Here is a 72,089-nt window from a genome sequence, read left to right as displayed (position 1 = left end):
AGTTGCTTCACTCTTAATGACAAACTCTAGGTCCATCCACCTCATTACAAATAGCTCAATTTTGTTTCTTTTTATGGCTGAGTAATATTCCATTGTATATATGTGCCACATTTTCTTTATCCATTCATCCAATGATGGACACTTAGGTTGTTTCCATCTCCAGGCTATTGTAAATAGAGCTGCAATGAACAGTTTGATACATGACTCTTTTTGAATTATGGTTTTCACAGGGTATATGCCCAGTAGTGGTATTGCTGGGTCAAATGGTAGTTCTATTTTTAGTTTTTTAAGGAACCTCCAAACTGTTCTCCATAGTGGCTGTACCAATTCTCATTCGCGCCATCAATGCAAGAGTGTTCCTTTTTCTCCACACCCTCTCCAGCATTTATTGTTTCTAGATTTTTTGATGATGGCCATTCTGACTGGTGTGAGATGATATCTCATTGTACTTTTGATTTGCATTTCTCTAATGATTAATGATGTTGAGCATTCTTTCATGTGTTTGTTGGCAGTCTGTGTATTTTCTTTGGAGAAATGTCTATTTAGGTCTCCTGCCCATTTTTGGATTGGGTTGTTTGGTTTTTTTGTTATTGAGCTGCATGAGCTGCTTGTAAATGTTGGACATTAATCCTTTGTCAGTTGCTGCATTTGCAAATATTTTCTCCCATTCTGAGGGTTGTCTTTTGGTCTTGTTTATGGTTTGCTTTGCTGTGCAAAAGCTTTGAAGTTTCATTAGGTCCCATTTGTTTATTTTTGTTTTTATTTCCATTTCTCTAGGAGGTGGGTCAAAAAGGATCTTGCTGTGATTTATGTCATAGAGTGTTCTGCCTATGTTTTCCTCTAAGAGTTTGATAGTTTCTGGCCTTACATTTAGGTCTTTAATCCATTTTGAGCTTATTTTTCTGTATGGTGTTAGGGAGTGATCTAATCTCATACTTTTGCATGTACCTATCCAGTTTTCCCAGCACCACTTATTGAAGAGGCTGTCCTTTCTCCACTGTACATTCCTGCCTCCTTTATCAAAGATAAGGTGACCACATGTGTGTGGGTTTATCTCTGGGCTTTCTATCCTGTTCCATTGATCTATATTTCTGTTTTTGTGCCAGCACCATACTGTCTTCTTTACTGTAGCTTTGTAGTATAGTCCGAAGTCAGGTAGCCTGATTCCTCCAGCTCCGTTTTTCATTCTCAAGATTGCTTTGGTTATTCGGGGTCTTTTGTGTTTCCATACAAATTGTGAAATTATTTGTTCTAGTCCTGTGAAAAATGCCAGTGGTAGTTTGATAGGGATTGCATTGAATCTGTAGATTGGTTTGGGTAGTAGAGTCATTTTCACAATGTTGATTCTTCCAATCCAAGAACATGGTATATCTCTCCATCTATTTGTATCATCTTTAATTTCTTTCATCAGTGTCTTATAATTTTCTGCATACAGGTCTTTTGTCTCCTTAGGTAGGTTTATTCCTAGATATTTTATTCTTTTTGTTGCAGTGGTAAATGGGAGTGTTTTCTTTATTTCACTTTCAGATTTTTCATCATTAGTGTATAGGAATGCCAGAGATTTCTCTGCATTAATTTTGTATCCTGCTACTTTACCAAATTCATTGATTAGCTCTAGTAGTTTTTCGGTAGCATCTTTAGGATTCTCTATGTATAGTATCATGTCATCTGCAAACAGTGACAGCTTTACTTCTTCTTTTCCAATTTGGATTCCTTTTATTTCCTTTTCTTCTATGATTGCTGTGGCTAAAACTTCCAAAACTATGTTGAATAAGAGTGGTGAGAGTGGGCAACCTTGTCTTTTTCTGATCTTAGTGGAAATGCTTTCAGTTTTTCACCATTGAGGACGATGTTGGCTGTTGGTTTGTTATATATGTCCTTTATTATGTTGAGGAAAGTTCCCTCTATGCCTACTTTCTGCAGGGTTTTTATCATAAATGGGTGTTGAATTTTGTCGATAGCTTTCTCTGCATCTATTGAGATGACCATATGTTTTTTCTCCTTCAATTTGTTAATATGGTGTATCACATTGATTGATTTGCGTATATTGAAGGATCCTTGCATTCCTGGGATAAACCTCACTTGATCATGGTGTATGATCCTTTTAATGTGCTGTTGTATTCTGTTTGCAAGTATTTTGTTGAGGATTTTTGCATCTATGTTCATCAGTGATATTGGCCTGTAGTTTTCTTTCTCTGTGACATCCTTGTCTGGTTTTGGTATCAGGGTGCTGGTGGCCTCGTAGAATGAGTTTGGGAGTGTTCCTCCCTCTGCTATATTTTGGAAGAGTTTGAGAAGGATAGGTGTTAGCTCTTCTCTAAATGTTTGATAGAACTCGCCTGTGAAGCCATCTGGTTCTGAGCTTTTGTTTGTTGGAAGATTTTTATTCACAGTTTCAATTTCAGTGCTTGTGATTGGTCTGTTCCTATTTTCTATTTCTTCCTGCTTCAGTCTTGGCAGCTTGTGCATTTCTAAGAATTTGTCCATTTCTTCCAGGTTGCCCATTTTATTCGCATAGAGTTTCTTGTAGTAATCTCTCATGATCTTTTGTATTTCTGCAGTGTCAGTTGTTACTTCTCCTTGTTCATTTCTAATTCTATTGATTTGAGTCTTCTCCCTTTTTTTCTTGATGAGTCTGGCTAATTGTTTATCAATTTTGTTTATCTTCTCAAGGAACCAGCTTTTAGTTTTATTGATCTTTGCTATAATTTCCTTCATTTCTTTTTCATTTATTTCTGATCTGATCTTTATGATTTATTTCCTTCTGCTAACTTTGGGGATTTTTTGTTCTTCTTTCTCTAATTGCTTTAGGTGCAAGGTTAGGTTGTTTATTCGAGATGTTTCCTGTTTCTTAAGGTAGGATTGTATTGCTATAAACTCCCCTCTTAGAACTGCTTTTGCTGCATTCCATAGGTTTTGGGTCGTCATGTCTCCATTGTCATTTGTTTCTAGGTATTGCATCTGATAGTTAAATCATACTTCATCTCTGAAGGTTAAACTCACATGTTAAAGTACTGCCTGGAAAGTTTATAGTCTATGCAGTTGAGATTTGGGGGGAATTACCTCAAGCTAGAAATAAGGAATATTTTTCTCTACTTTTGTCTTAAAGTCTGCTACAAGCTGAGCATTTTATGAGTCAAAAAGAATCAACAAACTTTTTTATTATGTTTGCATGCCAAAGAGTTCAAAGAAACCAGCTAAAAAGTATTCCCATTGGATAAATGATGAAAAGCTTAGCATCTAAATAAATACATAAATTAAACCAGATAGCCAGTTGAAACTCGTTGAGTCTTTAAATAGAACTAAGACTTTATGATGAGTTTTAAAAGAGATAAGATATTTTACAAGACACCAGACAAGTCCACTATGTTTATTACATTATGTTAATCAAATCTGGTGAGCATGAACTACAATCACACTGTATTCCACAATAAGTGCAATGTATTCCATAGAGTGAGAAGAACATCCCACAAAAATTCAAGATATAGTCACACTGGTAGACTTCGGGGATTCAGTAGGCTATGGAATACCAGAGCATCCCCTCTAAGGGAAAGAACGAGCTGAATTTCCTACATTTCACCACTAACAAAGAGACTCGGTGCTTAGTGGACCTATTTGGATTTTGGAGGCAGCATGTATCACATTTGGGAATACTGCTGTAACTATTCTTTGGATGACCATTTTTAATGAGATCCCGGGAAAGAGAGAACTCTGCTGTATGTATGCGATGTAGCTGCAAGCTATCCTGCCACTTGGGCCATATGACCCAGCAGACCCAATAGTGCTGGATGTGTATGGGTATATGTTTCCTGTATGGAGTCTCTTGATAGCCTAGATCAGAGAGATGTAGTACATTTCTAGAATAAGGCAGAGAACTAATTTCTTCCTTGGAAGAGAACTAATCTCCATATGAAAAATTGCCCATAGGAAATATAGAGCACCTGATTTAGAATACCAAATATCTAAGCAATCTCACCTATCCATTCAAAGGTGGGTGTTATCTGCTTCACAAAGCAGATGTCAAACTATGGCCCCATGGGCCAAATCTAGCCTTCCATTTGTTTAAGCTAGTAAGGTTTTATTAGAACTCAACCATACACATTCATTTACATATTGTCAATGGCTGCTTTCACTCTTCAACATCAATTGAGTAGTTGCAACAGAGACGTTAAGGCCCACAAAATCTAAGATATTTATTCTCTGGAACTGTTCAGAAAAAAATATACTGATCCTAGTACTAAGGCATAAGGTCAGCTCTGCAATCATGATCCATTGTAAGGTAGAAATTTTACATTGTGGACTTGGATGGAGAAAGATAGGAAGACCCATGAACAAGTAATCCAGACTCTCATGGCCCCCACCTTTGCTCCATCAATGCTTCTCCTTCAACCCACAGCTACTGTCTCCAAGGGGGGTTGGGTGAGTTATTTAACCATCTGCTGGAGAATAAAGTACTTTAGCCTGGTTAACAGAATGTGAATGTATCTGTGGGGGTGGGTACATGGCAAGTTGATTTTTGTATCTCACATAAATTCCAACCAGAGGTCATCCACCACAGAAAAGTTACTCAGAAAATAGGTGAACAGTGTGATTCATCCTACTCTCTTTGATCCTTGGTTTGCACAATGGATACTTGGCCATGAAACACAGATGGAGGCTTTGCATTAGCGCCGAAGCATGAACTTCCTCTCAGCATGGCTGGTATAGCTTTTACTGCTGCTGATCTCCTCAAGGAGATCAGCTGGATACTTGGTAGTAGGTAGATTATGTCAGATCTCTTTCTCCTTGGATGGGTCACTGGTTAATCTTTATCTAAATGCAAACATAATCCAGAAATGAATTTGCCTTTCCTGCCTGATTATTGGTGCCAGCATCACATTGTGAAGTTTTATATAATTCCTTATCTATTAACATAGTATACTACTCAACACTGTCTTGGACAAAAGGAGACAGAGGAGGTGCAAGAAAGGGCTCTGATAAGCTTGTGAGATTTACTGGTCTTATCATATACTTATCACCCAGAAATAGCTCGTCTGATAGCATATTGCATAGAATAATGGCTAACTCGTGGTTCAGTTAAAATCACCAGCCCAGTGACAACAATTTTCGTTTTGGAGTACTATCCTCCAGATTGTGGCGTATGCATTGAACTAATGGCTGATACACGGTGATGTGGTCTCAATAGTTAGAATAAATATGTTTAGGAACCAAGGGGTGAAAGTGAGAGTGTTCGTCAGTACCACATCCGATAACTACCTGAAGAATTTGTGCTTCTCATATTCATATAGTCAAGCTATACAGATTGCTGAGGGGGAAGCAGGGAATATTTCATGCAGGGGATTCAGTGAGGGTTATTTTGTACTGGAATCTATGACTAACACCTGACTGTTTGGGACTTTCATGCCAATAAACTAGCAGACACAAGAAAGGATTTACTGTACTGGTTGAGGTAATTGACCTCGATAACCATTAGGACTAAGGTTTGTTAATGCACAAAGGTGGCAAAGAGTGTTATTTCTGAAATCTTGGGATTCGCTGAAGCATCTCAGCATTCCCTCTTGCTGGAGTGGGATAAGGTGTCCTTCTACCATGTCAAAGCTCCTCCACCTCTGTGGCTTCCATCACTCTATGGACCTCTCAGGGCCTTGAGATATCCTTTCTCTTGGATCTTCTAGCCAATGTCTCATTTCTTTTTTTCCTTCACGGCCACATTTCTTAAGTAATTTGTGAGTATTCCCTCTGTACATTTTATTTCCACTCATTTACACTCAACCTGCTGCTTGCATCATGCTCATCATGACTTATGGATGCATATGATAGACATATTTCAGGCTTTCTCTTACTTGAAATCTTGAAGTTTCAGCAGTGTTTGAACCATTTACCAATCCCTCCTTCCTAAAACATTCCTGGGTTCTCCTAACATCAAAGTCATCTGAATTTTTTTTCTTTGTTCTTAGTTATGCCCAGTACTCAGCACATAACAGGTATGCCATAAAAATTAAATAAATGAATATATAGATTATGCTTTAGGGGAACAAAATTTGCTACCCCAAAATGTCTCTTTGGCATGCGGATTATTTTGTGGTGAAAACAATCAAGGCCCAAGAGACTCAGGAAGAAATTTTGACCTTCCCCCTAACTGCCTAAAGAAGGTAGATAGAGGACCTGTTCCAGGAAGGGAACTATCAACATAGATAACTATAGTGTAGATTAGGTGTGTTGACAGGGAGGAACCTAGCAAAGTCTATTTGTTGAAATCTGTCTCTGTATCCCATTGTTTCTGTATGGCCCAGGAAACTTTTATTTACCAAACATTTGCTTTTTCATCTTGATGAATTGCCTTCCTTTCCTTTGAAGTCCCAAATCACTACCCCCAAAATCAATCTTCAGCTGAAAATTGTATTTAAGGTGAGGGTTTCAGCCATTGTGGTGAGTCTCTCAGTTCTCCTGGGTCTCTCCCATATATTCATGTTATTAAACTTTTGTTTGATTTTTTTTCTTGTCAGTCTGTCTCACATCTGTTTAATTCTTAGACCAGCCAGAAGAACCTAGAAGGGTAGAGGAAAATTTCTTCCTCCCTGACAATGCCATTTGGTTAAGTTATCAATGATGTAATCACTTATACGTTCTCTCCTCAATTTTTTGCTCTATATAAAGCAAGATTCATCTATATCTAGTAACCAAAATCCTTGTCGGAATCCTTCTTATGGATAGGGTGCAAAAGAATTCAAATGATTCCGCAGTAATATGTAAAAGATGAAAACATTTCGTCACAAGAATTTATTCATATTGAATTGTTAACTAAGTCAAGAAAGTACTCTTAAATATATTTCTACATGATTTAATACTTCTGATATATGTTTAAGTAGGACATTCATTCTGCATTTTTTGACTTTCTAAGCTGTAGACTCATCTCAGTAACTGCAATGAATCATAAAGCAATTAATATTTGAATGGGATAACAAACTGAATGCATCATTTTTAAAAGTCTGTATAAATAAGTGTGAAAACATATAATATGCATTTAAGTACCATTTTTAATCCCACAGATAAACCTCTTTTCTTTCTTTCAAACACAGAACTTTATCCTCTGTAGAGTCTATAAACCCCACAGAGACTGTAAGTTGAGTAAAATGCATTGAATTTTCTGAGAAACTGTTAAGATTCTTTCGTGTTAATAGCAAAGCAGCAACTGAAAATGGCTCTTCACCAGCGTAGATTGTGGTGTTCCACTTCTTCTCTGTTCTACAAACAATGCATTAACAACCATTTGCTATAAAAGACCTAAACATATTTTTAAAACAATGGCCTGGAAACTTTGGGAGGAACACCATGGGAAGCCACTAAGGCTACCATTAGCAGTGAGATAACGGCCTACCAGCATCCCACAGCAACAAAAAACAACCCAGCATGTAACTTATGGTCTAATTTGATCATGAGATGGAAGAGCATGCATTTCTGAACCAGATCCCAGAAAATGAAGCATTTTATGGTAATACCGTATTAATTCTGGGAGAAATTTGTGTTTCTCCAACATGTTTCTTTTCAGGTTAATGATACTCAATACTTACCAAGTAGCTAACTATACACATTAAACTAATGGGTCATTTACTTCAGAGCATGAATTTGTTAATAAATTCAGATGGCTTGAGATTAGTCCCTAAGAAGCCACAGGGATGCACTTCATCCAGGAATTGACCTAGAAGAATAAAATTAAATACCATAAACACCAATTTTAGATAAGAATGTCATTCAAGATATTAGCAGAGGCAAAGAACCAAGAGGCCTTCAAAGTGAAATGAATCTAAGTCCAGGGAATTTGACCTCTAAGATGTAACTTTAGAAGAGATTTATTTCAAAACTTTTGGTGTGATCTAATGTAGTCAGGAAACTAAGTCAAGAGCTGCTCAAGAGCTCTTCTCACACATTTTCTGTCCTTCTGAACCTATATTCTATAATTTAGAAGCAAAAATATTTTCAAGCCACTACTTAGTTTAAATTTTCTCATCTCTATAAAGTAAATCTAGATCTTTTTCTACTACACAAAAACTCCCATTCATTTTAGTAAAAGATAAATAAAGGATTAATAAAGGATTTACAAGAAAATTTAACAATTTTTGTATTTTTCGTAAGGATGATGAAATTAATAATAATTATAAATAATGTTTACTGAGCACTCACTTTATGCCAAGCATTATGCTGAATTACATGTATTGCTTTATTTAATTCTTAGAACAGGCATATGAAATAGGTACTATTATTAGTTTTACAGATAAGGAAAGAAAGATTCATTAATATTAAGTAACTTGCATAGGATCATATAAACAGTGAGTGGTCAAGTGCAGTTTGAATCCTGACCATTTGAATCTACAAACTACACTGTTAACAGTTCTATTTGTCAAATATTCTTTACGCACTTCTGTTATGCATGGAATATTTCACAATAAAAATTTCAAAAAAGGGCTTCCCTGGTGGCGCAGTGGTTGAGAGTCCACATGCCGATGCAGGGGACATGGGTTTGTTCCCCGGTCTGGGAGGATCCCACATGCCGTGGAGCGGCTGGGCCCGTGAGCCATGGCCGCTGAGCCTGTGCGTCCGGAGCCTGTGCTCCGCAACGGGAGAGGCCATAACAGTGAGAGGCCTGCGTACCACAAAAAAATAAAAAATAAAAAAATTGCAAAAAGCTGCACTAGACTGTCTGTTCATTATGTCTGCTGTCTTTGAACTGAATTATAAAGCTATGCACATGAAAGTCTCCACAGATTTTTTTTTAATTAACCAGTTAGATTCATATGGCAGAATAAATGGGTACCAAAGCCTGCTGTTATTTAGAAAAAGAACAATAAATGAAGAAGGTGTTTCCTTTAAAGAAATAAAACACATTATAAAGCTAAAATAATTGTAATATTATGTTAGGGCAAAAGGAATTAATAGCAATGTAAACAAAACAGTGAAAAAACAAAAAGCCTTATATGGGTGAGATTTTATATGCATATTTATTTGAATACTTATATGCTTACTTACAACATAGACTATGAGAAAACTCCTTTTACAAAGAGACTGTGTTCGTGTGTCTCAAACTTTTTGGAAATGTTCTCAGGGGAGAGTTTGCTTGGTTTTTCTTTTATTCTGCACTAATATCTTATTGGATCTTTTGTGTTAAAAGGGAACAACCTTTCTCCTTCTCAACCTGCAATGGCATATTGTGAGGAAAAAAAAAAAGAACAAAGCAAAGAAAGGATTAATGTGGTCTATTTTAGAAAATAGCAGAAATATCAGAGTTGTCCCTTGAATGACTGAGGAGAAAGGCGCCCGTAAATTGAGAGTAATTGTATCAAGATGGTTACTTTACAGTCAGAGAAGACCTTAGACCACAGTAGGAAGTTAGGTACTTTGGAAGGATCACAGCAAAGGAGGAACTTCCGTGGCAGGTAAAAGTTGCTAATTGTCTACGAAACCTGAAGACTAGCATTGTATGTTAAATTTCTGTTACCATGTTACGTAATCACTCTGTGATACCCCAAACATTCATTATAACTCTTATAACTTTGGTCATGTTTGGTCAATGGCATTTTGTAGGAAAGAACAGGGGTGTTATCTAGCACAGATGAAAATGGGACAGTGATGGATAGTTGAATAGTTGATGCTTCCAGTTAGTGAAAATAGAGTGTTGAGAGCATTGACTCTTTCGGTGGACTACTTGGAATCAAATCCCAACTTTTTGCTTCTTAACTGTATGACTTCAAGCAAATTACTCAACCTCAATGTGTTAGGTATCCTCCTCTGTAAAATGGGGGTATTAGTAGGGCTATTGTGACTACTGTGTAGATTAATTCATACCAAGAATTTAGAAAGTGGCTGTCACATAGAAAGCAACTATTAAGTGATAGCTATTACGATTATTGCTAGAACCAAGAGCAATGAAGGCAAACAGAAGACAGCAGAGCAAGAGTGAAGCACGAAATGACTCAAGAGTAGATGTGATGAAACAAACTTGTTTTCCCAAAGTACACTGGAGAGAGGTGGTCCTGAAATGTCAGGGATAAGGGAGCAACACTTGGTGTAGTACAACCTATGCTGTGTGTTCATAAAACCATTTTCTTCCCCCCGCTGGACTCAGAGGAAACTATATTTCTCTGTCTTCTGCTGTTTGATTCTCTGGAAGCAGACCTTGAGACAGATAATGTTTGGAGTCAATGACATTTATGAATAATCTATGTTTGTGGAAGGGAGAGGGCAGAGGCAGAATTGGACAGTGAGAGAAGCCTGCATGGTGATTCTTCCACTGAAGTTTGTCATAATCCCCACACAGCATTGCTTTTCCCCAACCATACCTCAAATACCATATGGTGTACCATGTTGTACAAGAGGCAGGGGTGCTTACATCACAACCTGGACCTATTGCAGTGTTTTCTAAGAGCTTCAGTCGTATCTATAGGGATGGAATATGCCGTCTCAGGGCCTAAAGATGTTCTTCAGTGTGGCACTTCATTCTGTGTGACAGGAAGTGTAAAATTTAATAATTGTACTTTGACTTTGGAGGGGATATCCAAGCATGCCCCTAAAAGTTTGAGGGATGTAAAATTAACTGCTGAAACTTCATTAAGTTTCTCTCTTGCTCTCTTGAATGCATGCATATCACCAAGGCTTTCTGCATGCTAGCCACTTTTTGCTCATCTAGACTTCTTAGTAAAATATTATAGTGGAACTATGTGATGTTCCATAGGATGTCCAGATAGTTCAGCTCTCTTTGTGCTATATCATGACGGATGGCAAATGAGTTAACAGAACACTGGAGCAAAACTATGACTATTTTTGTTTATTCCATATGAACACAAACTACTAGAAAAGAATGCATTGGCCATACCACTGGCCACAAACCATGTACCTAAGGTTGTGATGATCTCCTCTTGCCCAGTGGCTATAATTGAGGCTACCACTTGGTTGAGTTTACAGTAGTCCACTATCATTATCCATGCAGGATCTGCAAAGGCCAGACTGGTAAATTAACTGGAGATATGATGGAGACAACCACTCTAAACTCTTTATATCTTGAAAGGTGATATTAATTTTTACCACACACCACCCAGGTTGCAAGATTGTTTTTAATTTACTAAGTTGGGTGATGTGAAATAGTTTCAGAGGCTTCCCCTTAGCTTTCCTCACTATATTAGCCTTTAGCGTCACAGTTCAAGCACCCAGTGTGGGGTTATGCCAATTCCCAAGGATCTCAATCCCATTTATACATTCAGATACAACAGAAGTGACCACCAAGAGGGTTCACAGACCCAGTGCACCCATTGTAAGCCAAAGCTCAGGCAGAACGCTGTTTATTACCTATTCCCCGTATGCCTCCACTCTAACGGGAGAGGGATGCATGACACTTGGGAGTCCTGGTATCATCGTCAACTTAGACAGTTCAACAGGCCTTAAAATGTTTGGGAATTCCTCTTTCACCAGTGTAACTGAGTGCATGGCTGTAAGTTGTTTTGGGGAAAAAATAACACAACCATTACTGTATATGCCTTCCCAAGGTATTGAACATTTTTTTTGTGTGTGTGTGTTTCTCCTGCATGCAGGTTATGACTCCTTTTCAGTCAGTGTATCCCAAGTCTGAGAACTAGCTCATGTCTGAGAGCTAGGCAATGGATCTTGACATTTTATTTCTTTTGATGGTACAAACGGAGTAATACTCTAGTTAGCTGCCCATATATTTTTGCTCCCGTGTACTCATGCCCTATTAGCTATCTCCAAAGTTCAGTCAGATCTCCTTGGTTGCTACTCCCACCCTTCTATTAAGAAAATCACATCCATTTTTATGTTTTTATTTGATTTATTGCTCCCATTCCTATGATGTCCATTGTTATAGGGAAAAAGTGAGGGGAAAACACAGCTAAATACAGGACAATAATGAAAAAAGATTATTAGAAAAGTGGTATCCAGGAGGTACCTAAGGACTTTCAAGAGGATGTAGGGGTATAGATAGTTTTAAGTCAAGCAATTTCTACATCCTCAACTACTGTGCATATTCCATCCTAAAATTGATTTGTATGAGAGACTGAGTATTAGGATCAAGCCATCATCTTGGTTCCCCACTTTCTTTTCACTTTCACCTTTCTCTTACTTTAAAAAAGAAAGGCTTCCCTTTCACTCATCATATTAGGGTTGTCCAGTGGTGTAAATACCTATAGGTTTAAAAATGGAACAATTTACAGTAGTGTTGTCAATGTTAAGAAAATTAATATCATTAATGACTAGGTATCAAATTGCTTTGATAATCACAATTCAAGTGATTTCCAATTCTTTGCTTTCAACAAAACTGAAGATGGCCTAATCTAGTTACCAGATAACTCAGAGAGAGTACAAAGATTTGAGAAATATTGTTATAACATAACTCAATTATCAACTATTTATGTTTATGAAGTTTACTCAGCAGTTACTTCTATAAAATAAGAAAGAAATAGAATTGATATTGTTTTTACTCATGCTAGCAATAAGTAATATCCATCTACAGATATATAACCCAATTGAAGAAGCAAAAAACATAATCCATTCATCTCATTTAGGAATACACTTCCAATATTTTTTTAAACTTTAATTGATAGATTTTTTTCCTCAAAATTCGTAAAATATGCATGTTGCTTTGCTTATTTACAACTAGCATTCATAATTGGTAACAAAACAAGAAAATTCAGCTTTTAGAGCTTTATGGTGACAAATCATTTATAAAGATAATGTCAATTTAGATATTTTGTTGCAGAAACATGTAACTGTGATCAATAAAAGACTTTCAAATATAAAATATCTCATACTACGATAGGATTATGCGGAGGAAGTGCAATGTTAATGTGATTTCAAGAAGAAAACGAATAATAGAAAATTCCTGTGAAATAAGAGCTTTGTATATGCATTGTTTTTCACAGTGGTGTGGTTGTATCAGATCATTATGGTATTTGGATAATAAGAGATATTTTAAAAGACAGAGGTAATTGCTTTATTTTATTTTATTTTATTTTATTTATTTATTTTTTTGCAGTACACGGGCCTCTCACTGTTGTGGCCTCTCCCGTTGCGGAGCACAGGCTCCGGATGCGCAGGCTCAGCGGCCATGGCTCACGGGCCCAGCCGCTCTGCGGCATGTGGGATCTTCCCGGACCGGGGCACGAACCCGTGTCCCCTGCATCGGCAGGCAGACTCTCAACCACTGCGCCACCAGGGAAGCCCGATTGCTTTATTTTAAAATGTCAATGTATGTAATATACCAGAAATTATATCTTTTGCAACTGCTTAAACTTAGATTTTAAAAAATGGGTATCCCATTATAAATTTGCAATGACTAAAAAGTTTTTCAAAATCCCGTTAGAGGAGACATGAACAAAATGTGTGAAGACCATTGAAACAGTGACTAGGCAATCAAAGAAAAAAACAGTGAGTCTTTATCTATGTTTCCATTATTGGAAGTGTTTGAAGAGCCATTAAATTACATCAAACTATTCTGCTTGCATATCTTCTATTTTGCATAACAAAATTCATTGTTCACTATTCAATTTCAGTATATGTTCAGGCCAGTGGAGAAACATAGACATTTCCTTATTGTTAGCTTTTATACATGGTTCAATATTGCAGATAAAACTAAACAGGATACAAATTATAAGAAATTGAAATACAATGAACATACTGAAACTTAGTAGAATTTTAAAAGTAGATATCTTACTTTTAGAGAAAGAGAACAAAGAAATGGGACTATGCAAGTTTACTTTTAAAAATTTCCATGCATAGATAATTTGCATGCGACATTCCTTATGTGCATCTCAGTGAATCTATGTGTGCATGTGTGTGTGTGTGTGTACTCTTGCCTGCCTATAATGTTTTTTTTTTATCTCTCCACTATAAAAGAACAAAAACTGGAGATCTGTTTGACTATTTATAAATTTTCTTGAGTTTTTCATATGCTTTTTAAGATTTATACTTGAAATTGTATTCAGTACTCCAAACCTTTATTTTAAACTTGACAATAGAATTTACTATATTTCAAGGTTTTTTATTCATTTATTTATTCTTTTTCTGTGGTACGAGGGCCTCTCACTGTGTGACCTCTCCCGTTGCGGAGCACAGGCTCCGGAGGCGCAGGCTCAGCGGCCATGGCTCACGGGCCCAGCCGCTCCGCGGTATGTGGGATCTTCCCGGACCGAGGCACAAACCTGTGTCCCCTGCATCGGCAGGCGGACTTTCAACCACTGCACCACCAGGGAAGCCCTCAAGTTAGTTTTTAATATACTATATGCTCATGTGAAAGAGACTGATAGATATCTCTCAACTACAAGGTTCCCTCCTCTTGAATATGTATCTTTGTAACTGACTTTTATTTCAATATGTCTATGAAGAAGTAACAGCATTTAGGCAAGCTCACTATTAACATTATAACACTTCTTCAGAAACTACATCCAACTCATTCATATCTTTTTTTTTTGTTTTCAAACCAATTCAAAACTTTTAAAATTCAATCAATCCTAAACATTCTAGTTTTTAAAAGTTTATCTACTAACATGACTTTCAGTTATTTTTCTGATAATTTTATTAAGTAAAACTATAACTTATTTAGCAAATTATTTGTTTATATTGCAAGTTTGTGTACTGCTTCTGATTTATTTGTGTATCCTCCACTTATCTAAATGGAGATAGTCTGGTTCCCATAAATACACGACCTGTTTCTTCAGCTAGGAATACCTCACCACCACAACTTTTGTCCAAAAGTTACCTAGTCTGTATGCTAGCTCCTTCCTTCAAGCTTCGCTTGATGCATTGCCCCATAACCAAGCCCCCCAGTTGAAAATAATACTTCTTCTGAACTCTGGAGTTGAAATACTTTTACTCTTAACCCTCAAAGCCCTAAGTTTTGCTTTGTATTGTGAGACAGTACTTTCTACACAGAATTATAATATTTAGACACACATTCCATATATCAGTCTATAAGTTTCTGAAGGCAGAATCAATGTGGAGCTCATGTATACTCCCAACAGCTCCATAGTATACTCTCACGTGCTATGTATAATGCCAAAGAATTATTCAGTGGATCAGTAAAACTCAACAGATAGATAAATGATGCCAGTCCTGTTAAATCTCAATGTTCCCTAAACTCTACTCAGTGCTCTGTGGTGACCTAAATGGGAAGGAAATCCAAAAAAGAGGGGATATATGTATACGTATAGCTGATTCACTTTGCTGTACAGCAGAAACGAACACAATATTGTAAAGCAACTATACTCCAATAAAAATTAATTAAAAAAAACCTCAATGTTCCCTAATAGTTTTCCAATTCTAAATGTTAATTATAAGAATATATGTCTCTTTTATCTTTTTTTTTTAATCTCAAAGAATGAACACATTTTTGTTTTGATTGAAATATGTAAATTTCCTCTCAGGTATTTATAAGCAGTTGTTTAAGTGCCAATCAGGACCCAGACAAATTTATAAAGAAAGTAAAGTGCTCAAATTGCTTAGAATTTCCATAAAATGTTCTTTAGTTGTTACCCTCCCTTAGGAATCTAGCCTGGTTCTCCTTCCAGCTGGCTTCATTAAAAAAAGAACAAAAACAAAATCAAAAAGAAACTTCTGTTTCACACAAAATGAAATATTTATGACTAAATAAAATATCATAACTTTTCCAGTAAGTTTACTAAATAATTAATCACCAATTATGGAAGTTCAGGCAACAGGAAATAGTAATACTAATAGCATTACTATATTATTATTACTAATAATAAAATTAGTAAGAGTTTACTGTTTATAAGGTATTATATTAAATCCTCTACATAAATTATCTCATTTAATACTCATGGCAATACTTTTACCATCTCCATTTTCCATAGAAGGAAACAGGTCCACAATGCCAAACTTTCTCTCTTTTTCCTCTGATTTTTTGAGGAGAATTTTTCTCTGTATATCCTCTGGCTTAGGTTTTTTTTTTTTTTTTTTTTTTTTTTTTTTTTGCTTCTCCACAGTGGGGAAATGAGTTACCAGGTCATGAAAGATAGACCTTAGTTCGAATTTATAAATTGGGCAGTGATAATCTATCATCCCTAAAGTCTGGGCATTCCTACTCTTTCTGTGCTCTTTCTCAGCTTCCTCCCCTTAGTGACAGGTGGTAACCCTAAGTAACTCCTCCCTTAAGACCCATCCTTTCCCTTGTGTGGGCTAAACTGGTGTAGTTAAGAGGATCATGGAGAGGGCAGACAACAGAAGCAAGAAGAACTATAATCCTGCAGCCTGTGGAACAAAAAGCACATTCACAGAAAGACAGACAAGATGAAAAGGCAGAGGGCTATGTACCAGATGAAGGAACAAGATAAAACCCCAGAAAAACAACTAAATGAAGTGGAGATAGGCAACCTTCCAGAAAAAAAATTCAGAATAATGATAGTGAAGATGGTCCAGGACCTCCAAAAAAGAATGGAGGCAAAGATGGAGAAGATGCAAGAAATGTTTAACAAAGACCTAGAAGAATTAAAGGACAAACAAACAGAGATGAACAATACAATAACTGAAATGAAAACTACAGTAGAAGGAATCAATAGCAGAATAACTGAGGCAGAAAAATGGATAAGTGACCTGGAAGACAGAATGGTGGAATTCACAGCCACAGAACAGAATAAAGAAAAAGAACGAAAAGGAATGAAGACAGCCTAAGAGGATTCTGGGCTGGGACAACATTAAATGCAACAACATTTGCATTATAGGGGTCCCAGAAGGAGAAGAGAGAGAGAAAGGACCAGAGAAAATACTTGAAGAGATTATAGTCAAAAACTTCCCTAACATGGGAAAGGAAATAGCCACCCAAGTCAAGGAAGTGCAGAGAGTCCCAGGCAGGATAAACCCAAGGAGAAACACACTGAGACATACAGTAATCAAATTGGCAAAAATTAAAGACAAAGAAAAATTATTAAAAGCAGCAAGGGAAAAACAACAAATAACATACAAGGGAACTCCCATTAGGTTAACAGCTGATTTCTCAGCAGAAACTCTACAAGCCAGAAGGGAGTGGCATGATATACTTAAAGTGATGAAAGGGAAGAAGCTACAACCAAGATTACTCTACCCGGCAAGGATCTCATTCAGATTTGATGGAGAAATCAAAAGCTTTACAGACAAGCAAAAGTTAAGAGAATTCAGCACCACCAAACCAGTTCTACAACAAATGCTAAAGGAACTTCTCTAAGTGGGAAACACAAGAGAAGAAAAGGACCTACGAAAACAACCCAAAACAATTAAGAAAATGGTCATAGGAACATACATATCGATAATTACCTTAAACGTGAATGGATTAAATGCTCCAACCAAAAGACACAGGCTCGCTGAATGGATACAAAAACAAGACCCATATATATGCTCTCTACAAGAGACACGCTTCAGACCTAGGGACACATCCACACTGAAAGTGAGGGGATGGAAAAAGATATTCCATGCAAATGGACATCAAAAGAAAGCTGGAGTAGCAATACTCATGTCAGATAAAATACACTTTAAAATACAGAATGTTACAAGAGACAAGGAAGGGCATAATGATCAGGCAATCAATCCAAGAAGAAGATATAACAATTATAAATATATATGCACCCAACACTGGAGCACCTCAATACATAAGGCAACTGCTAACAGCTATAAAAGAGGAAATCGACAGTAACACAATAATAGTGGGGGACTTTAACACCTCACTTACACCAATGGACAGATCATCCAAAAAGAAGATAAATAAGGAAACAAGCTTTAAATGACACAGTAGACCAGATAGATTTAATTGACATTTATACAACATTCCATACAAAAACAGCAGATTACACTTTCTTCTCAAGTGCACACAGAATATTCTCCAGGATAGATCACACCTTGGGTGATAAATCAAGCCACAGTAAATTTAAGAAAATTGAAATAATATCAAGCATCTTTTCTGACCACAATGCTATGAGATTAGAAATGAATTACAGGGAAAAAAATGTAAAAAACACAAACACATGGAGGCTAAACAATACATTACTAAATAATCAAGAGATCACTGAAGAAATCAAAGAGGAAATCAAAATACCTTGAGACAAATGACAATGAAAACATGATGATCCAAAACCTATGAGATGCAGCAAAAGCAGTTATAAGAGGGAAATGTATAGCTATACAAGCCTACCTCAAGAAACAAGAAAAATCTCAATCTAACCTTACACATAAAGGAACTAGAGAAAGAAGAACAAACAAAACCCAAAGTTAGCAGAAGGAAAGAAATCATAAAGATCAGAGCAGAATTAAATGAAATAGAAGCAAAGAAAACAATAACAAATATCAATAAAACTAAGAGCTGGTTCTTTGAGAAGATAAACAAAATTGATAAACCATTAGCCAGACTCATCAAGAAAAAGAGGGAGAGGACTCAAATCAATAAAATTAGAAATGAAAAGGGAGAAGTTACAACAGACACCACAGAAATACAAAGCATCCTAATAGACTACTACAAGCAACTGTATGCCAATAAAATGGACCACCTGGAAAAATTGGACAAATTTTTAGAAAGGTATAACCTTCCAAGATTGAACCAGGAAGAAATAGAAAATATGAACAGACCAATCACAAGCAATGAAATTGAAACTCTGATTAAAAATCTTCCACCAAACAAAAGTCCAGGACCAGATGGCTTCACAGGTGAATTCTATCAAACATTTAGAGAAGAGCTAACACCCATCCTTCTCAAACTCTTCCAAAAAATTGCAGAGTAAGGGACACTCCCAAACTTATTCTATGAGGCCACCATCACCCTGATACCAAAACCAGACAAAGTTACTACAAAAAAAGAAAATTACAGACCAATATCACTGATGAATATAGATGCAAAAATCCTCAACAAAATACTAGCAAACAGAATCCAACAACACATTAAAAGGATCATACACCATGACCGAGTGGGATTTATCCCAGGGATGCAAGGATTCTTCAGTATATGCAAATCAATCAATGTGATACACCATATTAACAAATTGAAGTATAAAAACTGTATGATCATCTCAATAGATGCAGAAAAAACATTTGGCAAAATTCAACACCCATTTATGATAAAAACTCTCCAGAAAGAGGGTATACAGGGAACCTTCCTCAACATAATAAAGGCCATATATGACAAACCCACAGCAAACATCATTCTCAATGGTACAAAACTGAAAGTATTTCCTCAAAGATCAGGAACAAGACAAGGATGTCCACTCTCACCACTATTATTCAATATAGTTTTGGAAGTCCTAGCCATGACAAACAGAGAAGAAAAAGAAATAAAAGGAATACAAACTGGAAAAGAAGAAGTAAAACTGTCACTGTTTGCAGATGACATGATACTATACATAGAGAATCCTAAAGATGTCACCAGAAAACTACTAGAGCTAATCAATGAATTTGGTCAAGTTGAAGGATACAAAATTAATGCACAGAAATCTCTTGCATTCCTATACACTAATGATGAAATATCTGAAAGAAATTAAGGAAACAATCCCATTTACCATTGCAACAAAAAGAATAAAATACCTAGGAATAAACCTACCTAGGGAGACAAAAGACCTGTATGCAGAAAACTGTAAGACACTGATGAATGAAATTAAAGATGATACAAACAGATGGAGAGATATACCATGTTCTTGGATTGGAAGAATCAATTTTATTAAAATGACTATACTACCCAAAGCAATCTACATATTCAATGCAATCCCTCTCAAATTACCAATGGCATTTTTTACAGAAGTAGAACAAAAAATCTTAAAATTTGTATGGAGACACAAATATCCTCAAATAGCCAAAGCAGTTTGATGGAGAAAAACGGAGCTGGAGGAATCAGACTAAACGACTTCACACTGTACTACAAAGCTACAGTAATCAAGACAGGATGGGACTGGCACAAAAACAGAAATATAGATCAATGCAACAGGATAGAAAGCCCAGAGATAAAGCCATGCACCTATGGTCAACTAATCTATGACAAAGGAGGCAAGGATACACAATGGAGAAAAAACAGGCTCTTCAATAAGTGGTGCTGGGAAAACTGGACAGCTACATGTAAAAGAATGAAATTAGAACACTCCCAAACACCGTACACAACAATAAACTCAAAATGGATTAGAGACCTAAATATAAGACCGAACACTATAAAACTCTTAGAGGAAAACATAGGAAGAACACTCTTTGACATAAATCACAGCAAGATCTTTTTTGATCCACCTCCTAGAGTAATGGAAATAAAAACAAAAATAAACAAATGGGACCTAATGAAACTTCAAAGCTTTTGCACAGCAAAGGAAACCATAAACAAGACGAAAAGACAACCCTCAGAATGGGAGAAAATATTTGCAATCAAATCAACAGACAAAGGATTAATCTCCAAAATATATAAACAGCTCATGCATCTCAATATTAAAAAAAAACAAACAACCCAATCCAAAAATGGGCAGAAGACCTAAATAGACATTTCTCCAAAGAAGACATAGAGATGGCCAAGAAGCACATGAAAAGCTGCTCAACATCACTAATTATTAGGGAAATGCAAATCAAAACTACAATGAGGTATCACCTCACACCAGTTAGAATGGGCCTCATCAGAACATCTACAAACAAGAAATGCTGGAGAGGGTGTGGAGAAAAGGGAACCCTCTTGCACTGTTGGTGGGAATGTAAATTGATACAGCCACTATGGAGAACAGTATGGAGGTTCCTTAAAAAACTAAAAATAGAATTACCATATGATCCAGCAATCCCACTACTGGGCATATACCCTGAGAAAACCATAATTCAAAAGGACACATTCACCCCAATGTCCATTGCAGCACTTTTTACAATAGCCAGTCATGGAAGCAACCTAAGTGTCCATCATCGGATGAATGGATAAAGAAGATGTGACACATATATACAATGGAATATTACTCAGCCATAAAAAGGAACAAAATTGGGTCATTTGTTGAGACATGGATGCATCTAGAGACTGTCATGCAGAGTGGAGTAAGTCAGAAAGAGAAAAACAAATATGGTATATTAACGCATATATGTGGAACCTAGAAAAATGGTACAGATGAACTGGTTGGCAGGGCAGAAATTGAGACACAGATGTAGAGAACAAACATATGGACACCAAGCACGGAAAGTGGTGGGGGGTGTGGGTGGTGGTGTGATGAATTGGGTGATTGGGATTGACATGTATACACTAATATGTATAAAATTGATGACTAATTAAAAAAAAGTATCATGAAGCTCATTATTGCCACACATTTAATTCATATTCTCCAGCCGAGCTCTTAGCAGTAATTAAGCTGATATCTTCACCTGGCTAACTCTGCTGACTCAATCATTATTATTTATGGACACTCATAAAACTACAAAATTTACAGATATCAAAGAACCAATAATCAAAACCAAAGACTCTGAGTCCAAAGACCCTTCATGACCTCATGTTTATAAGGATATTACCTTCTAATACTAGGAGAGCAGGAGTTAGCAGAAAACTGAAGTTTCATTATTGCTCCCACACTCTGAATGTATTTCTAGGAGAAACTTATTTTATACTATTTTCTTGAGGATGCTACTTCTTAAATCCTTCTGCTTTAAAATGCGTATTCTATTTTGTTTTTATTTTGACTGTATGAAAAAGAATCCAGCAAACAAAGTACAGAGGAGGTGGGGGATCTTCCAGATGTCTGACAAGATGTTAAGGAATGTTTTATAAATAACCATTAAGCTTCTGTATTAATTGGGATAGGCCAAAATGCTATGAAATATGGACCCTAAAATATATAAATGTATACTTGACTAACCCAGAGGATATTTCACAGTCTCGTAAGTGTCCAACGGGTAGGTTCCTTTCTTCACTGAGATTCAGCAAACATGGTTCTTTCCATCTTGTGTTTCTACCATTATCTGAGCCAGTGCTATTCAATAGTGTGTTCTGCAGTGATGAGAATGTAGCTACTAAACTTTTGAAATGTGGCTGGTATGAATGAGGAACTTAATTTATAATTGTATCTAATTTTAATTACTTTAGATTTAAATAGCCACATATGGCTAAGGCTACTGTATCAGAGAGCAAGCTCTTAGGCCTTGTCATTTTAAATACCTAGTAAAAGGAAGGAGAAAAAAGGAAAGGAAAAGGCATATTTATTTTTTCAAAGCCTTGACCCAGAAGTGACCCTCATTTTTCCACTCAAATTTCATTGATGAAAACTAGTCACATGGTCACACCTAGATAGTTACATACAAATATAGGCTTATTCTCGCCAGCTGCTTCTCAGGGCTGTACACTGTAGAGGGGGCAACTGATTTTATTGGCCAGTGGAGGTCTCCCGTGCACTTGACTAAAAATAATTTACAGATTTTTTTTCCTAAAAATGTTAATATTAAAATAAGGAAAAATTAGAAGAATGACAAGTCATGGTTGGTGATGGCTATGGTCTTTTTCTACCTTTCTGTTCTAACTGCATAAGAAAGAAAAAATATATGAAGAGAGAAAATTGATATAAAGCTCCAAAGAGAAGAGGACATCTAGGGCTTTCTGGAGCTCATTTATGAATCCCCTAAGGCAAATTAATCTCATTTCCGTAATAAGCTGCAAACAGATGATTGAAGGCATTAGATGGTACTGAATCCTCTAAGTAGTCATGAAGTTGCAGAACTGACAGAAGTTGTGCTTAACCAAAAGGACGCAGTAGTATCGATATCCCAACACATAAATAGTACAAAAGTAAAAGTTTTCACAAGGGAATAAGAAATAGCAGAAGCAAGAAAAGAGTCAGGGAAGTTTAAAAGACATTTAAAGAAAGAAGACTGCTTATTAGGCTATCTGGCTATTCTTGGATCATTCACTCACTAGTAGAGTGGCATGGGGTAATTTCCTTAACTTCTCTCAGCACAATTTTGTCTTCTGTATGATTAAGGTATTAATATTACCCATTAATCATAATTCAGTTATACCAGATGGAGATCAACTAAGGTTAACTTATACAAAGAAGGTAATTTATTAGTTCATGCAACTGTAGAAAGCCAGGCTGGAGTATTCAACAAACTAAAACTGTATTATTTGGGGATCTTTCTCTTTCTCAGCATTCATACTGATGAGTGTGGTTGGCCAAGTCTGGGTCATGTGGCTATTCAGTGATCAGGGTAGTTTATCGTGATTTGTAGCTCAATGAGAACCATATGCCATGGGAAAAGATGAGAGTAAGAAAAAAAGACAAAACAAAAAAGATGTGCAGTAAACTAAACAATTGCTAATGGTCTATATAATTATAAAATTCTGAATCTATGATATACTTTTACCAATTAAATTTCACCAGGCAAAAGTCAGGTTCATGTTCACAAGTATTCAATTTCTTTAAACCAGTTCTACATGACATCTATTTGCTAGTGCAAGCAAAGGGATTGATTCATTACACTCTAATTTTCAGTTTTACAAGATTCTTATTTTATAATATATCTCTTGGTCTAAACATCCTAACTCAGCTATCACTTTCCTAATGTGCTTAATTTACTATCTATGCTTTATTAAAATATTAAAATCCTCGTACACCTTTATAAAACAAACGACTTTTAGTTTACTTGACAAATAAGCAGATAAGAAGGTATATTTAAAGTGGTAGAACAGTACGATATATTCATTAGTATAAAACTTTTCAGAATAGAGCAGCCCCTGAGTTGTAATGTAAGAACCCTGTCTATAATGCTGGAAGTTCAACCACTGGAAATCGATTCTTAAAGCTAGGATATTGTCCCCTATTATTAATCCATTCCTTCAATGTGTGTTGAACATCTGATACTGCCCTATTTGCTTGAATATAGCACTGAATAAACCTGAGAGAGGGTGGGATAGGGAGGGTGGGAGAGAGATGCAAGAGGGAGGGGATATGGGGATATATGTATACATATAGCTGATTCACTTTGTTATACACCAGAAACTAACACACCATTGTAAGGCAATTATACTCCAATAAAGATGTTTAAATAAATAAATAAACCCGAGAGAAATCTTTGCCCCTGTAGAGCTTACATTTTGGTGGGTATGGGGGGAGAGTAGTAATACACTGGTACCATTCTAAGAACTGAACATCCAAATCCCTACAGGAAACATGTAGAAAAGAGATAAATGAAATAGAATTCAATTTAAGGTACAGTCAGCAGTGGGCCTGTGGCTAAAGTGGAGAGTGCATATCCCAACTCGAGGTGTTCAAATAAATTCAATTTTTTAAGCATTGTACCAGGCAAACAAAACCCAGCTACTTCTGAAATCAGATAATGGGTAGCCAACTCTAAATTCCTGCTTCATGTCTGAATGTGAATTGTAGCAACTGAATGCAGTCTCTCCCCGGTCGGGAAAGGAGATGCCATTTACTCTAATCTCCTCCAATGGAACATTTCTATTTGCTACTCCATTTTCTCTAAACGTCTTACCTTTTGTGAGGACAACCCTCCTTTCTCTTCAGATTATCTAAAAATGGAGACATTTTTACGAAGGATCTTATCCCAAAAATGAGGCAAAAAAATGAAATAATCAAAATAGAAAGGGAAAGACAAAAACAGTGAAATTGATAAATTGAGGAAAAAGTACCTATTCCTAAAGGAATGAAAATCTGGCCAGAGTTTGACCTGGCTGACATAGTTTACTGAACATGGCAGTCCAATTCCTCTCGTTGACTCAACTTTGTCTGGGCTCCATCCAGCTATTCAGATTCTTAACCTGAAATAGACTCAGATTTGCTATATTTCTATACCCCTTAGAAAAATTGTAGCCCCTGTTAGATGGCTTAATGCTTTCTTTCAGCTGCAGTTCGTGTGTTGTCTACATTAGCCCTCAGCTGTTCTCCAGTTGGTACCATAGCACCTCTTGGTCCTTGCACTTTGAATGATACAGTGTCTATCAGATGTCTACTCAGGATTCAGACAATTCTTTACTGATATTATGTTTGGCTACTTGGCTCTTCTTGGAGATTCCTACAGCTCCAGGCTTTGGAAAGTCATCCTCACCCATTTTTCTCCCCTTCTCTGGTTTGCTTCTAATATATTTATGAGTAATTTCATAAGGCATGCCATATTCTTAGGAAAAACTTTGTCTCTGCAGTTGTCCTTCACTAAATTCCAGTCATATTTTCCAATGGTAATACTGCATCTTATCTATTTCAAACTCTGGCCTTCAAACAGAGATCAAAGTTGACAGTGAGTAGCAGGAAAGACCATGCTGAAAAAAAGTGCCATACAGGAAAGAAGGATGGCACTAATGACAAATATTGTCAGGCCCCAGTTAATTCACTATATTCACAGGGATAGATAGCTTCCTTAATGCTTAATCTAAACTTTTTTTTAGAAATGGATTAAATTTAGTGTGATGCACCACTAGTTTTTTTTATTGAGCTGTAATCGACATATTACATTATATTAGTTTCAGGTGTACAAAATAAAGATTTGATATTTGTATATGTTGCACAATGATCACCACAGTAAGTCTAGTTAACATCCATCACCATACATTGTTACAGGACTTCTTTTGTAATAAGAACTTTTAAGATTTACTCCCTTAGTAAATTTCAAATACGCAACACAGTATTATTGACTATAGTCACCATGCTGTATATTACATCCCCATGACTTATTTACTTATTTCTTATTTACTTTGTAACTGGAGGTCTCTGACTTCCTTCACACACCTCCCCAAATACACACAACCACCAATCTGTTCTCTGCATCTATGAGCTTGTTTTTATTTTTAAATAGATTCCACATATAAGTAAGATCATAAGGTATTTGTCTTTCTCTGACTTATTTCACTTAGCATATTGCCTTCAGGGTCCATCTATGTTGTTGCCAATGGAAAGATTTAAATAACAGATCATTTCCCTGATATGGAAATGAGCCTCAGCTGGGTCTGCTTCATCAGGGGCTGTGCAGCTGCTTCTGCCTAAAAACAGCAATAAGTGGAGACTTCCCCACCAACATAATTTCCTGCTTTCCTCAAGAGTCATTGTATAGTCTCTGTCCTCTGCTTTCTAAGTAGAGAAGGAAATGGTCGCTCGTGGAATTAACTCTGCTCAGACCAGTTTTCCAGCATCCTGTAACTATTTAAGTAAGCATGAATCTACCCCAAACCTTGTACTAATGGGAGAGCTTCTGCTGCTGGAAGTGGACTGCTTTTCTGAAAATGAGTTCAGTCCTTTGAAAAATACAGAGTTAAGGAAGACTCTTAAAGATGACCCTTTCTTCTACTGTTCCTATCCATATGTAACTCTGCAAATGAAACCATCTGCTTCACAACCATAGTCAAGGCCTCAACATGGTTTCTCTCACTAATTTTAGTTTAGGAGCTTCATCTTACCCGTGGTACGTAAAAATTCTTGTTATACCCAGATTCTTAGACATTCCAGGCTAGTCCTGACATGCTGTAGAGTCACAAATGCAATATTACTACATTCAGAAGTACAAAGAAAACATGGCTTCCTTTTCTTAATCTTCCTCATGATTTCGTTCCACACACAAAACACTTTTTCATGGCACAGGCAATTTGCTCCTATTCATCTTTCATTGCATACAAGGCTCAAACTTACAACGCCTGGAGTTCCAGACCCCCTGATTTCTGGTTTGCCTTAGATGTAGGGTAAATTCCTTCCTAACATATTAGCCAAGCATAGGGCTGACTTCTCTGACTCACCTCGGAGGGCATGTGGGTATTTGTTCATCCCTGTCTTCTCCTACCCTTATTGTCCCTCCCCAAATCAAGTATGTCCCATGAATACCTAATCAGACTCTTTGTCTAACCATGCCATGATACAATTAATTACTCTGCTACAGACCCCTGCTGCATGCCCAAGTAGGTTCCAGGGTATACTAGGATTAGGAGGTTCTCTGTAAGACAATGTCTAACAAAAGACCATCTCTCCTTTTTCTTCTCCCTAACCTAAGCCAAGTCCCTTCAGGGATAGAGAGAGAAGAAAAAAGTCATATGTACCTCACCCTTGGCTTCCTCTTCTTCTCTCCTTTGTTTCTCTTCCTTTTCTTTCCAGCTGGCATCCAGAAGGGAAAGTGTGGGCTTCCCCCCACCCTGCTTTTTTTCCTTTGTGGTAAGGATTCCTCTCACACCATATTATTCCTTTTTTCTAAAGCCACCAAGTTTCATGGCTCATCATTAGTTGTGGAAGGCATAGTTTCAGTACACTATGAAAGAAATGTCTAAGCTCTAGTAGATCTAGTTAGTTTACCGTGCCTGGTTCTTGACTTGTTAGAAGTGTGTGAGATTGAGAAACCTATTTTCTCTTCAGAAAGGCTGTTTTTCTGCCCATTTTTATGAGAAGAGGCAAATTTTAGAGTCAGAGTTATTATTTGACATCTTTTTTCTTAGTGGCACATACTCCCTTATTTCCTCTACTGTTGGATGGTAAGTTTTGCAGTTCAACCTTGGAAGTGGACAAAAAGGAAGGTGATTGAAGGAGAAGTGAAAATATGTCAGTTGAAATATTAAAAATATTAGACCCATTTCGAAAATTTTAACTATTTACCAAGTGTCTATAAGATAGATGCTGACTAGAAGCTTTATGTAATGAAGCTTTAATTAATCTGAATGCTACAACGTTGTCAATTATCTGGTGTGGGCTTGATTTCCACCTTAGTGTCACATGTTCCAATAGGATATATATTTCAAAATGAATCTATTGTATTGCCCTAGAGGCATTCAGGGCTTTGCCTAGCGAAAAGATAGAATATTCTGTTTGAGAAGAAAGAAAGGGATGGGGAGGAAGAGAGAGACAGAGAGACAGAGAGACAGAGGAGGGAAGAAAAGAGAAAGAAAAAGGAAGGAAGGAAGAAAAGAAAACTCTTGAGTAACTTCCTTTGTGCTCAGAGTTCCCCTGATTTGAGCCAATCTTATTCTCTATTTTTCCATTATGTAAAGGCTATGCTCCCACACATATTACTCAAGATGGTCAAATGTGCATTATTATTATTACTGCTCCCACTTTATCCCATTATATGAAAATTATTTAAAAGCTGGAGAGAATTCCACAGAGGTGAACTTGATAAGATTCACTATGTAGAAAGCATCTTCAACAGCCAGTCAGCCCTACACAAAGAGGAACAAAATGTGGTAACCTTCTGGATGTGCTGGGCTAGGAATCTCCTTGAAACCATTGTGATCTTAAGGTACTCTCCCTATAAACTCCTCTTACATACTTTCTGTACCTCTAGGTTAAAAGTCCCCAAATGCATACCTGACACTAAAATTGCATTTGTAATGTACTAAGAAAAAAGTGAATCAAGGAACTTGCTCTATAGGAAAGAGGACTTTCTCAAGTCATATTTATTTTCAGAAAGAAAAACTCTCAAATTATTTTTAGCATTGATTTCTTTCACTGTAATCTACGTCCATCTCTTTGATTACAGGATTGCAGACAATATCATTTTGAGCTTAGTTTATATTATTATGTTTAATGTGCTCAAAAATTTAAGATGTCAGCAGAACAGCTGTGTATAGGAATGCCTGTTCTCTGCCCTCCTGACTAAACTTTCCTTTTAGACACAATGTATTTTCCTTGGGGAGAGAGAGAAAAAACTAAAAAAGTAAAACTACTAATTTTTTTCTCAAAATTTGTAAAGCTTTGGTATCAAAATCAAGCATTTCCAGAACTCATTTACATCTGCATTATACTGTGCTGTGCCCCAGTTTGTCCATATAGCCATTCTGCTCCATTTTCTACACTTCTCTGCATTGCTCTGTCCAGGGAGGCTGACCTCTGTGGTGTCTGTGACTCTCTTTTGATGTCAGCCTAGGCCCTGTATTAACACTTGTTGCTTCCCTACACCCTGTCCACAACTTTGACTTGAGGCCCCTTTTATTAAACCCTTTTTAATGACTCCTTTATTTCTTGCCAGAACCCTGACAATAAGCATGGTTATATAAAGTATTAAACACATGGGCAAACTTTATTATTTAAAATAAATGTGTTATTTCCTATTAAATAAAATCTTGTGACTATATAGAACTACAGAAAATTTGTTTCAAAGAATAGTGTTGACGGAAGGGAAATTTCCCTTCCTTCCCTTTTAGTTCTTTTGGCTGGCAATTAAAATGACATAAGGCAGATTGACAGGAGGAAATCAAATTTATTACGTGCGTACAGGGAATCCACATAAGTATCAAGAATTCCAAGAATCCCAAAGATAGCAAGGCAAGGTGATATATATATATATATATATATATATATATATATATATATATATATATATATATATATATATATATTCTGGACTAAGGAGAAGGAGGTAGGAGTATGAAGTTTCAAGGGGAAGTAACGTAAGTCACAGGAAGATTAAAAAGAGTTAATGGTTGGCAATCAAATGTTTGCTGGGCCACACAGAGAGGACCCTGATCAAATGGGCTTTGCTAGGATCCTTCCTGTCTACGACACTTAATTCATAATGTACTATAGTTATCTGTGGTGATAGCTTCTTTCTAGGACAGGCTTCTTATCTTAAATTCTTTCAGGCAGTAAAGGGGAAGTTCAAAGTTTCTTCCTGAGCCTTTTGGACCTTGCTTCTTTTCAGCTCAAAATAATCCCCATGCCAGAGTGGCACATATTGGGGTGGCCTGCCTTTAGCCTTATCAGTAGCAATTATCCATTTAAGAGTAACTGACTGTCAGATTTAATGCTGTTTTTCTCATAAATCTTAAGCTGCAATGCCAAGTTAAATATTCTTACATATATATAAATAATATTCTTTACATCTTGAAACTGACTACTTGGTTTAAGTAGTTTCTAAAGAAGAGAGTAAATGATTAATTCCTTTTTATAGCAAGATGTAGGCTTTAAAGCACCAAAGCCTAAACTCTCAAATTAGAGGTTGAGGGCTTCCCTGGTGGCACAGTGGTTAAGAATCCACCTGCCAATGCAGGGGACACGGGTTCGAGCCCTGGTCCTGGAAGATCCCACATGCCTCAGATCAACTAAGTCCGTGTGCCATAACTACTGAGCCCGTGTGACACAACTACTGAAGCCTGTGTGCGTAGAGCCTTTGCTCCACAACAAGAGAAGCCACCGCAATGAGAAGCCCACATACCACAACAAAGAGTAGCCTCCGCTCACCGCAACTACAAAAAGCCTGCGTGCAGCAACGAAGACCCAACGCAGCCAAAAATAACTAACTAAATAAAAAATTTAAAAAATTAATAGTATATAATCCTAGAGTACCAAAAGATGGATTTGATAAATTTTGGACTCAAGCAGAAGATCACAGGTCCAAAACTAAAAATATATCAGGAATTATTTTGTGATATAGTTCCATCTCAATTTATTTTTTCCCTATTTTCATAAACATTGTTGTATTGAACTTGATGTGACATATGTATATATTTGCATGCCCATCCATCCATCCATTTATTTATTCCTTCATTAACTGTGTCAGGCATTCTGCTAAATGTTGAGGATACAATGGTGCAAATTGGCAAGGTCTCTTCCTATACTGAATTTAAATTAATGAGAGGGAAATAGATAGTAAACCAATATACAAGATGATTGGATTTTTGAGATGTCTATGAAAGTAATAAATGGGATGTTGAAATACAGAGAAATAGAGTAGTCAGAGATGTCCTCTCTGAGGACATGACATTTGAATTGAGACTTGAACAGGAGGATGAACAATGAAAGGAAGCTATATTAAATGTCAGGAAATTGCAAGGAACAGAGAATAATATAGTTAAGTAGACTACAGCAATTTCACATTTGTAATTTTTTGTAGACTTTATCATTATTTTAATACTTTTTGTATATCCAGATTAGATGGTTAAGGAATTTGTTCTCATATACCGCTTTCTATATTGCAAAAAAACCCCTATATTTTGCTATGTTTTTACCATATATAATACCTAAAATTTTATCAACTTTTGCCTCATATGTACTATTATATTCAAAATATCATGCTATGTGATAAGTATCAAAAAGATTAGAATAAAACATACATTTCCTATCCTCATAGAATGAATAGTCTGGTGAGGAAGACACACATTTAAACAAATAATTAAAATAAAATGTGACAAATGGCTTGAAAGAGAGACAGAGTGTGAAGGAAGTCCATTATAGAGTCACCAATCCAGTCCAGTATATTGGAGATTTCTTGGAGTAAAGTTGTTTATTCTAGAACAAAGAGAATTTCTGGAATTAAATTATGAGGTAAAGTGTCTCTTAGGCTAGCAAACAGGACATACTTTTAATGGACTATGAAATAAATAGAGGTTGAATAATGGCAAAATGTAGTAGTATTTTTACTGTAAACAGTTTGCTTGCTAAAATAAGACATCTAATTTATATAGTTTCAAAAACAATCATGCATATAAATAATAATAATAAAGATTTGAACACATTATAAATTATCTTATGTATTTCCAGGAAATCTTATCACTATCAAGATCTAATCAATGAAGCTGCTTAAAATCTGCAGGAAGTCAATGAGAGTTTGATTTTTTCTGCTTTGTAACTTTATATTATTAATTAGTAATGGCCTTAAGTTCTTTCATGACACCCCTTTCCCCCTAAATAAAAATATGATGAAGGACCTCCTTACCCTTTTTTAATTGCAAAGTGAAAAGTCATCCATCTAAGAGAAAGTCCCTAATTATTCTTGTGGGTCCCTTTGGGGAGTATAAGATTCACAGTCATTCTATATATTTCAATGTGCAATCTGAGAAACTGAAAGTAACTTTTAGATACCTTCTCTCTGCAATACTAATTGTCAAAGATTTCTAGTGATAAGATTTCATATATATCACCAAATAAATAATTTATATTATATTAAAAAATCAAAATATTTATATTGATATACAATAAAAATAAACTTCAAGAACTTTCATTGCAATCATATACAAAAAAAGTATAATTTTAATATCTAATATACCACCATTATTCATCGTGGTAAATGAATAAATGTTTTAAGAATATTATGGACTGTTTATCTTATCTTTCCAGTGTTTGGGCATTTGCTTAAAGACTTCTTCTCCTCATACAGTAAGCAATTCAAAGATCATTGTAAGACTTATTTCAGATAAATAGCTGTTTAAAAGGGTTAACAATAGGGTGTCCGTATAGTTTTTAATAAAATCTAGAGTAGAGAACACTATCAATTATTACATCAATGCAGTAAGCATAAACCAGAACTGTCCTCAGTAAACTAGGACCTATGGTCATCAAGTCGAGAGCCTTATTTTAGGCTTACTTTCAGTAGGAAACTAAATTCAACTATTTCCTTCACCTTACTCTTTTTTCCTTTTGCCCTGATTCCTCTCTCTCTCTCTCTCTCTCTGTCTCTCTGTCTCTGTCTCTCTCTCTCTCTCTCTCTCTCTCTCTCTCTATATATATATATATATATATATATAAACTTTATATAAAAAACTTTATATAGATAAAGTTAATCTATTTTTAATTACTAAGTCTCTATAAATAACATTAAATTATTCTTGGAGCAGTGAGATCGATCGATTGATCAACAGATGATGAATAGATAGTGATAAATAAAAGTAAGCAAAAACAGGTATAGACTTAAGAGCAAACATGAGTTAAGATACAGCCTCTACTCTGAGGAAGTTTATGGTATACTAGAGTCTTGCTATTCACAGTTTAGCATTACCTTGGAGCTTACAGAAATGCAGAATCTCAGGCCATGCCCCAAACACAGTGAATCACGTCTGCACTTTAACAAGGTCCCAAGTCATACCTATGTACATAAAAGTTTGAGACTTTACTGCTTAGAGGATGCTTCAGGTGTAATTAGCATCAAAAACCCCACCAGGGCTTTTTTAAAAAATAAGTTTATTTATTTTATTTTTGGCTGCATCGGGTCTCTGTTGCTGTGTACGGGCTTTCTCTAGTTGCGGCGGGCTGGGGCTACTCTTCATTGTAGTACGCAGGCTTCTCATTGCTGTGACTTCTCTTGTTGCAGAGCACAGGCTCTAGGCATGTGGGCCTCAGTAGTTGTGGCACACGGGCTTAGTTGCTCCGCGGCATGTGGGATCTTCTTGGACCAGGGATTGAACCCCTGTACCCTGCATTGGCAGGCGGATTCATAACCACTGGGCCACCAGGAAAATCCCCCCCCACCAGGGGCTTTTTTTATCATTAATTAGTTATCATTGCAGTATTTTTTAATAAATGCTTCAACTGCAAGTAAACCATCATAATACAGACTGATAAAGCTAAAGAAGCAATTCAGTTTTGTCTCATAAAGTTTCTGCCTCTCCAACCAAAAACAGACTGAAAACAAGTGATTCCACCATCCTGTGTGGTACCATTTGATGTGCTAATAAGCCAGAATCTTGAGGCATGTTGTCTGCTTTGTGAAATTACTTTTACATCCCCCTTTTCTCTGCAAGATGCTTCTGCTGAATGCAGTGATAAAAGTCTGCTAGACCATTACCAGAAAAAACTATCACCTGCAACTTTATTTGGATACTTCTCTCTTCTGATACAAACTGCTTTCCTAAAATGTATAGGCTTACAAATCAGTGCATTCCAGATATAATACTAAAACATATTTAAAAAGAATTAAGGGGCCTCCCTGGTGGCGCAGTGGTTGAGAGTCCGCCTGCCGATGCAGGGGATACGGGTTCGTGCCCCGGTCTGGGAGGATCCCATATGCCGCGGAGCGGCTGGGCCCGTGAGCCATGGCCGCTGAGCCTGTGCGTCCGGAGCCTGTGCTCTGCAACGGGAGAGGCCACAACAGTGAGAGGCCCGCGTACAGCAAAAAAAAAAAAAAAAAAGAATTAAGGAGAAGGTTACATAAGTTGAGTGGTTTTATCAGAGGCAGTTATTTTCTGTAAACTAAAGAGTTTATGTATAAATATAAACTATGTTTATATAGTTTGTTTTTCAATGATGTTGGTTGGGCTGTAAATTAAGAAAACAAAAAAAAAAATCAAGAAAAAAATCAAGAAAAATGTTTCCAGAGAGTGAGTTACATATATATTTTTTATTTGCAGGCACATCTGACACAAAATCTTACACTGGTGACTACACTGTTAGTCCTGTGAAACATATGGCATGTAATTGTATAGATGTTTTTGTCTCCCTAGTAGTTAATATATTGCTGGAGAGCTGTGAAGGGGTTAAAAATGGGCCTCCCACAAATGTGCCACTTTGGCATGTGGATTACTTTGAGCTGAAGTCAATGAATGCCTCAAAGACTCAGGATGAGCTTTCTACCTCTCCCTTAACTGAAGAAAAGAATTCAGATAGAAGACATGGCCCAAAAAGAGAATTGTCACCAGACATAACTACAAAGAGTTTGTGCTAGGTGTGATAAGGTGGGAGGGTAGCTCAGCAGGATCTGTTTGTTCAAAGTCCTTTCTGTGTCCCATTGTCTCTGCATGGCAAACATTTGTTTACCAAACATTTGTTCTTCTCATCTTCCTGTGAATTATCTTCCTTCCCTTTGTAGTCCCAAACCCTTACCCCTTCTCCTTAGTGCAGAATGGCATATCAGCCTCAATTGCCTGATTACCTGTGGGTTATATATTCTTATGGGGTCCCATACACACATAATTTTTGTTTTTCTCCTGTTAATCTGTCCTATGTTAATTTTATTATTAGATCAGCCAAAGACCAAGGAACTAAGAAGCGTAGAGGAAAAAAATTTCCTCCCCTACATATACGAAGGAGTGAAAATAGAAAATAAACACACACACACACATACACACACACACACGTGTGTGTGGCATGTATAAACAGAGAATTTCAGTCAAAGAGCCTAAAAGACAAGAGCAAAAGAGGGGGACTGAAGAAAGATAGGAGTGAAAGTAGAAAACAGAAGAAATTCCATTGACAGTATAAAGAGGATAGTGTAGGACATAATATTAGAATCCTGGTGGAGCCAGATTAAGTAGAACCTAGAATTCATGATAAAGAGTTTAGAATTTATCCTGTAGATCAGTGGTTCTCAAGTTTGATTATGCATTAAAAAATTTTGGAGGACTTCTACTTTCTGATTCAACATATAAAAAGCTTGGGAAAATGAGAGGAAGATACCCTCGTGCTTCTAGCAGCGGAAGGGGAAAAGTAACCACTGGAAATATGCCTAAGATATGGGGTTTTCCTTAAAAAAAGCCTGACCTCAAGGGAAAATAGTTTACCAGAGCCTAACTGACCTGGGTTTTCCTAATTGTAGAAAAGAAATACCCCAACCTCAGCCCCCTGTAGCCCTGCTGTATTACTGAAGGGGTAGTAGAGGGAGGAAGGCTGAGAAGCACAGGCTAACCAAAAAACATAGAGAAGGCACAAATTACTAATAACAGAAATGAAAAAGAGGCTATCATTACCAAACATGTGGACTTTAGAAGGATAATACAGGAATATTGTGAACAACTGTATACTCAAAAATATGATAATTTAGATGAAATGGATCAATCCCTTGAAAGACACAATCTATCAGAATTCACAAATGGAGAAATAGATAATCTGAATAAGACTGTATCTATTAAAGAAATTGAATCAATAATTAATAACTTTCTAAAAGAGAAAGCAACAGATCCACATGGTTTCATTGATGAATTCTACCAAACATTTAAGGAAGAAATTATTATCTATACTTTCTTTCAGAGGATAGTAGCAGAGGGAATGCTCCCTAACTCATTCTATGAGGCCAACATTAACCTAATGCCCAAACAAAGACATTACAAGATATGAAAAGTACAGACCAATATCTCTATAGATTCAAGATCCTCAGCAAATATTATCAAATCAAATACACCAGTTTGTAAACAGAATTATATACCATGGCCATGTGGAATTTATTCCAAGTATGCAAGACTGGCTCAACATTCAAAAATCCATTAATGTAATCCATTATATCAACAGGCTAAAGAAGAAAAATCATATGATATTATCAACAGATGCAGAAAAACCATTTGACAAAATCCAACACCATTTCATGATTAAAAAAAAACCCAAAAAAACAAACAAACAAACAATAAAAAAAGTCAGCAAACTAGGAATAGAAGAGAACTTACTCAACTTGGAAAAAAAATCTACAAAAGACCTGCAGCTAATATCATTCCTAATGGTGAGAATGAGATGTTTTCCACCTATGATGAGGAAAAAGGCAAGGATGTCCCTTCCTACCATTCCTATGCACCATGATACTGGAAGTCCTAGCTAATGCAATATAATATAAAATAATGATATAAAAGATATACAGATTGTAAAGGAAGACATAAAACTATATTTGTTCATATATGACATGATTGTTTATGTAGAAAATCTAAAAAGTTGATTAAAGAAAAACAAACAAAAGACTCCTGGAACTAATAAATAGTGATAGCAAGGTTCCATTGTACAAGGATACTATACAAAAGTCAATCACTTTCCTATATACCAGCAATGAACTGGTATAACAAATTGTAATTTGAATATAAAACATAATACCATTTACATTGGCATAAAAATGAAATACTTGAGTATAAATTAACAAAATATGGATAAGATCTGTATCGGGAAAACTATAAAACTGATGAAAGAAATAAAAGAAGATCTAAACAATTAGATATTTTATGTTCATGGTTGAGAAAAATTAATATTGTCAAATTGTCAGTTCTTCCTGACTTGACCTATAAATTTGATGCAATAACAATAAAAATCCCAGCAAATTATTCTGAGGATACTGACAAATTGATTCTAAAATTTATATGGAAAGGGAAAAAAAAAACCAAAACAGAATAGCCAGAACAATATTAAAGAAGAACAAAGTTGGAAGACTGACACTACCTGACTTCAAGACTTACTCTAAAACAATAATCAACATAGTGTGGTACTGGCAAAGAATAGAAAAATAAACCAAAGAACGGAATAGAGAGCCACCCCTTCCCCGGAAAAAGAACAACACAAATATAGTCAATTTATCTTTAACAAAAGAGCAAAGGCAATTCAAAGGAGGAAGTATAGCCTTTTCAACAAATGATGCTAAAACAACCAGACAACCATATGCAAAAATCTTAATCTAGACACAGACCTTACACCATTCACAAGAATTAACTCCAAATGGATCATAGACCTAAATGTAAAACATGAAACTGGAAAGCTTTTATTAGATAAGCAGGAGAAAGTATAGGTGACCTTGGGTTTGATGATGAGTTTTTAGATACGTCAATACAATTGATAAGTTGGATTTCCTTAAAATTAGGAACTTCAGTTCTGTGAAAGACGTGATCAAGAGCAGAAAAAGACAAACCACCGACTGTGAGGAAATGTTTACAAATCACACATCTGGCAAAATACTCATCCTGAGTGTATAATGAAAACTTAATAAGAAAACAAAAAATCCAATTGAAAAATGGGCAAAAGATCTGAACAGATACCTCAAGAAGAAAGACATACTGATGGCAAATAAGCATATGAAAAGATGCTCAACATCAAATGGCATTAAGAAATTAGAAATCAAAACAACAATGAGATACTACTATACACCTATTAGAATGACTAAAATTCAGAAAACTGAACACACCAAATGCTGGCGAGGATGTGGAGCAATAGGAACTCTCATTCATTGCTGATGGGAATGCAAAATGGTACACCCACTTTGGAAGACAATTTGACAGTGTCTTACAAAGCTAGATATACTCTTACTATCTAGGAACTGTGCCTCTACATATTTATCCAAATGAGATGAAAATTTATGTCTGCACAAAAGCCTGCACATGGATGTTTATAGCAATTGTATCCATAATTGCCAAAATTTGGAAGCAACCAAAATGCCCTTTGATAGGGGAAGAGATTAAAAAACTGGTATACCCGTAAAATGGAATATTATTCAGCTATAAAAATAAATGTGCAATCAAGCCACAAAAAGGCATGGAGGAACCTTACGTGCATATTGCTAAGTGGAAGAAACTAGTCTGAAAAGGCTACATGTTGTAAGAATCCAACCATATGACCTTCTGGAACTATAGATAATAAAATTGTCAGTGGTTACCAGGTGCTCAGGGGGAGGGAGGGAGGGATGAACAAGTGAAGCACAGGGAATTTTTAGGGCAATGAAACTATTCTGTATGATACTGCACTGGTGGATACGTGCCATTACGTACTTATTAAAAGCCATAGAACTGTACAGTAAAAGAGTAAACCCTCATATAAACTATGGACTTTAATTAATAATAATGCATCAATATTGGTTCATCAGTTGTAACAAATTATGATGCTAATGCAAGTTTTTAATAATAAGGACAAATGTACATGTGGGGAAGAGGGGGTTTATGGGACTCTACTTTCAGCTCAGTTTTTCCATAAACATAAAACTTCTCTAAAAATAAAGTCTATTCATACAAAAAAAATTAACACCTGGATGGATTTTTCAAATATGGATTTCTGGGCTTCGTCTCCATAGTTTCTGATTTAGTAGGTCCTGCGTGAGACTGCACAAGTTGTATTTCTAACAACCTACCAGGTGATTCTGATGTTGCTGGCCCTGAGATCGCACTTTGAGATCTGATGCTTTAGATAAATTGGATTCATTGAATATATTTAAGCAGTGTCTTCACAGTAAGAGAACATTTTAGGAAAGTTAGATTTGGCAACAGTCTGCAAAATAAATTGGAGGGGGGCACATGATATTGGAAGAAGAAATTTAGAGCAATTCTGAATTTCTTTGGTGGAAATCAAGAGAGGTGATAGAAAACGTGATACAGTGGTAGAACGGTGCTTAGCAAATCATTTGGATGTGGACATGAAGGGAAAGAAAAAGAAAAGTAAGTTTTGAAGTGGACGTGCCTGCCATAAATAGAAATGGGAAAGAGATATGGAGAAACAATTGGAGAGGGAATACTATGAGACAAAGAGAAAATAGAAAATGTATCTACTAGTTTTCAAATTTCAATCACAATCACTCAGTACAGATGGCTTTGCCCTTACATAAGTATACAAACTGTTACTTTTTCAAGAACTTACATTTAACTTCTCTTCTACAACTTTTAGAAGAATTAAAGAAGAAAGAGAACTGCTTTTATAAAGCTAAAAGAGAGATCCCATATTCTATGACTTAATTAAGGCAGGTACTTGTTTATCCTGTGTTAAATATCATCAGAGATTCAATGTTCAAAGCACTATTGGGAGGGTGGGTTATTTTCCACATAGATCTCCTTAACTATCTTTTTCTTAAAATAAAACTGGAACTTTCAAATAGATGTAAAGGAAGCATTGTTATTTAACTGCTTTACCTGTCTTGGCCCATTCCTCCCCAGCTGGACTGCAAAATCTTGCATTGTTGCTTGGCAAGGGCTATACTGTATTTAATTTTGCATTTGGTGTTACTGTTGTTAAATCTGTCTGGCAAGTGCATTGCTGTGAGTGTAATCACATCAATACATGTGGTTGGTGAAAATGAAAATGATTGAGTAACTTTCTTATGATTAAAACCTGGTCTGGATTCATCTCAGATCTATAGATACGAGATTACAATTGATGCCCAGTAGTTCTCTTCCCGAGGAAGGAACACAACTATGCATCTAAACATATTTCTCTGGAGGTAATCTAATATTTCACAATTGTCCTGTGTGCTATAATTTTCAACATAGTTTTACATAAATTACCTTATTTGACAATTGCAATTACCTGCATAGTAAGAAAGAATGGATACTCTTATTTTTATTATGTTGGGGAAACTGAATAGCCACAAGATTCATTGTTTAGCCAATTTTGTAAAACTAGTGATGGCTTTAAAACCAGAATTCTATACTCCAGTGTCCTTTGTGGTCTACTGTGTGGTCTCCACATGTTGGGTAGTAATCCAGGACTGTTAGAGGCAGTAAAATGTTGGTAAAGCCTGGCTGCTTGTTTATGTCATTAGAATTACTCGGTGGTGATTGGGTCAATTTGATGTATGTCTCACTTTAATTCATGTGCCCAAGGGCTACTGCTATGATTAATCACAAGGAGAAAGAACGTGTTACTTTAACTTTGGTAAAATGCATTATACACAGTTTGTAATTCTTGGGACCTGGATCACTTTTCATGTCTCAAATGCTTTCACCTTCTGTTTTAATCACTTCTCTCAGAGCTTTACTTTCCTCATGACTCTTGTGTCACCAGTCTTGTATACATTTAATCTATTTTTCTAATAAATTAATTTAAATCTATCACAGTGGGGTCTCCTTTCATTTTTATCCACAGAAAATTAAATTTCTGACTTCTGTGTCACACATCTATCAGTTACATGTTTTTGTGATTACCTATAATTGCTTTTATCATCCACTAACATGCACTGATGGATTAACATAACAGTGGCATCAAATTCAAATTCCACAGGATGGATACAACTAACATTAGACAAGGTCAAGGAACTTGGATTTTCTGGATTTGTTGCATATGTCACATTTAGCCTTTACAATTGTTTTATTTCCAATATTCCAATCACCAATGATCCTTGAGCTAGCCATAGAGGAAAACAATGGAGATTTATTGCCATGTTTATATTTTACCAAGATATGAAGTCATACCCACGAATCCCATCTGCCTTTTCAGTTGTGACATGAATGTTGTAAGCTCTGAGCTTCCTTCTGCATCACAGTATTAGCAAGATCAGTACAATGTATAGGTTTCTAGAAAATCAGGCATGGTCAGTGATAAAAGTGGCCTGGGCAGAAGCATTAAGTTCAAAAACCTCTATGTAACTTATTAGTGTGTTATACAATAAGAAGATAAATGCATTGACATTAGAATGTAGGTGATGTATCCGTTTCTCAGTTCAACTCCTAAGGACTTAAGACAACATTTAAGGAATGTCTTTCATATTCTTATTCTATTAGAAAACAGCAGACATTGCTAGATACTCTCAGCAAATACAGCAAAGTAAACGGGGGCAAGCATCATTGATCTGTTGAGTCAAAAAAATGGTAAGTTTTGTATATGAATAAGCAACATGAATACAAAACTCACTATGGTCAGGACAAGTGTTTGGGAACATCTAGAGAGAGTAAATGTAATAATTTTACTATTTTTAATGGTAAAGATATGGGCATTTCACCAGGAATGATTTCTCACTTACACAAATACCTTAATCCTGTATTGAATCTAAATTTCTGATCAACATTTCTTTATACGTAAAGGCAGAAAAAGGAAAGGCTTATCAAAATGCAAGAGTTTAGAGCATACCAGTTTGAAATCACTGAGTTTCTGAAATTTGGCCTCCATAGAATATTTATAGAGGCTGCTTCAACAGCTACCAATATGTAATGACTTGAAATGAAGCAGGTTTAAGTTTCCTGGTAGAGAAGATGCTTCTCAACCATTCACTAAAATATGACCAATGAGAAGTTGCTGTAAAATATCTAAAAGCAAAAGCTGTAGACAAATCAAACAACCTTAGGGCAAATGATAATCTTCACTTTGACGTGTACAAATGGTTATATTCTGGCCAGTGTTTTACTGTGTGTTTGAGGCCATTTGATTAGAATGAGAGAATTGCATGTGTCTAATATATACCTACTCTTTTTTTTTTTTTTTTGCGGTACGCGGGCCTCTCACTGTTGTGGCCTCTCCCGTTGCGGAGCACAGGCTCCGGACACGCAGGCTCAGTGGCCATGGCTCACGGGCCCAGCCACTCCGCGGCATGTGGGATCTTCCCGGACCAGGGCACGAACCTGTGTCCCCTGCATCAGCAGGTGGACTCTCAAACACTGCGCCACCAGGGAAGCCCCATATCTACTCTTTTAGTCAAGAAAATATCTTCCCTCTTTCCTTACCCTTATGCTGAGTTTATCCTTTTTTTTCCTTTTTTCTCCTCCCTCTCCCTCCCACCCTTCCTGTCTCTCTTTCTCCCTTCTTTTAATAAACGAGAATAGGCTAGGTTTTGCTGCAGTAGCAAATAAACCCTGAAATCTCAGTGGTGTAATAAAACAAATATTTATTACTTCCTCATATTATACACCAACATGATCTGGGTGGCTTACCTGGGATGTACTCAAAGTGGTGATTTAGGGATCCAAGTTCCTTCCATCATGTGGCTAAACCATTTAAAGCACATGACTTCCAGGACTGCCATGGTAGATGGAAGAGAGAATGTAGATGAATTGTACAGATATTTTTATGTCCAGGGCTGACAGTGACAGTTGACCCTTGCTGAGCTGTTAAGGAGGATGGGAAATATGGTCTTATCAAGAAGAAGAAATTGAAATAAAATTTGATGAACACATAGCATTTTCTCTGACATAGTATCCATTCACCCATGATTTGCTTTACTTAGTATTTTTTTAGCCCTATCACACTAGACAATAGTATATATTCTGTTTTTTTATCAATCTTGTGGAAATTAGTAAGAAAGAACTTAGGGCTTTGTATATGTATATATGACTGGCTATATTAAAGAATAAAGAATGAATATAAATATTCAAAATTCATTCTCACTCTGATTATTCTATCTTGGTTTCTTTTAAAATTTTTAAAAATTTACTTATTTTACTTATTTATTTTTGGCTGTGTTGGGTCTTCATTGCTGCACACGGGCTTTCTCTAGTTGCGGCGACCGGGGGCTACTCTTCATTGAGGTGTGCAGGCTTCTCATTGCGGTGGCTCCTCTTGTTGAGGAGCATGGGCTCTAGGTGCGTGGGCTTCAGTAGCTGTGGCATGTGGGTTCAGTAGTTGTGGCTCACGGGCCCTAGAGGGCAGGCTCAGTAGTTGTGGTGCACAGGCTTAGTTGCTCCGCGGCATGTGAGATCTTCCCGGACCAGGGTTCAAACCTGTGTCCCCTGCATTGGCAGGCAGATTCTTAACCACTGCACCACCAGGGAAGCCCTATCTTGGTTTCTTGATTCAAACTCTTGCCTCTATTTTTACTATTAATATAAGAATTAATTATTAGTATTATGTAATTATTTAGGAACGCAATAATATTTTAGTACCTATGGTCATGTGTGTTAGGAAGAAAAGATAACAATTCTTCTTGAGTTATGTTATATAAACATCCCATAAAGAAGGGAAGACCCTTGTCCATGTCCTGTCTACTTCCTAGTAATCACCTGTACACCCATACACTTAAACTTGTACCCAAACCATGATATTAAACAAATTCCTCAGTATCTGAGTCACTGAATGTGTTATATTTTATTGGAGGCAAGGTTGCTAGAATCTGATAAAGTGACTAAAGAAACAATAGTATAAGAACAAAAGTAGTTTAAATTACATTCGTAAACTCCTATAAGTTTGTATAAACACACTTGCATAGAAGGGAGAAGTTATGTGGACATATGTACTTGGAAATTTTTAAGTATTATGCCAATATTGTCCTGGCCATCGATATAACTAGAAAAAAGTGTATAGAGTTGACTGACAGAAATGATATAAAGAAGACCCAGTTATGTTCAAAGATGAGCCAAGGACATAGCAAGAATTTGGACAAGCAGAGTGATGTTCTCAACAAAGATTAAACTGTGTATGCTCAGCTCCTGGTCACTATGGCTATAGGCTGGCATATATATTATATATATATATATATTATATATATATATATATAATATATATATATATATATATATAATATATATATATTATAATGAGAAAATCCACATGCTGATGAGGTTAAGTAAATAGGACCAAAGTGACCAATTCTATAGTTCCCACATGAAGGGTCGCTTGAGCGAGGGGGAGATGAGGATAAGATAAAGAGTGATATCATGGGGAGATGGTCTTGGAGTTGTAAACAAAAGGCAATGTAAGGAGTTTGCATGCTTAACAATTTTTTAAACCCAGCCAACTTTTCTGTCTAATCGGGTAGACATCTAAATAAATTAAATGTTTTATGTTTCACAAACACTCAGCCTTTCTACCTAGCAGGCATTGCCCCATGGACAGTATTCATGCCAACTCTATCTTTGAGATATATTTTGAACATTTGGTCACATTCATCACCTACATAAGGGTCACATTAGGCTATCATTATCTTCTCTCATCTGGACTATTTCAGGAATTATAACTGGTCCCTCTTTTCATGCTCATTGTCCCCTACACTCCTTTCTCTCTTTAGCTCCCAGAGAGCCCCTTTCAAGATTTAAATGATGACATGACAGTCCTCCACTTACAAGTCTTCTATGACTTTTCTTCTCATTGAGGATAAAAAAAAATTGAGCCCTTACCTTGGCTTAAAAGTTTGTGTATGATTCAACACCTTATAACCTATCTGAAGTTACTCTCTCTCTTTCCTTCTTCATAGATCCCTGTACTTCAGCTACACTAGCCTCATTGTGGCCTTCCTCAAACATGCCAACAATGGGCTCACCTCAGGGTCTCTGTAGTGTCTGTTCACTTTACTTGTAATGTTCTTCCCTCAGATACTTACATGAGTCACATTTTCACTTCATTACATTATGGTCTCTGCTTAAATTACAACTTATCAAAGAGGCCACCCATGACCATACTATATAAAATAGTAACTCACCTCTGACACACTCCATTATATTATCTTGCTTTGTTTTACTTCATCTTTAGCAATTCCTGCCACTTGATATATTGAATATATTTTATTTTTATTTCCTTTCTTGTGTAGAATATAAGCTATATGAGAATAGGAATTTGGGGTGTTTTCTTTACCATGATATTCTTATGGCCCAGAAAAGGCATAGCACATAGAAGACATTCAATAAATATTTGTTAAGAATAAAAATATAGGGGGTGGGTGAAATAGGTGAAGGGGATTAAGAAGTAGAAACCTATTTTCAATTAAAAAATTTAGGGCTTCCCTGGTGGCACAGTGGTTGCGAGTCAGCCTGCCGGTGCAGGGGATGAGGGTTCGTGCCCCGGTCCGGGAGGATCCCACATGCCGCCAAGCGGCTGGGCCTGTGAGCCGTGGCCGCTGAGCCTGTGCGTCCAGAGCCTGTGCTCCACAACAGGAGAGGCCACAACACTGAGAGGTCCACATACCGCAAAAAAAAAAAAAAAAAAATTAAAAAAGAATAAACTCTAAAAAGATAATATAGATATGTATAAAAAGCACAAATGATGAGAGAAGCAAAGCTTATTTTCCTGAAGTTTAGATTATCTATTGCTACATAGCAAACTATACCAAAACTTGGTGTATTAAAACCACAGTTACTGCATTATATCACAGACTTATATGTCAGAAATTCAAACAGGGCTAGTGGTGTTTAGCTAACAGATGGCCTGGTCTACTGAGATAACTTCACTTGGTCTGTTGCCTTGACAGAGGTGACTAGAATGCTGGGCTCAGTGGTTTCTATCAGCAGGAATACCTAGACATGGCCTATTCAGCATGACAGTCTCTGAGTATTCAGACTTCTTACATGGTGGATCTGGGATCCAAGAGCAAGTGCTCCAGTAAATAAGAAGGAAGCTGCATGGTAATTTACAAGTTAGCCTCAGAAGTCACACAGCATCACTTCCACCATATTTTATTGGTTGAAGCTTCACAAGCCAACCTAAATTCAAGGGAAGGATACATATATCCCACCTCTCACTGAACAGGGTGTCAAAGAACTTGTGGCCATGTTTTATCTTTTATTGAGATATATTTGACATATAATATTATATTAGCTTTGGGTGTACAACATAATGATTCAATATTTGTATATATTGAGAAATGATCATCACAATCCATCACCATACATAGTTACATTTTTTTACTTGTGATGAGCACTTTTAAGATCTACTCTCTTAGCAATTTTCAAATATATAATACAGTATTACTAACTATAGTCACCAATGCTGTACATTATATCCCCATGACTTATTTATTTTATAACTGGAAATTTGTATCTTTTGACCACTTCACCCATTTTGCCCACCAACACCCTCCACCTTTGGCAACCACCAATCTGTTCTGTTCTTTGTATCTATGAGTTCTTTTTTGTGTGTTTTTTTCTTTTTTAGATTCCACATATAAGTGAGATCATACAGTATTTGTCTTTCTATGTCTGACTTATTTCACTTTGCTTATATAATGCCATTAAGGTCCATCCATGTTGTCACAAATAGCAACATGTCATTTTTTAATGGCTGAACTATATATATCTCACATTTTCTTTATCTATCCATCCACTGATAGACACATATGTTGCCTACATGTCTTTGCTGTTGTAAATAATGCTTTAATAAACATGGGGATGCATATATCTTTTTGCATTAGTGCATTCATTTTCTTCAGATAAATACCCAGATGTGGAATTTCTAGATCATATGGTGGTTCTTTTATTTTTTGAGGAACCTCCATACTGTTTTCCATACTGGCTGCACCAATTTACATTCCTACCAACAGTGCATAAGGATTCCCTTTTCTCCACATCCTTGCCAACACTTTTTTTCTCTTGTCTTTTTGATAAAAAGTCACTCTAACAGGTGTGCAACAATATCTCATTGTAATTCAAGTTGAATTTCCCTGATGATTAGTGATGTTGAGCACCTTTTCATGTACCATCTGGCCATCTGTATGTCTTCTTTGGAAAAATGTCTATTCAGTTCCTCTGCCCAGTTTTTAAATTGGATACTTCGGGGGTTTTTGTTATTGAATTGTATGAATTCCTTAAATATTTTGGATATTAGCCCCTTACCAGGTATATTGTTAGCAAATATTTTCTTTCATTCAGTAGGTAGCCTTTTCATTCTGTTGATGGTTACCTTTGCTGTACAGAAGCTTTTTAGTTTGATGTAGACCCACTCATTTATTTTTGCTTTTGTTGCCTTTGCTTTTGGTGTCAAATCTAAAAAATCATTGCCAAGACTGATGCCTAGTAGCTTACTGACTATGTTTTCATCTAGGAATTTTTTTGGTTTCAGGTCTTATGTTCAATTCTTTAATCCACTTTGAATAAGTTTTTGTGTATGGTGTAACATAGTGGTCCAGTATCATTCTTTTGCATGTGGTTGTCCAGTTTTTCCAACACCATTTTTTGAAGAGACTATCCTTTCCCCACTGTATATTATTGGCTCCTTTATCAAAAAGTAATTGACCATATATATGTGGGCTTATTTCTGGACCCTCTATTCTGTTCCATTGATCTATGTGTCTGTATTTATGCCAATACCATACTCTTGATTACTATAGCTTTGTAATATAGTTTGAAATCATGGAGTCTGATGCCTCCAAGTTAGTTCTTCTTTCTCAAGATTGCTTTGGCTATTCAGGGTCTTTTATGGTTCCAAACAAATTTTAGGGTTGTTTGTCCTATTTCTGTGAAAAATTCCGCTGGAATTTTGATAGGGATTGCCTTGAATTGTGGCCATGTTTTAAAACCCTCACAGATAGTTTTTGTAAGATGGTTTGGATTATAAACTGTTTTTGTCACCTGGTGCCTCAAGAGACTGAGCTTATCCAAAGTGGATAAAATAAGCTGTCAGAAATGTACAAAGAATTATTGGCCCTTGAGCTCTGATGTGCTGCTTTTCTCCTGTACTTTACATTTTCTGTGTGCCCAGCTGTCTTATATCCCTAAAGGATAAACTGATCTGCCTCATTATCTTATAGGAAAAACTGACCAGGGCTAGGTCAGGTGTGTGGAGTGAGATTTGAAAAGGTTGTGTGATAGGAAACCTTACTTTGTTTTTTAAGCCTAAGTCATATGTTCCCATGCAGATTACCAGAGAAGTGCTGCGTTAGAGATTTCAGGGCTATTACCTTGCTATTAATAAAGTAGTACATTTTTTTAAACTTAGCTATTGTTTTTTTTGTTTGTTTGTTTGTTTGTTTGTTTTTGCTGTACGTGGGCCTCTCACTGTTGTGGCCTCTCCCGTTGCGGAGCACGGGCTCCGGACGTGCAGGCTCAGCAGCCATGGCTCACGGGCCCAGCCGCTCCGCGGCATGTGGGATCTTCCCGGACCGGGGCACGAACCCGTGTCCCCCGCATCGGCAGGCAGACTCTCAACCACTGTGCCACCAGGGAAGCCCAAACTTAGCTATTGTATTTTTTATCATCACCATCATTATCATCACCACTGAAGCCGAATCCAGCCTCTGTATCCCTGTACACTGAATTAAATCTCAGAGACAGAGTTTTGGGTGAAGTAGAAAATAATAGCTTTATTGCTTTGCCAGGAAAAGGGGTCCACAGAGGGCTAATGCCCTCAAAACTGTGTGTCCCAACCTGGAGGGGGTGGTGAGAAGTTTTATAGTAGTGGTTCAAAGAGGGCGTGATCAGCTCTTGGACGTTCTTCTGACTGGTTGGTGGTGAGGTAAGTGGGAGTCAGTATCATCAACCTCCTGGTTCCAAGAGGTCTGAAGTCTAAGTGCTTGTGGGCAGCACACTGTTAACTTCTCCCACCTGTATTTGCAAAACAATTCAAAAGAATTTACCGGGCTTCCCTGGTGGCGCAGTGGTTGAGAGTCCGCCTGCCGACGCGGGGGACACGGGTTCGTGCCCCAGTCCGGAAGGATCCCACATGCCGTGGAGCGGCTGGGCCCGTGACCTATGACCAATGAACCTGCACGTCGGAGCCTGTGCTCCGCAACGGGAGAGGCCACAACAGTGAGAGGCCCGCATACTGCAAAAAAAAAAAAAAAAAAAAAAGAAAGAAATAGGGAACACGGAAAGGCTTTTGTGACCAGGAGCCCCGCAGGGTCCTGCTTGGTATCACCATTGGGGGACCTTCATCTGTCAGGAACTCTTAGAGGGGAAGTCAGTGTTAAGATTTGCCCATCAAGTCCCACTGAAACTTTTAACGGAAAGTCAGAGTACTACAAAACCCACACAATATACTGTTACTTTACTCTGTATAATTATTAATTAAACATTATTTAATATGAAGCCATCAAAAATTTTCCTATTATAATATAGCTTTATTAAATAATTGTATGTTATTATTTAAATACTCTAAATATCAAGTCAATTTAAATACTATAATATTGTTATAATTTAAATATGGTAAATATTGAGTATAATAATTTATGAAAAATCATGATGGCTTTTTTGAAATAATGTCTGATTAAAAATTATTAAAATATGAAAACAATATTTGAATTAGATGTACCTTCTAGTTGCAGCTTTGCTACTGAATTGGTAACCTTCAACTCATTTTACTGCTCTATCAAAATTTGCCTTCTTTAAGTTAAAATAATAATCTCTAGTGTCAAACTCCCCAGGGAAACATGGCACTCTGCCTTGGACATATGGCAGCTTAATAAATACTTCACAGTGTGAATTATGTTACATTTTTTGGAACAAAATCACTAATGATGAAATTCCATTGTTGATATTACCTTCAGGAAGATGGTTAATATTTAATCCTTGGTATTTTTTTCCATATAAAGGTAAACCTGTTACTGTCTATTCTTGAAAAGGAGAATAACTGAACTTAATGCTAGTACTTTGAAAATTTCAAAATACTAATTTTTTTCCAAGTCACATCATAAAAATTAACAAAGTTGTTATCTATTTCACATGTTGTCTTTTGATTTATATACACTTTGCATTCAACCATTACTATCCAATTATTTGGTTAGTTCTTACTGAGAATCAGTGAGCATGGATTATACTATTGAACACCTGTATATATGGCATATCCAGGCCTCAATAGACTGGAAGAATAAAGAAGTCAGACTTCCATTAAGTACACAAATCAATTTATTTATTTATTTTTTACCTTAAAGACAAGTTCATGTAGGAATTTACCACCCCCTCCCCGTTATGTGTTAAATTTTGCCCCTCAGAAAGACATGTTCAAGTCTTAATCCTCAATATTTGTGAACATGACCTTACTCAGAAATAAAGTCTTTGCAGATGTGATTACATGCAACCATACTCATTTAGGGTGGGCCCTATTCCAGTAACTGGTGTTCTTACAAGAAGAGGGAAATTTAGACACTGAGACACAGAAAGAATGCCATGTGATGACAGAGGCAGAGATTGGAGGGATGCAGCTGCAAGCCAAGGAACACTAAGGATTGCTGGCAGTCACCAGAAGTTCGAAGAGGGCAAGGAAGTATTTTTCCCATGGGCTTCAAAGGGAGCACAGCCCTGCCAAACCTTGATTCCAGGCTTCTAGCCTCCAGAACTGTGAGAGGATTAGTTTCTGCTGTCTTAAGTTGCCTAGTTTGTGGTGATTTGTTATGGTAGCCCTAGCGCACTAATATATCCCTTTCCTCTGCATTATCCTCTAGTTAATTGTGGTCCACATTCCTGCCTTGCTACTGCTATCTTGCATTAGATTATTGCTATCTGGGTACAATCATCCTTCCTAGATGTCCACTGCTGCTAATACCAATGTCAGATCATCAACAGCCTATATTGTTAATATTTACAGTTTGCTGCCATGTGAGATGAGGATTCTGTCCCTAAGTCCTTCTAGAAATCCAATTCCTTCTCAGCTCCTTGTCTCCAGGAAATAAAAAGCTCAAACAAGACTATGTAGCCCTCCGAGGAAACAAGCACCAATTCACATACAGTGAATTTTAAATCCATGCAGAGCCAATAACTATTTCTCAAAAGGAAATATGGCTCTTTGCCTGTACAATGTTGGAAAAACCACAGCATTTCAAATCTCTCTGTTTCTGAAGGGGGTGTTGCCTTTGCATATGTGAAATTAAAAGATCCTTTCACATGTTTATAGTTTTTTTCCCAAACAGTGGAACAATCAATCTTCAGTTCCTGTGACTCAAAACTCCTTGCAGCTTTGAAATGGCAGCTTTTCATCTTCTAATGAAAAAGGTTTAAGAAAACACTACTACCACAACCTTATAGCAGCATTTCATATCCTGGGCAGATAGAGCTATTTTCCCAGTTTGCTGTGATCTTAAATAATGTTTAGGCTACACACGTAGGTCTAAAATGTGCCTTTAATGCAACAGAAGTTATAGATATTCTTTAACCGCCAAGGATAAAGACTTGAGTGATTTCAGTGGTCTATTTATGTGAGATCTTTTGCATTTACTGGTGTAGCTACCCATGGTCCCTTTGTTCCACCTAGACTCAGTGATGGTAGGCCCAGGTATTTGAAGATAATGTGCAGTTGAATCTACTGGAACCCATGAGTTAGTATCCTTCTGGGTTGTTGCCCAGTTGTACCAACTCCTCCCATCAGACACTACTATTTTAAAGCTCTTTCTCTTAAATAACCTCTACAAAGTACAACATAAGAGGAAATTGCAGTAACCACAGATACACAGGAAGACACATACGTGACTTACATGCACCGTTATTCAGTCCTCCGATAGTGTAGGTTTGGAACTAGTAGTTGATATTTCCCTGATTAATTGCCCTTAATACAGTTAGAAATAGAGATTTTTTTATAACGTAGACTAAGATTTAAAGGATTTCTGGAGTCAGTGTATATATTACAGCATGAGTCACATAGTTCCAAATAAAAATTTGAAAAGAAAGTCCTTCAAAATGTTCTTGTAGCGCAGCATGAGTGACCCCGAGCATGAGGCTGCTTGAACCGCAGTTATGCATCTATTTCCATGTCAATGTAAATAATATCAGTAGTATCTTCCTGAATATTTGCATATTGGTAAAATAAAACAGTTATATGTTTTCTTATTTTTATTGGGTTGGCCAAGAAGTTTGTGTGGGAACCAAAAAACCCGCACGAAATTTTTGGCCAACCCAATATTTCAATATTTGTTTTGAGGAGCTTATAAAAATTTTGCCAACGCCCTCTTTGCAGAGGGCACCTATTCCTGTATAGGATGGTTTTACAAATTACGAGTTGCAAATGCATTAGTTGATTATAAAATCAATTTAGTAGTTTGTAGCCATTGTTATCTAAAAACAAAATAGAATAGGGTATAATAGAGTAGAAAACATTAACATGCCTTGTAAAGAAAAAGAGTAATTATTGCTTCAGGAGAATTTACTTCAATTTTATACATATGAATGTATCTTTGTGTGTTCTAATATGCATTATATAAAGTAAAATGTATTTCCTACAGTAGGTCATAGTCAGAAGTATTTGAAAATAACTGCAAGTCTATAGTAATACCTTGAAAAATCCCAAAGGATATTATTAGAATTACTTGTTTATGAAAAGAATGTCATGCACTCATTTATTAGACTCTATTCCCTGGTTTCCCTTTTAATTAAGAACAATTTTCCAAATTACAGTATCATCAGATTTATTTTAAATTCATTACTGCATTAATACAATAATGTAAAACAGCATAGCTTATTTTTTACTTGCCCTACTTCTACTATAGTAGGATAATGTGTGTGTGTGTGCATGTGTGTTAAATTTAGTAAGATTTTCTATCTAAAGTATAAGTATTTGTTAGATTTTTAAATATTTGTAGCACTCAATTGTTAGTAAAAGAATAAGAGTTTCCTACTTAAATTTGTTTAGTATAAAAAGTTCTTTGGATAATGAAATTACAACTGAGCCCAAAGCCAGTGCTTTAAGAATAGTATACTCTTTCATAAGATCTGGGAAAAACTGATGGGTCCTTCTCTTAGGTTTATAATTCATAGGCATTTGAGAAACCCCTCAAATGTATGCTTCCAGAAATGCTGGCAGTATAAAGATCATGGTCCTATTCCAAGAAGAGACACTTAGATTTAAACTGATGTAATATCCTTTTAAGGCTTATTTTATACACTTTATTAAACAAGATAAGAGTTATATGATTTCAGTTACAAGTTCTTGGCTCTTCCACACCTTTCCTGAATTTAAAAGCATTCAATTGCTTTCCATTCCTTTTTGTATATTGTTGCCACTCCTTGGAATACTTTTCCTTTCATACATTCATTTATTTATTATTTCATCTATCAATCCACCCACACACCCAACCACCCAACCAGTCAACAATTTATTGATTAACTTCTATGCCATAGGGACTGTCTAGACACAGGGGATTGTGCAGAGCACATAATGGACCAAAAATTCCTTACCCTAATGCATCTCACATTCTATCATGGGTCAGGGGAGAGAGAAAAAAATCAGAGAAGCAAAATGTGTAGTATGTCAGAAGTTGTAAGTTTTATGGAGAAACATAAAATAGGCAAAGGTAATGGGGAATTTGGGGCAGTGAGGATGGGTGATAGCAATTTTAAACAGGCAGGTCACAGATAGCCTCAATGAGAAAGTGAGCAAATATCAGAAGGAGGTGAGGGAGCAAGCCATGAAGTTATATAAATGGAAAAGTCTTCCAGGCGAAGAGAAAAGCAAGTGCGAAAGTCCTGAGGTTGTATGTGCTGAGAATGTTTTAACAGCAAGAATTGGGATTTGGTGTACAAGAATGATAGTAGAAGATTAGGTTAAAGAGAAAGGGAGAGAATAAGGGCTGAATATGTGACTATTACAGGCCACTGTATGTGTCTACACTTGACTTTTATTTAGAATGAAGTAAGAGGCCATTAAACATTTTGAATAGAGAAATATCTTTGCCTTATTTCAAATTCATTAATTGGATAATTAAAATTTACTGTCTATAAAGAACATCCCTCTGATTGATGTTTTGAGAATAGTCTATAGTGAGGCTAAAAGTTGAAACAGGGAGACTCCACAATACCTTCACATTTTTTGAATTGATACACAGTAAGAAATTTTTCACATTGAGATTCAGGATATATATACACACATATGTGCACATATACACTTAGAGATAGATGTATCTATGTCCATATATATGTATAAATAAAAGTGAAATAAATTTTTTACAAAACAATATTTACTCTTTCTATACATTATGCAGTTCAGTATTTTCTATTCTATTATTTTCCATGACATTGTTTTGCTGTTGTTTACAAGGCACTGAATTAATTTATGACTCACTAATGGGTCATAACCCAAAAACATATAGATGGATATGAAATAATTCAAGGGTCATGGTGCTAGCTTGCATCAGGGAAGCCACTTTGGAGGTGGGGAGATGTAGTTGGATTCTGGATATATATTAAAGGTGAGGTGTGAGAGAGAAAGTGAGGATAAATGAATGACATTAATTTTTGTGGCCTGAAGAACTGGAATATTGGTGTTACTATTTAAGTGCTGGAAAAGGTACTTGGAAGAGATCTGGTGGAAGTAGGTAGGAGAGATCAAGAGCCATATTTTGGACATAATTGACTTTGTATTTTATATTCAGAGGGGTACCATGAATAGGCCATTGGCTCTAAAAGACAGGACTTCAAAAGACAGATCCTATTAGTTAGCTATTATCTACAGATCTCAAATGAATAATTTCTTCCTCAAAGAAACCCTCCCTACTCTACCCAAGGAAGCCAGGTGCTGCTATCATAGGCACTGAAGCAACATGTATCTCACCTTGAAACAGCTGCATATTTACATCTATTTGTGTGATTATTTGATCACTTCTTTCCTACCTCCCCCAAAAGATGGGACATTCCATTAGGTCCAGAGTGTTTACTTACCACTGTATTCTTAGCACTTAGCACAGTGCCTAAGGTATGTATTAGGATATATATGTCCTTATTGCACACAAACATCTAAGTACACATAAAAAAATAAGGTAAACAGGCTGGAATGAGGTATTGAAAAAAATAGCCTCAATGTCCATATGGCAAATCATTTGTGTCTTTTCAGGTGGTTTAGATCATTACAAGGCAAAACCCATAATACTAGAGGGTGGACTATTTTATGAGGCATGGCTATTGCTAGAACAGGGTGAGTGAGGGAAGAGAATAGTAGGAAATAAGCTCAAAGAAGTAAGACAACAGTTCAAGTGCGATGAGAAAGCACTGGAAGAATTAAGAATGAAAGTGATATAAACAAAAAAATGAATATAACAAAACAGAATCAGACTCATAGATATAGAGAACAAACTAGTGGATGCCAGTGGGGAGGGGAAATGGGGGAGGGGAAATATAGGGGGAGGGGATTAAGAGGTACAAACCATTATGTATAAAAGAAATAAGATACAAGGATATCTTGTATAGCACAGGGAATATAGACAATATTTTATAATAACTTAAAATGGAGTATAATCTATAAAAATATTGAATTACTATGGTGTACACCTGAAACTAATATAATAATATAATAGTGTAAGTCAACTGTACTTTAACTGAAAAATAATAAGATAAAAAAGAATTGGGAGATTGGGATTGACATATATACACTAATATGTATAAAATGGATTAATAAGAACCTGCTTATAAAAAAATAAATAAAATAAGATTCAAAAATTGAAAAAAATAGTAGAGGAGAGATAAAAAAGGGAAGAAAAAATATTCAACAAATTGTGCCTGATAATAACTAAAATATATATAGTCAAAGGCATCTGTATTACTCTGCTAAAAAAAAAAAAAGAATGAAAGTGATGAGATCTGCTAAATATTTTTAAAAGACCACTCTGGTTATTGTCTAAAACATATCTGTAGTGGAATAAGAGTGCAAGCCCAGAGAACAACCCTGAAGTCGATGCAGTGGTCAGATGATAGAAGATAGTGATTTAGACAAGGGTTATGAGAATTCACAGTATGAGGTACATTTTGGAGGTAAAGTTCGTAGGATTTGCTGATAGGTTGATTTGGCATGTGAGAGAAGGGGGTTGATATGAGGTGTCACCTAGGTATTAGGTATTAGGCCTAAGGCACCTAGGTATTAGGCCTAAGCAATTGGGTAAATGATGAAGCCATTAACTGAGATGGGTGAAGAGCATATTGACAGGTGGGGGGGGGCAGTCATGAACTTGAAATGGCCTTTAAATATCTAAATGGACAAATGGGATAGGCAGTTCAATGACAAGTCTAGATTGCAGGGGAAATGGTGAAGCTGTGAAATCACTGTATTTGAAAGCATAGGACTGGATGAGTTGTCCATGAATTTGCAGAGGATACTTTCCTGGTATCTGAAAGACTTAACTTCTTGTCACACATCAAATTTGTTCAGCTTTAGATCATCCATAGATAAACAACTTGAATACAAATCCAAATTTATATATGCAACGCAGAGAAATATTTGTTGATTGTTGTATAAGCTCTCATACTTAATTTTTGTCAAGTACAGAGTTGTCTTTCCCTAGGTAGTTTCTTACAGCACCTTTTGAAACCATTCATAGGGCACTTATCAAATATTTATGTGTATGCCTTATATGAACAATATATTGTAAGTTCTATAGCAGCAAGATCTAAATGAAAATTCCTCATATTCATAGCATTTCACAGCTAGCAAATTGTTCTCACATACGTTATTTCATCAAATGGGTAATATTTCCACTTTACCATTTATTTCTGGAAATATTTTGCTACATAACAGGCCACCTCAAAATGTAGTGGCTTAAAACAATGACAGCATTGATTTTTCTCATGGATCTGCAAATTTGGGCAGAGTTTGACATGAATGTCTGATCTCTTCCACATGATACCATAGAAAGCGACTCAAGGCTGGGGGCTGGAATCATCTAAAGACTTACTCCCTCCTTATTCATGTCTGATGGTTGGCACTGGCTGTTAGTTGGGAATTTTGCTGGTCTTGTGTTTAGAACACCTATACGTGACCTTTCCAGGTGGCTGCTTGTATTCCTCACAGCATGGTGGCTGGGTTCCAAGGGTATCTCAAGAGAGGCAACTGGGCAGAAGCTTTATCACCTTTTATGACCTAACCTTGGAAGTCACCCAGCATATTTCAGCCACATTAAATTTACCAAGGCAATCACCAAGGCCTCCCCAATTCCAAGGGAAGGGAAAGGAGATTATACTTCTTGATTGGGTATTGCCAAGGTTCTGGTAGAGCATGTGGAGCCATGCACATGAAGAAAAGATAAGGCTCAGTGTGGTTAAGAGGCAGATTTGGGAAAGAACATAGGCATATTTTGAAAAATGAATCAATTTGTAGGAGAAGCTGATGATTATTCTTTTCGACCTCCTTCTGAGATAACAATGTATGACCAACGGTTCTTTTGTGACTAGACCCATGTCAAATTTATTTCTTCTTTGTACAGACCATTTTGAAGAAACCACTAATGTTTGCAACTTTAATTTTTGGAGTTTTAATTCGGCCAGAAACTTTCACTCATAAACTAATATGTTTCCTGTGTTGCCTGCTAGGCTGGCCTTTTTCTTGACAGCACAGACTTCCAAAAATAGCTCTGCTATAACTAAACCTCAAAAAAAGGGTTTACTCCTTCTCCTCTTCAATTATCTAATCAGGCACGGCTCTGAATTTGATAATTTTGGGCAAATTCTGGGTCTCCAGACACAATTAAAATTTTAGAACTGTCTGTGACATTAGCTACTAAGCAGTCTTTTCCAATCTTTTAATAAATAAATGACACCCAGAAGTTTCTATAGGTTACATAGAAAATTAGTGGCAAAGCTATAATTGGAAGCAGATGCTAAGACATGAATTTGAAAGCAAATGATTAATTTGAGAGGTGATACCTCTAGTAGGGAAATGGGGAGGTGATAGAGGCAAAGGAAAAAACCTAATATAGTGTGTGTTAATGAACAGGTTTCTGCTGTGGACAGCTGGGTCTCAATCTTGTTAGGGATTGTGGGAGATTGGGAAGAATATTTGCCTCAGAGTTATTTCATCTTGGGAAGGAAATTGGAGAATCTGTCTACCAACTCCCATTTCTCATTGTTGCAGACTGCTCCGACACCATTACCTTCCTGGTGTGTATGGCCTGCTCTGAGTATAGGCCTGGCATACTCCAAAGGCCAGAGAATGCCCTCAGGTAGAAAGTCCCCCATGCTTGCTCTCAGAGGCTGTGGGTACACGTGGGAATGGTGTGTGCCAAGGGGATATATGAGGCGTCAACAGCCTCTGCTACACTTGTAATTATTTTGCAATGTTTCTATATTCTCTTTGTCATGTGTGTATTTGCCTAATTTCCCCAATAAAATGAACTGTATCAAGACCATTCTATAAATGTCAATCATGAACTAAACAAGTATTAGTATTGTAATCCAGAAGGAAATGATCTTTCAGGCAGGTCACACAGGGATAGAGTCAAACTGGCCCATTATCTGAGGAGCTGAGAAATCATTTGAAGAAACCCACTCATTTACCACTTTTAGAATATTTATGATGGGGAAGCTTATGGGAAACTTCAGTGCTTGTTCCTTGTAGTACGTGGGTGTATGTTTGTTTTGCATGAACAAAAAAATGATGTCTGCTTAGGGTAGAGAGGCTTTTAAAGACTCATGAGAGCCCCACCCCCACCCCACCTCTGGGACTCAGCTTGATGGTAACAACCAGGATGAGGAAAATTAACCTTACTACCAGATTCAACCTAGGAAACTGATCCTGAGCATCATGGGATATTGGAAGTTTTCAGACAGTGAATAGAAAAATCTTAACACCTAGATTTTAGCTCTAATATCATTAGATCCTCAATATCAAGGCAACATTCCATCTTCTCCTAAAACACTCCTAGTCTGAGGACATGCCAGAAGAGAATGCATAAATTTAGATCATTCTAGTAGTCAAAATTTCAAAGAGATCCCTAAAAAAATTCTTTGGAAAGAATGGGAAAGTGTAGTGATTCAAATTACCCTTGATTGTGTAGAAAATGTTTCTTAGAAAAATTTGCAGAATCCACGACAGCAATCTAAAAATATCAACTCAACTTCCAGTCTCCTAGGGAAAAAATGCTTTCTCTGCATCCCTAAAATACATTTATTTTGAACTGAGTTTTCTAAAATCTGTGTTAAGAGAAAACCAACTAATAGCCATGTTGATTCATGAAAGTTCTCTCTTGCAATCAATGGATACCTCTGTATAAAAGTGATGACAGTGCATAAAACGTACATCTAAAATACGTTTCAGCATTATCTGCTAAAGGAAATTACATGGAATGCTTATTTTTAATATAATAGGGATGTGCCATCTTTGAGAGCTTCTAGGATGCCATGATCTATTCATAATTAAAGTGGTGGACTTTCAGTTAATCATACCATGTTATTCATTTTCTAGTTGGACAGTTCATAAAATAAATGGCTTTAGCTGGGAATCTGAAACCCTTTGACATGATATTATTTGAATGTCTTTCTTTTCTCTAGTTGCAAATACTTTCTGATGTAGAGTAATTGAAATGTTAGCAGGGTCCATGGAATTCTTTTACTTGAGATAATACCCTGCGTGAACAGTAATCTGAAATTTCTATAGGCCTTTTAAGCAGTCACCTAGAAGTAACTGGCTCATCTAAAGAGAGGTATTCTAGCCTCTCTAGCCTTAAAGTTTTGAATAAGAAAATGCTAAGAAGTCTATCTTCTATATTTGTTGAAATAAATACAACAGTATGGGTTAGGGAGAAGGAAGATTTGCAAATGGCTTCTTTTTCATTGCTTGACCATCTACACCAGAGGGTTTCCAGGCATACTTGAAACTAACTTTTGAAGATGTTTGTAATAGAATAAAATAATGAGCAACATTTCTAGCTCTCTACTCTCTCAGTCTTTCAAAGCTTAAGCGTCTCAGAGGTTCACAGAATCTTTCGTCATTATTAAAATGACACAGTTTCCCTTTTGTATGTTCATATACATGTTTTTATGCAGTTGCTTGTACAAACAGTATACATCCTCATATAGTTGATGTTTTTCAGTGAGATACTATAAATATTAAACTACAATTTGCTTGTTTCATATAATAATATTTCACAAATATATTTGCATGTAATTTGAACCCATGTTTATTTTTAAAATGGAACTTCACATGGAAATATACATAAAATATATGAATTATAAATGCACAGCTTAATTAATTTTTACAAAATGAACAAGTATATCTATCTCCCAGAACAAGAAACAGGCATTACAAGGATCCCAGAAGCTTTCCTGACCCCCAATCACTGCATCCCTCAAAAGATAACTAGTTTTATCTTTTATCACCATAAATTGGTTTTACCTGCTTTTAATCCTCATGTAAATAGAAGTCTAGAGTACGTACCTTTAGTGTTTATTTCCTTCACTTAAATTATGCCTGTGGAATCCATGCATGTTATTGCATGTAGCAGTAGTCCATTCGTTTCATTGCTATAGCATTCATTTTATGAATATAGCCATATATATTTATCAGTTTTACTGTTTATGGATATAAGGGTTGTTTCTAACTTTGGCTGTTATGTAAAATGCTGCAATATTGTTCCTGTCTTTGATGCAGGTAGTTTTTGTTGTTGTTGTTGTTGGGAATATACCTAAAAGTGGGATTTATGTGTCATGCAGGATGCATAATTTTTGCTTTAGTATATTCTGCGAATGGTTTTTCAATGAAGTTGTGATTTTCACTCCTATAAAGCGTATAAGAATTCGTCACACCACATTTTCATCAATATTTAGTATTTTCAGTTTTGTTTTGATTTTGATTGTTGCCATTACAATGGGTGTGTAGTTGTTTTGCTTTGTGGTTTAAACTTTAATATCTTGACGGCTATACAATGTTTAACATCTTTTCATATTTTTATCGGCCATTTGGATATCCTCTTTGGTAAAACATCTATTCAAGGTTTCATTCATTTTGTTAAAATTGGGTTTTGTTTGTTATTGATTTGTATGAGTACTTTATATATTCCAGGTACCTGTAGGCTTTTTACATACACACACATATTTCCCACTCTGTGATGTTCATTTTCAGTCTCTTACTGAGGCCCTGTCACAAATAGAATTCCTCATTCTAATGAAATCGATATGCCAATCTTTTTCCTTTAATCTTAGTACTTTTATATCCTGTTTAAAAAAATGTCCATCCCAAGGTCATAAAGCTATTCTCTTATGTTATCTTCTAGCACTTTGTTTTCCCTTTAACAGTTTTCACATTTAAGTCTAAAATCGAATCTCTAATTGACGCCACACTGTTTATTGAGAGGAATTTTCATTCCCTATGAATTGTAGTGCTACCTTTGTCATAAATCAGGTGACTGTCTATATATGTGACTCTGTATTTTCAGTTCTGTTCTATTGGAGTATTTGTCTATCCTCATACCAATAGCATACTGTTTGAATTACAATAGCTCCATAATAATTTGTAAGATCTGTTGGTGAAAAATTCTCCAACTTTGTTCTTTTTAACATTGTCTTGGCTATTTTGCCGCTTTACATATACACATGCATTTTAGAATTTACACACACACACACACACACACACTTCCTGATGGGATTAACTGGGGTTTCTTTGACTACAGATCAACTTTGGGGGAATTTACACCTTTACAACCTCCATCCTACCAATGCATGAGCATGGTATATTTCTCCATTTATTCAGGTTTTCTTTCATTCCTCTCATTTATGTAATGTATGTTCAGAGTTCTTGCACATATTTGATGTTTACTGATGGAATTATTTTTTAAAATATCACTTTAAAATAGTTTATAGAACTATTTTATAATAGTTTATAGTTTATATAATAAAGCTTATTATGTAAACAATATAAAAGTTTATTATATAAATAATAAGTTTATATAATAGTTTATAGGACTATAGAAGTACAGTTAATTTTTGGACATTAACATGACATCCAGAAACCTTGTTAAATCCACTTATTAATTATAAAATATTATTATCTGAGGACTCTGAGTTTTCTACATATATGTAGTCTGCAAACAGTAACAACTTCATTCTCCCTTTCCAAACCTTATAACTTTTACTTTGTTTTCCTGTTACACTGACTAGTATATTAATTAAAGTAGTGTTTGCTATTATTTATAGATACATTTTAGCAGATCAAGGAAGATTCCTCCTATCCCTAGTTTACCAGGAGGTTTTATATTTTTAAATTTTTTTTGCGAGTGTGAGTTAAATTTTCCAACACTTTTTCTGCATTTATTTTTACCCTTCATGTTTTTAATGTGATGAATCACAATACTTGGGATTCATGTATTAAAATGAACCTTTGCTTGTCCAAATAAAATGAACTTCATTGTGATACATATATTGTTGTTTTAATATAGCACTGCAGTTGGTTTGTTTTGATAACTTGTTTAGGGTACAGATCATACTCTTTTCCTTTTAAGTAGCTGCATAATATCCCATTGTGTGATATGATATAATTGCTTCAATGGTTTCCCAATTAAAAGACATTTAGGTCGTTTTCAGTGAATGTCTTCTTAGAAATAGGCTTTAATTAAAAAACCTTATATATATCCTTATATACTGGTGATTTTATTTCTGTAAGATAGATTCTTAAAGAGGGATTGATGGGCAACAGATTATGTACATTTTAATAGCTATTTTCAGGTTATTTTCTTAAAATGTATCAGTATTTCACCAGTGTGGTATATGAATGGCTTTTTTTCTCACCCACTTTCCAGAATTGAATGTTATTCCATTCATTTGTTCTTTCCTCTATCTGATGGGTGGGAAATATCCCCTTTTGCCTTTTCCTGATTATGAGAAGGTAGATAACTTTTCAAAGGTTTATTGGTTATTTGCATGTTCTCTTTTGTGGATTTTCTGTTCAGGTTATTTGTTCATTTTTTTAATTGGGTTGTTTTTTAAAATCAATTTGTAGAATTTTATTAAAGTAGAGATATTAAACCTCTGTTCAGATGTTTTAATCTCAGTTTATTGTCTTTTTCTTTATTATAAAGTCTTTGGCTTTATAGAAAATTTTATTTCTCACGTACTTGAAAGTGACAATTTTCTCCTTAAAGTCATCACAGATTAATGTTTGGTTTAAGAATGCCCCCATAATTTAAACTGTTATATATTCCTCATTTATTTGGTTTTATTTTGTATATTTGGATCTTTAATCTATCTGGAACTTATTTTTATACAGTTTAAATTACAGCAGTCTAACTTTATGGAAACACCATTATGAAATATTCCATTTTTAATGACTAAATGGAAATGTCATATGTAGTGCATTCCCTTTGGCTGGATATGTTTCTGTATTCTATTCTGTTCCATCATTTTGTTTATCTCTGTACCAATTCCTTACTGTTCTGATTAGAGTAGCATAATAATATAAACTATAGTATGCCACAATCTTTGTGATTAAAAAAAATTCTGGACAATTGTTATACTTTTATTCTTTTCTGATATAGGAGCTATGCTATACCTCTGAATATTTCCCATCTGATGAACTTGTTAGAAAGAGCATTGATATTTCTGAAAAGAATAGGCATTTGGGAAACCTAAGAGGTCTGCCTATAAATAACAACAAAGACAGATTTTCAGTAGGCATAACATCTCAGGCTGATGCCAGTTGAGAAATACCAAGTTGAGACTCCATCCTGAGAGCTGCTCTATGTTTAATTTAAGGAAATTCTGGAGCTAAGCCTAACTACTACGTTTTTGTCAACTTAAGTTATCCACTGTCATGCAAAAGGCCAATCTGGCAATGGAAAACAGGTATTAAAAATATTGTTTTTAATCTAAGGCATTATAATGGGAATGGAAGAGGGTTACTGATAAAATTGTCTTGATGAAGGCACCCAATCGGCTCTTTCATCACAATGTTTTTCAGACTTGATTGCCCATTGGAATCACCCGCAAGCTTTTTAAACGCCTGATGCCCAGGTGAGAGTCCTGAACAATTAATCATCATCTCTGGGGGTGGAAACCAAGCCTTAGTGGTTTGAAAAGTTCCCAGATTCCACTGTCTAGCAATGTCAGAGAACCAGTGCTGTAGAAGAGGGTAGGAATGTACTCTGCATGAAAATGCAGAAGAAAACAAGAAAATCCTTAGCTGTTGCTAGGCCCCTTGCCAAGTTTTTCTTGTAAAGTTAATTTGTCTTTGGTAGGTGATGGGCAGGATTTGGGGTGACGGCTTCTGCCGGAAGAAGTGCAGGATGAATTATATGTGTGTCAGGGTGGGGGGGGAGCAGTAAGGATACTAACCAAATGAAAGTCGCTTCTGAAATTTTTAGAAAATAAAGTCATATGAGCTGTTTATAGTCCAATCTAATTCTAGCTTCAGTGGTGGGAGGAAGGGATGGAGGAGCCAGTCAGAGTGAATATACACACTGAAAGAAGGGTGGGTAGGTTTGGTGAAATCTCCTAAGAAATATGATTATTCTTAGCCTATATTCCCCATTTCTGGTCAGTGCATTTGAGTCAGGACACAACCATGGGGTACACACGTGCGAGTGACCCAGACAGCAAAAGCCAGTGACCCTTCTCTTCAGTGTAGTCATCTTATAAGTGGCAATGCTAAATCATTCATGACCTCATGTGCTGCTTTTGGCAAGCGGCTCCCTAATTGCTCCTGTTTTTGCATCGATTCTGCGCAGCGTGGAAAAGCGAGTCTCCAACTTGCTTGTGGATTTATTGACCACCGGGTCCCTCCTCAGCTTTCACCTTCCAGGCCTCGCCCACTCTATTTTGGGGACAGGAGCTGGGACACAGCACCTGTTTCCTCCTCTCCAAGCATGGGCTGGGCATTTTGACGGCTTCGCCTTTCCACCAAGCCAGGTGTCGGTACTTCTGTATTTTCCAGCTCACCATCCCTCCCCGCCCCCCTACGCATCCCTATTTCCGTGGCTGAGGGCCCGGGGAGAAGAGAAAGCCGCCCTCACACACCAGATCCCCAGCTAGCTACCTGCTCTGGAGGGCACCAGGCGGACCGCGCGGACCCACCTGCCTCCAAAGTTTGGGGCGTGGGGGAGCCGGGACACGTGGCGTATGGCTATGGCTCAGCCTGGGGGTCCGGAGCAGCCCCGGGAACATGCCGCTGGGGACGGATTCACCGACGTCATCAGGAGCCGAGCTGGTAGGACCTTGGTGCCTTGCTTTTTAGTGTGGGGTCTCGAGCGTTGCGGCTTCTCTCCGCAGAGGCTGTGCCCTGGAAGTTAGTACAGGGTTTTGGAAAGTTGTTGTGGCGCTGAGCGGAGGAGCAGCAGGGGACTGTCACCGCGCCCCCGCGCGCGTGGGGAGGGCGGGGAGCCACGCCGGGCGCTTCCGAGGGAGGAGGGGGAGGAGGGGGTGCCGCTCTCCGGGAAAGCAGAAACTCAAGTTTTTCTTTCGGGTCAAGTAGATACGGGTGGGCAATTTTTTTTGTTTGTTTTTTTAAGGGAGCCACCGGATATCGGTTTTATTATGCGATTGAAACGGTCTTTAAAAATATAAAGGAACGAGCAAACCGATTTAAAAGAAATATTGTCCTACGTAGTCTTTCAGGAGGGAGGGATGGGGAGGTGTAGAGAAGGCGTGCCTGGTCAGGGTGTGGCCAAGTGCAGAATTAAGAAATCTGAGAAGTTTCACCTTGCTTTGTATCTGTGCTGAAGGAAAATGTCAGAGGGGTGACAGGAAGGCTTGCATGCCTGGAACGTAACTAGGCGAGTTGAGAGTTGAGAACCAGTAAAGAAGAAGGAATGAAAAGTCTAAGGATTTTTTGCAGCGTTACCACAGTGAACTTTCCCCCATGTGTAAATTTCATTTGTAGAGAATCTTCTAGTATTTGGTAGCCTGGCCCACATGTGCAAACACTTGTAAACCAGGATAGGTCTTGAAAGCTGTAAATGGAAGCAGCTGTTAAGCTTTGCTAAAGGGCGAAGTTTCAGCTGCTTGAATCTGTTCCTCTCACCCTTGGAAATACACCAAATAGCAAAATAAGGGGACCCTTCCAGATATTTTTACAAACATTGCTGGATGCTGAAGAGGACAGAGGTGTAAAGTCACTGTGCAAATGTATTTCTGACGTGAGATTAAAGAAAATATCACAGTAGAAAACAAAAAAATGAGTAAGAAACACAGGAATTAGGTAAACTACAGATCAGCAGAGTTCAGAAGATGGTAGAGCAGGCTTTCTCTTCACAGGTAGTATAGGTTGGTAATGATGCCTATAAGGCAAAAATGAGTGGTGTCTCTAACAATGCCTTGGAGAAATAGTTGTCCCCAATTTAAAAATCACACTTACCTCCTTCTTCTCCCATTAATAATCTAACATGCTTCTCTGATTTTAAAGGGAAGAATGGTAAACTTTCTTAAATGGAATGCCCTTCTCATTCAACTTGTAGGATAATAGAATTGTCTTTAAGTAGTCACCCTAAAATAACAATTTGAAAAAGTACATTGGTTACTTTCATACATTGCTTTAAAATTGCTATTGTTTATACAGTTTATTAGACAGTAACTTGTAGCTATAATCATCTGAAATACGCATAAGAATATCTACTATAAACCTGTGAGAGTATTATTTTGGGAGAAGTGTGTTAATTTAAGGAATAATTCTACAAAGAATTAATTGTCAGTGCATGAGAGGAGAAAAAGATCCACAAATTCTGAAAACTAGGGTTGTGTGAATTTATGTATTGTGGAGATGGCTAGTTTAAATCCATCTGTAAAGGAAATTCAACCTTTCTGTAACTTTGGATTGCATATCAGATACTTTGAGTCACTTTTTAAAATGCGGTTATTTACTTTTTTTTTTTTTACATTTGTGAAATTAAGCTTTTAGAACTATGAGACGTTCAGGTGGGGTGAGGGATAGGTCCAACTGGTTATCTAATTTTCACAGCCTACCTTTATCTTTTTGATAGGTCCTTCTAAGGGTTTAGAGCCCATCCAATAAAATATAATATTTGCTTTGAATATTTTAGTTTCTGTACCTTTATGAAACCAGTGGTTTTGTTTTGTATTATTTTTTAGGTATTGATTTTTTAAAAATTCTGAAGCATAAGGGGCAGCTGCTATTAATAAGTGCTTTTTGTAGCCAATTGCTATGCACGGCAAAACATGTGTTGGGATTAACGGTGATGCCAAAAAAAGCAAACCGAAGAACTTGCTACACTGGCAGTACCTATGTCTCCCTGCTGCCTCCTCCTTTCTCCCAATTTCTCTCATATATTAGTTTCTAGACCTAGTTAAATGTCAAGGGAAATTTTACAGTGCCTCAAAGGATATAAAAATAAGCTTTACATAAGATGTTTATATTTTTAGCGGCACTATTGGAGATTGTTTCTTACACAGTTAATAAGTAGAACTTCTAAAAATCGAAGACACAAAGATGATTATAATAAACATTTGTAATACATGGTCGTACTTCATTAGAACAGTTTTATACAATGGTCTCGGTTCATCATTTGATGAGAAGTCACAACAATGTGGAACTTTGAGTATCACTTATTTTTTCCTATCACGACTGCATATTCTTAACTTGTTTCCACCATGAACTTTGACATGGTTATGGTTTACATACATTACCTCAATAATCATGAGAAATCCTATGCCTTGGGTGAAAACTGTTACAAAATGAATGGCTAACCCAAACCAGAACTGTCCCTCTGGTATAAAGTTCAGATATCTTAAAGGTAAAATCTCACCATTTAAAAGCATTTCAGTACAGTATTTACAACTGTTGTTTTTTTGTTTGGATACTCAAGTATGGGCATTTGATCTCCTATTGATTGGGTATGCTTTCCTGTAATTAGAAACAGCTCAGTGTAACATAAACAGCTCCATGCTGTTAATTTTTCTAAACCACATGTGAATTTAACTGACTGATCTCTTTTAGGACATTTTTGTGTGTGTGTGTGTGTGTGTGGTTTGTATTCATTTGGCATCTCCTGGCACATCTTTAGATGATTCATTGGCATAGAATAATACATGAATAATTGAGTAAAGTGTACCTATGGATTTGTGTCACGAAAGATTTTTTAACCTCTTGAATGCTGAAATAAAATTCAGGTATTCAGAATAAAATTAGCTGAGCAGGTTTTGCTTAAAAACATAAAAATTATTTTTGGTTCGATCTTGGAGTCCACTATAACAAGATATTTCTGGTGATCAATTTTGCATTGATAGAATCCTATTTTATTCCAAATTGTAACTACGGAAGATTGTTACACCAAAATTTTGATAATTTTTTTGCTTATTTATAGCGGTTACAAAGAGCCTATGGTAAAGAATAATATATATAAAAGTTAGGCCGAATGACTATTTTAAGACACACTTGGCTTATTTCTTTAGTATTTTAACTATCCTTATTAAAAAAAAAAAGAGAATGCAATGTAAGTGAACTTATTTTTTTCAGTTTGAGCTAATGCTCTTAAATTATACCCTATGCCACTACCAATTAGATATTCTCAGAACAAACCAAGAATCAAATTAGACAAAGATATTGGGGATTTTACAAGGGAAAAAGTAAGAAATCAGAAGACATTTTGAATAACCGTTCTTTCAGAACTGCCAATTATTTCAATTGGAAATATTTTCTTACTAGGCCATTTAATATCTAAAGGATCACTTTGGTAATGAAGCCTGTACTTATCCATCCCAAGAAAATTATATGATCTTGTCATGCTGAAGGAGTGGGGTAATTCATTGTGCATGTTTGTAGAAGAACTACTTTGGTGCTTAAAAACAAAAACAAAAACTTGAGTGTTAAGATTTTGCTTTGCTTTAATATATAAGAATTCCTATCCACAGAGACCTTGCTAAGGAAATTGTAGGGAATACTCTTCATAGATAACAGCCACTAAAGTATGTTGTACTATAGTGTAAGTTTTCTTCTCTTTTAGGTAATTGTGTATGACAGCAGCCCTATTGTAAAAATAGATAGACCTAAGGACTAGAAGAGTGGAAAAACTTCCCTTTTCATTCTGGATTATAGGCAAAGCCATGCAAATTTATGGGAGCTAAAATATGTTTTCATGCAAGTTATTTAACATTATATCAATGTTGTTTTCAAATCTGTGTACTAAATTTTCTCTGCTGTGATAGTGAATTAAATTCTATTATTTCCTCCAAGGAGGAAAATTGGAAGTTTTCATATTGAGTTAATAAGTACATTTGGCTTGAGACGGAAAACAACTTCTAAGTTCCCACTTAAAGTTTTTCCTGAAGTTGATAGCTCCTTCCAATTTAATAAATTTAGCCAATTTATCTTTACATTCAGTAATTCTGAGCTCTGTGTTCCTCTCTGTAGAAATTCTGTTCTCTATTATAATGAAATTGAAAGTAACATTAATGAACTCTAATAGTTTTATGAAAATGTAGTTAGTTATTGGGGAAATAGCCAGTGATGTAGTGGAGGTGGTTTGCATTGGCTCATGAGATCCAATTGTATGAATCCCTTCCTATCTGCATTTTCAGTGGCATCATTGTTGGTCTCTTGAAACTTCCATGGTGGGGAAAGACTACAGAAACCAGCAAATACTACTAATCAGGGCTTTTTCTTTTGTCCTTTTGAGGGAACCAGTTATTAAATATTCACTAGTACAACACTAGAACTATGAATGATGAGAGAAATTTAAACTGGAAGACATCCATTATGTTGAGGCCATGTATAAGTTAGGTATGCATTCCACTGAAAGTAACAGAATACCCAGCTAACTGTGGTCTTAACAAATTTTACATAACAAGATGTCTGGAGGTAGGCTGCTTCTGGTATTGGCCTGACATCTCAGTCACAGCAGGGCTGGTGTGTCTGATTCTCTTCTTTTCTTTCTAATTACAAGTTGACAGCTACTGTTCAGGTACCACTTGAGTCCAGAAGAAAGGAAAAGAAAGCCACCAGTTACATCTCCTCCAGACTCACTGCAGTGGACTGCTGCTTATATCTCTTAGCAAACACTGTGTTCCATGGTCATCCTTAGATACAAATGATGCTAAGATTGTGCATATTGAGCTTTTATAGCCTCTATGAATTTTAGTGAAGGGGGAGAAGGGTAAAGGAGTAGAAATAGTGTTAGGGTATCCCATCATAGGAACTGGTTTATTTCGTTTACTTCTTACTGCTGGAGCTTTTGTCATGATAGTGCTTAGAGGGCCATTTAAACCCCTAGGTTTATGCAATCATAAATTTAAGTTAGGTTTCGGTTATGAGCTCTCACGTCTTTATCTCTTAGAACAGGTGAAGCCCATCATAGGGCATGGTCTTAGATTTAATAGCTGTGAATCTGTCCCTAGTTTAGGGACATTAAGTCACCCTTTCATTTCTGTTCTCCAGTGAAACCTGACCTGTCTGATCCCAGGAAACTGGCATGCTATTTTGAGAATGGGCACAATTTCACTCTGACAGATGACAGCAACTGCAGACATGCCCAAAGACAAGCATAGTATGTACATTGTGATGGTATAGGGCTATATTTCAGTCTTAGAAAGCTGGCTGGAATGACCACTTTTGAACATCTTCCGTACCTGTTCTGTCATTATAGTAACTGAAAACTGGTCCATCTGAAAAACAACTTTTACTGTAAAATGCCCCCATCTGCCGTGTCCCTCCTGCACACTACCCTGCTCCCATTGCCCCTTCTTATAACATCCTTTGAGGTAGTACTGAAGATGAGCTATCAATTCTGAATTTGTAATATTTAGGGTAGGAGAGTTCTATTACCATCGGGTGTCTGTCCCGAGGAATTGTCTTTCACATGTCAAACCATCACAAAACATGAGTGGAAAATGGAGAAAGAAAACATATTTTGTGGTTTGAGGATATATGTCAAATATAGTAACTGTACACAAATGTATTTAATTTAAAGAAGTTCTGACTCAAAAGCAAATTGTAACAAGGATTACATCCATGGTATGAGTTTGCTAAAGATTAAAGGGGAACTGAATTTTAACTAACATGTGGAAAGACAGGTAGTAGGTTTGATCTGGTGGGGAAGCCACTGGATGTCTATGGTTATGTGTTGAAGTTAAAGAATATTGGTTAGGCTCTTCAGAAAACTCATAAGCAGGAATTAACATGTGTGCATGAGATTTGGAAGCAGGCGTAAATCTGATGCTCCTGGCAATAATTTTATATATTGAGCAATGTAACCACGTGGGGAATTTTATTAAAATATGAATGCCTAGTTGTTTGGGGGGTGCTGTGGACCTGGGTCCTAAGTCTCCTCCTGGAACTCTGACAAGCCCCCAGTTTTGAGAAGCTCTGGCTTTTATCTTTGGGTTTTTGTTTTCAACTTGCTTTTGGTTTTTAATCATCACAGGCACCTTCCTAGATTGTTTGCTCTGTAGTGACTGTTGAAGTTAGTTTCCTGTTTTTCCTATGGTGAAAGTACCTGAAAGATCAGTGGCAGTTCTCAGTTCACAAGCTCTCAATGATTGATACTTATGAAGGTTGTCTATACCCCTATTCTGGACGCTGTGAAAATACCGTGCAATATCTATTGTGATAGAAATCAAAGAGGACCCATGAGTTAGAAGAAAAGTAGAGAATAACCTGAAAATCAGCAGTAGCTGCCTGAACTTACCAGACAGTTAATAGCTTGATTAGTTATTCATACCTAAATGTGAAATAATTTTCAGTTGCATTCTTTCCAACATTCATGTGAGATAACTTACATTGCCCAAATTGGACTTTTGCGTGGGGGCAGGTGGAAGAGGGGTTTTCGTCGATGTAGATGTCACAAACTGGTGCATAAAGGGGGAAATTAAGCCCAAGTTGTGTGTTCTTTGAGATGTAGTGTCAGAAATGGAGAAAGGATTCCTTAGAGCATGTACCTCTAATTCTTGAGAGCCCCAATGCTCCTTATTATACTGGAGCAATATATAACACTACTCCTTATTATATTTCTTAACTCCTATTTCCTGCTTGAACCTAGAAGGTGTTTGTTTTGGTTTCGCCAGCTTTAGAGCTTAAAGCAAAATGTACACACTCTGCCTTATTACTATGATGTAGAAGATTTGAAGAGAGAATAAAGCTCTATTGTAAAGGGGACTTGATAAAACTTAGGATTCTGATATATCTAGCAAGTTTTAATGCAGTCAAAGAAAATTGATTTTTGTGCATTGTACCTGTAGTTATCACTACACCAAAAAAAGAAAAAAGTGGGGGAATAGCTATTTTTCCTCTTTACCTATGTCTTTCTTTTTTCTTTTTTTCTCCCTCTCTTAACCTTCTCATTTCCTTCTTAAACCTCATTGTCACTCCTCTCAGAACTGAAGTTAATGCTATCAATACTGGAGAACAACTAAATTGATACGAATAGACTCCTTTGGAACGGCTTCCTTCCTTTGCCACAATTTTGTAGCATTAGGCCCATGGGGAAATCTATTCCAAGTTTCATTATGCCAACTTTCAATTCAATTTTCAGTTAAATCTTGTACAAATTTTGGACCGCCTGCATGTTATTTTACAACATAACTGCTATGTTTAAAAATTTTGGCTCATTTAAAATTAGGTTTGTGAACTGATACAAGGACTATCTGATGTGGTTATTAGAAACATCCAGGACAGACAACAATCATACTTCCTTAGTGCAATGGTTTGCAAACTTGAGTGTGTATCAGAAGTCTCTGGAAGGCTTTAAACACAGATCAAGGTGCCTCTCCCTCAGAGTTTCTGATTGTAGAGTGGGACTTGAGAATCTAC

This window comes from Mesoplodon mirus (assembly GCF_964341445.2).
Source record: "Mesoplodon mirus genome assembly, chromosome: X".
NCBI classification, from domain to species: domain Eukaryota; kingdom Metazoa; phylum Chordata; class Mammalia; order Artiodactyla; family Ziphiidae; genus Mesoplodon; species Mesoplodon mirus.
This window is presented reverse-complemented; position numbering follows the sequence as displayed.